This window comes from Balaenoptera physalus (genome assembly GCF_965194825.1).
Source record: "Balaenoptera physalus genome assembly, chromosome: X".
In the NCBI taxonomy this organism is placed as follows: domain Eukaryota; kingdom Metazoa; phylum Chordata; class Mammalia; order Artiodactyla; family Balaenopteridae; genus Balaenoptera; species Balaenoptera physalus.
In genome coordinates this window covers 121,208,442-121,280,530 of record NC_138903.1, presented here as the reverse complement: position 1 = coordinate 121,280,530, position 72,089 = coordinate 121,208,442, and the positions used below count along the sequence as shown (strand labels likewise).

At 39.7% G+C, this 72,089-nt stretch overlaps 2 protein-coding genes across 10 annotated transcripts in view; one reads left to right on the top strand and one right to left on the bottom strand.

The window, feature by feature from the left end:
- The window catches only part of MCF2 (MCF.2 cell line derived transforming sequence), a 71,001-nt gene extending 64,655 nt beyond the window's left edge, over window positions 1-6,346 (top strand). For 6 of the 9 annotated variants that reach the window (XM_082445297.1, XM_082445296.1, XM_082445298.1 and 3 more), the window contains one exon: window positions 156-1,046. In XM_082445297.1, the coding sequence (XP_082301423.1) occupies window positions 156-203 (48 nt within the window). In that variant the 3' untranslated portion in view covers window positions 204-1,046. Of the gene's footprint in view, window positions 1,047-1,296; window positions 1,347-5,971 lie in introns of those variants that run through there. The other 3 variants (XM_082445290.1, XM_082445293.1, XM_082445299.1) reach the window with 3 other exon arrangements.
- A 10,412-nt stretch (window positions 6,347-16,758) lies between these two features.
- On the bottom strand, window positions 16,759-46,787 carry F9 (coagulation factor IX). Its single transcript, XM_082445377.1, has 8 exons — window positions 45,505-46,787; window positions 40,362-40,525; window positions 40,133-40,157; window positions 35,680-35,793; window positions 29,183-29,311; window positions 26,747-26,952; window positions 19,507-19,621; window positions 16,759-18,841 (listed from the first exon to the last, which is right to left on the bottom strand). Exons 1-8 carry the CDS (start codon window positions 45,590-45,592, stop codon window positions 18,294-18,296), a joined length of 1,389 nt encoding a protein of 462 aa, XP_082301503.1. The 5' UTR covers window positions 45,593-46,787; the 3' UTR covers window positions 16,759-18,293.
- Window positions 46,788-72,089: the final 25,302 nt, after the last annotated feature.

Sequence of the window (72,089 nt, the reverse complement as noted above, 5' to 3'; positions counted from 1 at the left end):
TCAATGGTAGGTGAATTCTCCATGACTATGTTGACCTCTGCCTGGGGCACACGGATATCTAATCAAATGTTCTGCTTTACTTGTATCTTTGTTATACGGTCTCAAGAAGCAGAAATAACACATTTCTTATCAGTGTTTCATTTTCATTGCTTCAGCCATGCCTATATAGCTCACTGAAAGGAATGTTAACCTTTGGTGAGTGAAAAATGCTTTGAAAGAATGAAATGCTATGAGTCTGCATGCTCTTTTGTGGTTTACCTTTGGCTCAGATGTTTCAGCTGATACATCAGGCTTTGTAATGGCTACAGATCACATTACATTAGGTCCTTTAAGTCATTCATTAATTCATCACATGTTTAATGAACGCCCACTATGTGCCAGGGACCATGTTTGGTACTTGACAACATAGCCACACTTTGCTTTATCAGTTCGAATACTGACTTTTTAGTCTTATCATTCTATCCTCAATGCATTTGACTTTATACAGCACTGATTGCAAAGATGCTTCTGCCAGATATGCTGTTTAATTATAGAGAACCCAAAGCAAGAAGGAAATATTATTTGGAAGAGGACTGAATGAAACTTACATAAAGCTTTTGGAAATTTTATATGAAATAATTCTGCCTTCATTGTGTCAATAACTTTAACTGAATTGCTACATTGACTGTTACTCTGACCCTAAAGGGGGAAATGCAGGTGAAATTAATGATGGATCATTAACATAATAACCATTTTTGCTAGTGAGGTAAGTCTTTTGTAGATTACTCAAAGGACTCAAGCACAGTGTCATGAAGGTCTTTGAATACGTGCAATAGTTTGTGAAAATCTGAGCTTTAATGCAATGTATATGTTATTACCTTATATTACCATTATTGGCTACTAATTAGTTTATTATTTAGGTTGGTGAAAAATCTAAACAGAAGAAAAGAAGATCTGATTCCAGGGAACAGTTTGCAGGGGTTGTTTGTTTTTTTTAAAATGTATTTATTTATTTTTGGCTGCGTTGGGTCTTTGTTGGTGCGTGCAGGCTTTCTCTGGTTGCGGCGAGTGGGGGCTATTCTGTTGCGGTGCGTGGGCTTCTCATTGCGGTGGCTTTTCTTGTTGTGGAGCACGGGCTCTAGGTGCCTGGGCTTCAGGAGTTGTGGCTCACGGGCTCTGGAGCGCAGGCTCGGTAGTTGTGGCACACGGGCTTAGTTGCTCCGCGGCATGTGGGATCTTCCCAGACTGGGGATCGAACCCATGTCCCTTTCATTGGCAGGTGGATTCTTAACCACTGCGCCACCAGGAAAGCCCCAGTTTGCGGGTTTTAATCGGTGACTATAGGTTTCGGAATGCCAAAGTTACAGGTATAATATGAACTTGACTGTATGCTATTTGTTTAAAGGCTAAAAATTTTAAAGCTCCACCAAATATGTAATTGGCATAGGGTAAGAACCTCTCTGCACTTAGAAATAGAGCTGCAAGCATATTATGTTAGCTAGGATTTAATTTTTTCCCTTAATAGTTTTAAATTAATGAATAGAGATGTTTTAAACATGTTAAACTTTTCTCTACAAGGTTGATAGGTTTGAAAGAAAGTTTCATGTACAGTGCTGTCTTATAAGAGATCCTTCAGAACTAAATACTGATGATATGATTTTAAGGAACCAGCCTTACTGTCCAAGGGTGCTTCACCAGCGTGTTTTTACTCAGTTCTAAGAGCATGCTATTTCCTTATGGTAGGTTTCTGCTACATGTTTGTGCGTGCTCGTGCGCACGCACACACACACACACACAAACATACCCTGTGTCTGTGCCCAAGACTTAATGTGTGAAGATATTACGAAGAAATGAGAATGTTCCTTTCTATTAACCCAAGCATTAGTACATGAAATTTCTGTATACAAACCAGTATTCTTATAAATTTTTCACCTGATACTGAGCTATCTATAAAAAGGCAGCACAAAAACAACAACAACAACAGATTTGTTTGTGAACAAGATTATTATTATTATATGTACATATTTCCTTTGAATTCCTAGTTTTGGACTTGTATTTGAATTCTAGGTGTTGTTACCTTGTGTTTAAATGAATCTACTAGGCCAGGAGTAACATACTTGGTTCTAAATTTCATTTATGACATGAAACAAAATCTAAGGGTGATAGGGCTCAATATAAATATTGGGTCACATGGGAATCCCCAAAATAGAGTCACTTTTTGTTTGTGTTTTTGTTTGTTTGTTTGTTTCTCTAAATCTGGGCCACCTTTCAAAGGTTTTTTTTTTGTGATAATTATTGAATTACTGAATTATTTAGACAGTTAGTAATCAGAAGAGTCTGATAGGCCAACAACCTGAACCAGTTGGCATTTATTCAAAATCGACACCCAACAACTGCAGAATACACCATTATTTTTAAGTATACATGGAACATTCACCAAGATAGATCATACGTTGGATCACAAAAGAAATAATAAATTTCAGAAGACAGGAATCATATAAAGTCTCAAAAGATATTATATTAGAAATAGATTATCCCTAAATATTTGGATATTAAATAATACACATCTAAACAACACATGGGACAAAGAGGAAATCACAAGAGTAATTATAATTATTTAAAATTGGATGAAAATGAAATGTGACATATCAAAATTTGGGGATGCAGCTCAAGAGGGAAGGAAATATAGGGAATTGTATAGCTTTAAATTAAGTACTTGTATTACATGCTTCAAAAGTCAGTATAATTTGCCATATTAACATAATGAAGGGGAAAATTATGTAATCATTTCAGTAGATACAGAAAAGCACTTGACAAAACTCCATACTCATTCATGATAACAACTCTCACCACACTAGGAATAAAGGGAATAATGTGTGCTTGTGAAAAATCACAGTTAACCTCATTCTTAATGATGAAATATTGGAAGCTTTTGCCCCTAAGGTTGGGAATAAGCCAAGGATATTCATTCTCACCATTTCTATTTAACATTATATTGGAAGTCCTAGCCAGTGCCATAACTCAAGATAAAGAGATAAGGAACCAAAATATTAGAAAAGAGACAATGCTATCATGCTTAGCAGATCATGTGTATGTATGAAACCATTGGGAATCTATACACAAAAAGACCCTATTAGAAGTAATAAGTGAATTTTATAAGGCCATGGTATATAAAATAATTCTATAAAAATAAATTGTAATTCTATATCCTAGCAACAAAGAATTGGAAAAAAAAGAAAAAATACCATTTACATTAGTAATATAAAATATAAAATAAATAGGAATAAATCTAACAACAGATGTCTAAGGCTTCTATACTGCCAACCACAAATAATTGCTGGGGTATATTTAAGATGACCTACTAAAAGGAGAGATATACCATATTCGAGGATTGGAAATCTCATTGTTAAGAAATCCATTGTCCCCAAATTGACAGTTAATGAAGTCAAAATCTCAGCAAGGCCTTTTGGAAGAAAAAATAAAGACAGGTATATTCTAAAATGTATATGGAAGGCAAAAAAACCTAGAACAGAGGAATCTCAGAAATCTCGAGGATTTACATACCTGATTTCAAAACCTACTAAAAGGCTACAGTAATGAATACAGTGTGGTATTGGTTTAAGTATAGAAAAATAGAGTTCAAAAATAGACCTACAGGAACTTCCCTGGTGGCGCAGTGGTTAAGAGTCCGCCTGCCAATGCAGGGGACACGGGTTCGATCCCTGGTCCGGGAAGATCCCATGTGCCGTGGAGCAACTAAGCCTGTGCGCCACAGCTACTGAGCCTGCGCTCTAGAGCCTGTGAGCCACAACTACTGAGCCTGCACGCCACAACTCCTGAAGCCCAGGCACCTAGAGCCCGTGCTCCACAACAAGAGAAGCCCCCCGCAATGAGAAGCCCACGCACCATAACAAAGAGTAGCCCCCGCTCGCGGCAACTAGAGAAAGCCAGCGCACAGCAATGAAGACCCAACACAGCCAAAGATAAATAAATAAAATAAATTTTTAAAAGAATTAAAAAAAAAAATAGACCCACATATATATAACTGATTAATGTTTAATCAAGGTGTCAAGTCAACTGAATGGGGAAAGGAAGGTTGTTTTAGCAAATTGTGCAGGAGCAACTGGGTATCCACATTAAAAAAAAAATGAACATCCATCCCTACACCTCACTCCATACACAAAAATTAATTTCAGTTGCATCATAGACCTAAACATAAAAGCTAGAATCATAAAGCTTCTAAAAGCACAGGACAATATCTTCATGCCTTTGAGCAGTTAACCATTTCTTTCTTGTTAATTATACAGGGCAGAAAAAGTACTAACCATAAAAGAAGAGTATTAGACACAAAGAAAGATTGCACATGCTTAATTGAGCACTTTACACTTTAAAAATGTATATGTGTTCGAATAAGGTGAAATCTAAGATAGTGACATTTTGAACACTTTCAAAAGCCAGATAGTTGTAATGAATCATATATTCCCCTCAAATTAACTGATTCCATCTTACACATTAAAGAGTTAAGTTTGAAAATAAATACGGCCAGCTTTCTGCCAACTGCTTTATGCTTATTTAAGTGGTTAATGAGAGAGAGACAAAGAAACACATGAGTCACTTAAAATACGTGCTCGAAGAGCTGTGTAAATTAAATATATAAATCATTTTTTAATGAAGCATATTTTATAAACCAATAAAGCCATGAAATAAGAGTGCAGTGTATATACTAGAAAATAATGGCCTTTCCTGTACTCAGGTCTCCAAAATTCAAAATTGAAAACACCAAGTGTATTCATCTAACTTCCATATAATATTAGCATTTGTATTCAACATTAGGAACACGCAGTAGATTTTCCATAACTTTTATCATCATCATTTAAAATATAGAGCCAGATGTCCTCGTAGTTAATTCAGGACAAAGTTAATTACATTCAGTTTTAGCTAACAGTAATGCAGGACATGTAAAATTACATATATGATTAGTTTTAATTTGAAATGATTCCATTACTGTAACTAATCACAGTAGATTTAGGGCATATTACCACCTTTTAAAAAGTGCATGGCAAAACAACTTAAATCTGCTTTGGGCTTGTGCTTATTTTTCAGGCAGTGAAGGGCTTACTATACATTTGTTAACATACATACACTTTATTTGGAAAAAATAACATTACTCTTTTCATTTTTATTTTCTACCATCAGTACACTTTTTCAATATCCTTTTCTTTTTTGCAGTGTCGTCAGGAGAGTTAAGTGTAATGGATTGATAAACCATCAGCATTTAAAGCATGTATTACTCTCTTGGTATGACATGCTACTAGATAAGGTGACATGGTCCCATAGTTCCCTGTTCTCTAGAAAGTTCTGACTTCGGAATTTTTAAAAATATACATTACTTTCAAATAACATGGATTTATGACAGATCGAATTGACAAATTAGTACTTGGTAGATTTTGGTTGAATGCTATATCAAGTGGTCTTGATTGAGATCTGTTCCTCATATTACATTGCATAGAGCAAAATAGTATAATGTGGCCTACAAAAATATATTGTACTGTGTGTCAATTAATGGATTAGGAAATGAAAGTTGATCGTATATGCAACTGTCAACAGCACTTAGGTTTCAAAATATGTATTAGAGTATCTTATTTGAAATCTGGCAAATGGAATGTAAAGGTCTCTCCATTAATTATGTGCTTAACATGTTTCATCTATATGCACACAGCATAATTCATACAATATTCGGGAAATCTGGTTTTAGGAGATGTGAATTCTGTTTATTTTGCTTACAGTGAAGTTATGCCGTTCATGAAATAGATGCCTTTAATAAATCACTATGTAACGGAATAACGACTTTCAAATTAAACAACCAAAAGACATCACCTTTGAATTTACGATGGACCTTTTGAATCCTCACATTTAGTGTTAGAAGTCATAGCACAGACATTTTTGGCCTTAAAAATCACGAGTATTAACATCATTCTTCATTATTTTGTAGATGCTGCTCTGAGTAACACAAGGAAACTAAGTTCCCCTTGAATTAAAGGAGAATGAATAGACTTTAAAAAATAAGATTTCCTTTGGAGGTATGAACTAGATTACAGTTCTTAAAAGTGTTACAGATAAACAGCACAAGAGTCAGGATGATCCTATGCTACCCATGACATTCACAGAACTTCCTCAGGACTGAGGTGGACTTCGTCATTCACAGTTTGTCTCATTCTTGCAAGAAGCCATCTTCACACCTTCCATCCCCCCAGGTGAAAAGTGCAGTGTTATTTTGTTTCCAAGTAGGGTTTTTCATGGCATGCATTCAGATTCCATCTAAACAAAACAGAAAAAAATCCAAAGAGAGAAAAGAGATAATCAGAGGTTTTAACCAAAGGGATACGTTCTGAAGGACCTCTTTTGCACTTGGACTGGTATTTAGGGTTGTCAGAGCTGTCTTAATGGTTCTAAAAAGACCCAAAGCTAAAAATCCTGCAGTTAGGATGTGTTGAAGTTTACACTTTATGCGTTGAAATTTAGATACATTACAGCTTTAAGTTAAATATTCATATTTACACAAGAGGTGTTCCTATAACAAAGCTCTGCTTTCCAGTGTCTTTACTTGCTTTTGAGTTTTCTAGAAAAATCTATCCTAGTGCAGGTTTTCTTAAGTTATATTGTGTTTCTTCCTGTGGTTTTTCTTTGATAATATATGTATAGATGTGCTTCTTTTAAATATGTAAACAGCGAGATCACTTGTTTTAAAGCACAGGCCCAGTTGTTGCATGCAGTGTTGAACTTAGGCTTGGCGTATTTTATATTATGGGCCACTGAAGACAATGGTTTGAAATTGCTGCCTTTTGAATCATGGATCGTGAGTTTTACTATCAAATTGGCATATTAGGTGCATGGTTTTTGATGATTGGTTTTACAAAAAACAACACAATAACTATATAATACATAAATTATCTTTTAAGTAGGTTTGTGTATAATGTCAAATCATAGTTTATTTCAGTGGTATCATTAGATGTAACCATTTATATGACAAACCAATTGTATTTTATTCAAAGTTACCTGTAAATTATAAATCTTCTAATGTCAAATTGCTGGAATTTGTGATGGTTGATTTATAACTGACTCATGAAAATGTCCATATGTTTGATATTTCAATTAATGCTTCTGCCACAATAACAACAACAACAAAATGATATTAAAATACATTTCTTTTGTGTGCTGACCCTGTGGTTAGAAGACAGAATTAGGAGATAAAATCTTTGAATAATGATGCCCCTCTGCACAAGGCATTTTATTTTCATGGTATTAAACTAGGGATTTTAATCATTTAAGAAAGTACTGAGTTCTATATATTCAAACATACAGTGTAGTCTTTTAATGTTTTAATCACTGTACAATGAATGCTATATTTGTACATGTATTTGTATATGTAACTGCACTGTATTAATATTTTTGGGTTTATAAATGTGTGTTACTATGAAACATAGCAGCAATTTCCCTTTAAGTCTTCAAATTTTAATTACTTTATAGATGTACTTAAAAAGTAAATGTACTTGCATTAATTCCACATTAAAAATATCCAACCTTAAACTCACTCATATATTTTTTTCGGTTTAGTACAGTATCATTGAAAACTCCTTTCCTTTTTTTTTTTATTGAAGTATAGTTGATTTACAATGCTGTGTTAATTACTGCTGTACAACAAAGTGATTCAGTTATACATATATATATATATTCTTTTTTATATATAATATATATTCTTTTCCATTATGGTTTATCACAGGATACTGAATACAGTTCTCTGTGCTATACAGTAGGACCTTGTTGTTTATCCATCCTATGTATAATAGTTTGCATCTGCTAACCCCAACCTCCCAATCCATCCCTCTCCCACCCCCTCACCCTTGGCAACCACAAGTCTGTTCTCTATGTCCTTGATTCTGTTTCTGTTTCTGTTTCATAGATAGGTTCATTTGTGTCCTATTTTAGATTCCACATATAAGTGATATCATATGATATGTCTTGCTCTTTCTGACTTACTTCACTTAGTATAATATTCTCTGGGTCCATTCATGTTGCTGCAAATGGCATTATTTCATTCTTTTTTATGGTTGAGTAGTATTCCATTATATATATGTACCACATCTTCTTTATCCATTCATCTGTCCATGGACATTTAGGTTGTTTCCATGTCTTGGCTGTTGTGAATAGTGCCACTATGAACATAGGGGTGCATGTATCTTTTTGGATATATGTCCAGGAGTGGGATTGCTGGATCATATGGTAATTCTATTTTTAGTTTTCTGAGGAACCTCCACACTGTTTTCCATAGTGGCTGCACCAATTTATATTCCCACCAACAGTGTAGGAGGGTTCCTTTTTCTCCACACCTTCTCCAGCATTTGTTATTTGTAGACTTTTTAATGATGGCCATTCTGACTGGTGTGAGGTGGTACTTCATTGTAGTTTTGATTTGCATTTGTCTAATAATTAGCAGTGTTGACCATCTTTTCACGTGCCTATTGGCCATCTGTACTTCTTCTTTGGGGAAATGTCTATTTAGGTCTTCTGCCCATTTTTGAATGGGTTTTTTTTTTTTTTGATTGTTGTTGAGTTGTATGAGCTGTTTGTATATGTTGGAAATTAGGCCCTTGTCTGTTGCATCATTTGCAAATATGTTCTCCCAGTCTGTAGGTTGTCTTTTCGTTTTGTTTATGGTTTCCTTTGCTGTGCAAAAGCTTGTAAGTTTCATTAGGTCCCATTTGTTTATTTTTGTTTTTATTTCTATTGCCTTGGGAGACTGACCTAAGAAAACATTGGTACGATTTATGTCAAAGAATGGAAAACTCCTGTCCTTTCATTTATTAGTGATACAGTAAAGACACAGTAAGTATTTTGAGTTAAATGCTTACCTTCAGATTTGTCATAAAGTTGTAATAAAGAAAGAGAATGAGCTCAATGATAGACAAAATACAATAGAACAAAGAAAACCCAGAAACAGAGTCTTACATATATTTAATTTGCTGTATTGATGGATGTAGCATTGCATGTGGGAAAATAAGGGACTGTTTAATAAATGATGCTAGGAAATGTAGAAAGAAATGTTTACTTTCAGCCTTGCTTCTCTGAGAGACACAGAGACACAGAGATCTGACCAGAACTAGGATAAAATATTTTGCTTAAAAAATTTCTTTACCCAAATTTGTAGGATAGCAGTTTCAGGGGTTAGATAGCCATGTTTATGAGTGGATATTTCCACACACTGAAAAAATCTGCTTCCATGTGATGGAGCCCAAGGAAAGCTGGAAAGCATCTAGATACCCACAGTTGTTTTCTGAACCGTTGCTTGCTTTTGCAAAGGGCTCTTAGTTGGGTTTGCCAGACTTAATCTCTCCCACAGCCCATTAGGGAGCTAGAAGTATGCCTTAATATAGAGGGGGAATCAAAACCTATCAAACTGGTTTGGTTGAATCTTCCATTTCTCAAAAACTCAGATTGTTTCGGATGTCTTAATGAACATCCCATGACAGGATCAACTATTCCTTTTTTGCCTTTAATTTTATTTTGAGCTTTTTTGAGGAAGCACCATTGGTGAACTACTTAATCAAGCATTTAATCCATCTTCAAGAACTCCTTGAGGACTTCCCTGGTGGTCCAGTGATTAAGACTCCACACTTCCACTGCAGGGGACATAGGCTCGATCCCTGGTTGGGGAAGTTCCGTGTGCTGCGCGGTGGCCAAAACATAAAAAAAAGAACTTGAAAATTAAAATGTGTATTCAAGTCTTTATTCCTGTGTTGGCTGAGGAGTAAGTATTATTGTTGATATTTCCAAAATTACACATGAATCTCACAACACGGAGTATGTAGCTGTTTTAAAAGCCTCCCCAACTTCTAGGCTACAGTATTCTCTTAAGAAGAGAGAAAGTTTCAGAGTATATATTTGAAAGTGTAAGGGAGTATGAGAAATGCTCCACCTGAAGAGAAATTAGGTCAGTGATTTTGTCTGAGGTTTAGTCAGAAATCAATCCAGTTTCACTTAACAGACTTTCTCTGAAAAAAATGCTTATTATTAGTAGGTATTAGAACACAGGAACGTGCTTCCCTTAGGAGCAGTAGACTCCAGAGTGCTCAGTGAATCAAGTCTCAAGCAATTAATTGTCAAAACAAGTCATTTTTATTACATTTCAGTACACTTCCCCACGTTGATTTGGAATGATCAGTTTGCAGTTGGTCTTATGGGGCCTGCCCAAGGACAGCAAACAAACAAACCAGTGTCACAGACAAAACGTAAACCCTTTATATTGTTCAAAAGGAAATTAATAGAAGTGACAATAGTCTTTTAAAAAAAAGTAATTCGTTTTTAGTTCAAAATGTATTTTCTATATTAAAGCTCATGACGCACTCAAGTCTAAAGTTTTCCCTTGTACTTGGTGAGGGACTACCTAATATTTGTTGATCACCTCATTTTCACATATATGAATTCGTACTTTAAATTCTGAAGAGATAATTTCAGCAAATGTACACCAAATAGGAATAATGTGCATTGAGAACAGCTAATGAAGCTGGACTTTGTGAAGATGAATTCCTTAAGGTAAAAGAAACTTTCCTTAAGCCCAAACCCAAATAAAATGTAAACTGTTTCAAAGATACGTTTCATCTAAGTATTTCTGAGATAGACTCACTAACTCAGTTACTCCCAAAATAACCAAACAAATAAAACCAGGCTGGAGTGAAAGTCAGAAAGATCTGAAGCATGAAGAGAACTCGATGTGCTGAGAATTATCTAAGTCAATTTTTTTTTTATCTCAGTTTGCTAGTGAATGTGCTCTTTTACATGGCAAGCTATGAGAACAAATAAAATGTTAGTAACTAAGTGAACTGCAACTTTTCAACCATGACAAAAATGACTTAAAAGGGAAAAATCCTAGTGGATGTTTTGGAATCTAATGTTAGAAGCTAAAGTGGTCTCTTTACTGACCTTGGAGAAGACGCGGAGCTATACCTATACATTTAGAACTAGTTTCAAAATACCTGAATTCAATGCAAAACAGCCATTTTACATGAGTATTAGTAGCTTTAAAATCTGCCTGTATTTCTAAAAATACCAAGTGTTAGAAAAAAATGTGAAGCAAGAACTCTTATACGGTGCTACTGGTGCATAAATTGGTACAACCCTTTGATGAACAATTTGCTAATACCAAATAAAGTTGAAGTGAATACTGTATGGCTTAGCAATTCCACTCCTAAGTGTCTACCCCAGAGAAACACTCACACATGTGCTCAAGGAGACATATGTGCCAGAATGTTTATAACAGCATTGTTTGGAAGAGTAAAAAATTTGAAGACAATACTAATGGCCATGAACAGAAGAATAGATAACTAGATGATGAAATATCATACAATAAAATACTATTTAGAAGTTAAAATGAATGATCTAGGGCTTCACCTATCAACGTCAATGAATCTTGCAAGATAGATGCAAGATGATAGCATCTGTATAGTTTTAAAATGTGCAAAACTCTATACTTTTAATGGATAATTTAGAGTAAAATATGCATATGCTGGATAATGATGAACACCAAATTAAGGATGGTAGCTACCTACCTCTGAAGATGGGGTGGGGGGGAGGGGAGAGACAGAGACAGAGGGAGTTTATGATATTGAATATTATCCTCTCTATATTTTTATATGTCTGAAACATTTCATGCTGTAAAGAATTCTGCTTACTTTAATTCAGTACTGGAAAAGTGGATTATAACGTCTTGTCCCCTGATGACAAGTATAGTGAAAATCTACACCAAACTTACCTTCTATACATCCTTGTGGGATTTTTTTTTTAAATCTTACATGCTAGCTGAAAATAACAGTCAAGGACTCTTTTCTGCAGTCTTCATAAATATCTTAAATTACTATGAACTAACATACCAGCAGAAAACTACCATAGAATAATCCTTCATTGACTTCACAATGTGTGATTGTAAATGTGTTGTATAGGAGAAATATTTGCACTTAAGAAATGTCATAGGACTTCCCTGGCAGTCCAGTGGTTAAGACTCTGTGCTTCCACTGCAAGGGGCACAGGTTTGATCCCTGGTTGGGGAACTAAGATCTGGTATGCTGCGTGACGCAGCCAAAAAAAAAAAGAAAAGTTTAAAAAAAAATTGTTTTATTTTTCAACAAAATAACTACCTGTTGCCACCTGAGAACAACTTTAAAGGTCTGATTTTTAAATATTTCTAGCTCATGAATATTCTGCTTCCTTAAACAACTTTTATATTTTAATTCACAGTGTATTTAGTGCTCACTCAGCAATAACTGAGTAGCAGGACTGTAAAAATGATGAATTTTTTAAATCAAATAATTAGATTGTGTCAATTGGTATGTTGATAAATGTTGAACAACTGGCTCTCTTAAAAAAACGTATTTGTAGTATTTGTCAATATCTGTTGTGTAAATACCCCTATCATGGTGGATTTCAAGCTACTGACATGAAGTCACTGAACTGGACGTTGGAAAGAGATGTGCAAAATTCACATTTGTGAGTTGGTATAAGCCAGTTACAGCACATGGCTGATTTTATCTTATGAAACAGACACAGTGCTAGGCCCACAGTAAGTGTTCAGTAAAATTCCTTATTCCTTATGCACTAAGATTTCCGAATTATAACCCAACATTAGGTAATGTGTAGCTATGCTTTTAGCTGTATCAATTACCCAAATTTACATTTTCTAAAGTAAAAAAGCAGAGATTGTGATCTCAAGCACAATCATCTAAAACAGAACATATGGAAGAGAGTGTGGACAATGAAAAATATGGGAGGCATATTGAGAGAAATTAAATCCCTGTGGTGAAGAACAACAGTTTGATTCAGATATAAAACTTTGAAATCCAAATGAAAGCCAAGAGCTGACTATAAAACCAAGGTACAACAATAAAATACCTACCTAAATAAGGATACAAAGCACAGATAAGAGAGGTAAATACGGCTTCTGGAGAACACAAACACAAAAGCAAAAAATGTTAACAGGAGAGGAAAAGGCTAAAACAATGGTCTTATGGGCGATTCTTTTTTACATTTCCTAGAAATTAGTAATAACTCCTCTCATAATCCTTGGAAGGACATGGATGTAGGCATTCTCTCTGTATTTGTCTTTCTTCCTTTCTGTGGCATATTCCCTATGTGTTCAGGTTGAATATCTCATTCCTACCCTAGATAACTGTGTTTTGCTCTGAGGTAGTCAGTAATAGCTTATTTTTCTTCCATTTCATTCACCCATTGGTTTATTCAACAAGCATGCACTGAGTTTCTCAGAGACTTGTTGTATTCTTAATTTGGCTACTGACTTTCAGAGCTGAGTTTTAATATCATGAAAATGCATGTTTATTTTTGTAATATATTCCAAGAGGAAAATAGATTTTTATATATAGATCTTCACTAAAGCCTGTCATGTGTAAATCGTGAGACCCCTTAACTTTATGACGCCAGCACCTAAGCTGCTACACGGTTATTGATCTGGAGAAGCTATCTACTGCAGCATTTCTTTTTTTTTTTTTTCAACTTTAAAAAAAATAGATTAATTAATTGACTTATTTATTTTTGGCTGCGTTGGGTCTTCGTTGCTGTGCGCGGGCTTTCTCTAGCTGCGGCGAGCGGGGGCTACTCTTCATTGCGGTGCGCAGGCTTCTCATTGCGGTGGCTTCTCTTGTTGTGGAGCACGGGCTCTAGGTGCGCGGGCTTCAGTAGTTGCAGCACGCAGGCTCAGTAGTTGTGGCACGCGGGCCCTAGAGTGCATGGGCTTCAGTAGTTGTGGCTCGTGGGCTCTAGAGCGCAGGCTCAGTAGTTGTGGCGCACGGGCTTAGTTGCTCCGTGGCATGTGGGATCTTCCCAGACCAGGGCTCGAATCCGTGTCCCCTGCATTGGCAGGTGGATTCTTAACCACTGCGCCACCAGGAAGCCCTGCATGCTGTCACTCTTATACTTCTAGAAATGCTGCAGTAGGGCTTCCCTGGTGGCGCAGTGGTTAAGAATCCACCTGTCAATGCAGGGGACATGGGTTCGAAATATAGAAAATATTCCTATTTCCATCCTTCTCCAATCAAGAGGTAACTCTTGGGGGTAGGGTGGGGGTGGGGTTCGGGGGGCAAAAAAGAGGTCAGTCTCCTTCCAAGGTGAAATGATCTGGCCAGGAGTTCAAAATAGTACTCTCATTCTGTGAGGGGGTCTTGGTTCTCTTCCAGAAGCCGTTGCCTTTTTATCTATAAGAAAGTGTCTGCTTGCTGTTCTTCCCTTCGGATACATTTATCCATATAAGAGGTTGAGATTAACTCTGGAAATCTCAAGGCAAGCTATAACCCCACGGACACGGTGGAAGAGGTCTGCCTTGAAAGTACTCTTGGAGAAAATGAGTGATCTGTGTCCCTGGATTGGTTGGAAAGGGCAGGGGTCCCATAGTCTTTTGCCTGCTGTGACTCCATAGTTTCCAGAACATGATTTTTGTGGCTTTAACCATGAGATTTTTTCCCCCAAGTTTTAATTTTGTATTAATCCACTGATCCTAGCATTTTTTTTTTTAAACCCTGAGGTTTCTAAATGGCATCAGCCTCAGGTTCAAAAAGAGCCCTGATTCCTGAGTGCTTTGCTCAGACAGGCCTGTCAACTGCTGAAGTCTGTTTTCCCGTCACCCAGGGCTGGGCGGCATTGTTCGCATCCCAGATTCGGTGGGCCTTTGAAGCGTTCCTTCAACTCTCAAACAACAGCTTCTGGGGTAGGCTGCCGTCTCGGCGTGCTGCCTATGTTTTACCCTGCGCAGTTGCAATGAATCGAGTTGAAATGTTGCCGGGATGACTGTGTGCCAGATGACACTGATGAACTTGCTCTAGAAGTCAAATGTCACATCTGGAAGGCCCGGTGCTCACAGCTGGGCTAAAAGCCAGACACCAGCACCGCAGGTTCATTCCACATGTGCTGCTCTGGGTCCAGGACTGCGGTTCCAGTTTGCTATTCGACTGCCACTCTGCCTTCCCCGCCACCTGTTGGTCTTCTTGATTTGGTCACCTGTTTGTCAATTAGAGCATCACTAGTGAGAATTTCAGGCAGTTTTCACTCCCAGGTTTGCTGAAAGGATCGCCACCAATGCAGAATGCCCCAGCGGCCCTAAAAATATAGACAGGGCTCTAATTGAAGGCACTGTACTTTCACAGTGTGGAGTGGGACACCTGAGTTCTAGTCCTGGCTCTTGACATTGTGTTACTTTGGGCTTGGCATTATCTTGGCCTCAATTTCCTCATCTGTTAAATGGGTAGAGGAGTTTGGATGGTGTCTAAGGGCCTTTGCAGCTCTGACATTCTTAGATTGGACTGTAAGCCTTCAGAAGTGGTTTAGAAATTATAATTAAGCAATTTTGCGAACTGGTCTGTCATGGTACAGGAAAGTTGGGGAGAAAACCTTTCTTTCTCCCTTGGCAGAGAAAATTGGACACTTTGTTCCTGTCAGCATTTAGCAACTAATATTCAAAAGAACCCAAAACAGTCATACTTAAACAGCAAGTTGAAATGACCGCACTACATTAACACACTTTTCTTCACTCAGCAAGGGTTCTGTTTTAATCTGTCACTCCCAATATTGTTGCAGCAGCATATTTCAGCCAATTTAGGTTAAGTAGCTACAGGGATTTTTGAAAGCATTAATGATTCTTATATGGCGACTGCAAATGCTCTAGGTAGAATCTAGCGAGGGCCTGGATCCAAAGCCGCTGGCTCTTAGGTGGGCTTAAAGGCCCCATATGTTTAGTGGTGGCAACATGCCACACGTGGGTCCTAATGAATCCAGTCATTTTTGAGCTTATGGGGGAAAAGGCTGTGGATTTGAGGCTGATGGGCCCAGGAGCTCCTCCCTCTGCCACAGGGAAGACCAATCACAGGAGGTATAAGGCCATGCCCCCATTGCTGCCTTTGTAAGGGGTGGTCTCCATGGCAACAAGGCCAGAGTGGCTCCCTTTTATCAGTTGCAGAGCGCTGGGCCTACAGACCTTTCCTCATTCAAATTTGAAGTAATGTGTTTCCTTGCATGAATCAGTACCCTCCTTACCCTAAGGTGGACCATTACAGTGTCTCCTCTCTCTCCTTTAGCCAACAATAGCCGAACTGATTTCTTTTGTTTGTTCATGAAACCTCAATCCCAGGCATTATTTTTACTTAAGTATGTCCTCTTCTCCTGATGCTCAATACAAGACTAATTCCTATTGTGGGATAAACATGGGTTCAGATTCAGCTAACATTTACTGAGCAACTACTGTGTAGTAGTGTAGTAGGCACTGACAAGGCAGTTCACATTCATTATTTTAGTTAACTCACAAAATATATAAATGTGAACTTAAATTGTAATGAACACTCTTGGTGTTTGGCATACAGTAATCACTCCTTGAATATTTGTTGAATAAAGGAATGGAAGAACATGAACCCACCGACTATCACAGGGTCAACAAGGGCCTTTGGAGAGCATCCTGCCAAATTCCCTCATTGCACAATGGAGAAATCAAAGCACAAAATGTGGAGTGACTTATCCAAGGCCATATTCACAGCTGTTTAGACTCAATCTGCCCATGTGGATCCAGACCACTGTCCTCACCAGGATATACACACGCTGCCTCCCATGAAAGCTGGGTGACAGCAGACCATCAAATCTCTGCTGTGTCATATGGCACTTGGACACATTCTTCTGAGTATCCTGCCGAATGTAGGGTTTGAGAGCTCTCTCTGGGAATGATTCAACAAGAAACACTTTTTGAGAAATTGAAAACTACATTTATTGATACTTATGTTTGAAAGACTAAAGGAAAAAGAGATTAACTAGAGTAACTTGAAAGAAATCAGCAAGTGTGAGGCCTGGCGGAGGGTGAGACGAGGGCAGGAGCAGCAGCAGCTTGGTGGGGTCAAAGTGGTCCAAAACATGATGTTGTCAGTAGTTCCACATGTAATCACATGCAGGGTAAATGATTCACATCACCCAAATTCGTGAAAAGCCAAGGTATGAATCAGAAACACCAGTTTAATTCACAAAGGGAAATAGTCTAACAGATTGAAGTATTGATGTGATTGATGTGTTGGTTGGTCAGTAACCCTCTAGAAAATACAATATAGAAGGCCTAATTATAATCAAAAAGTGGCTTGGGGAGCATGAACCAGAAAAAGGGAGTTGGTTGGCTCATTGGAATGAGTGCATCCCTCTTCACTGTGGTGATACACCAGTTGAGGAGGCATGATGCCTATCTTCTCTGGTCTGGGCAACTTCTTCCTTAGCCCTAGACAACACTGGAGACACACCAACAAATTCTTTCTTGAAGACTCTATTAGCTCTAGTTGCAAACTGACTGTTCTGACAGGGGACAAAACAACTGGGTTGATGTCAGCTTTCTTGGTTACAATGACATGCCAGTTTGCCTTCATGGAAGCATGTCTAGTCAAACCTCCATAACAACACAATTAAAGCTCTTAGGAAACTATTCTGATGGGTCATTCCTTCCATTATGCATGTATTTTAATAATGTGACTGTCTGAGAGGAACTTTTCCTCCAAGTTCAGGCACCTTACTTCATCCCTATGTGATGATAAGCAAGTCCAAGACCAAACTGAGAGCAAGTCTGGGTTTGATAGGTATATATAATTGTGCACAGCAGTAAAACAGTATCATGCTCCCCTTCCCTCCTTTAATGCCTATGTAAGGAAAAGGGGAGAGAGGGAGAGAGAAAGAGCAAAACTGATTTGGGGATTAGGAGTTGGCAAGGACAAAGGATGCAGGAATAAGGGTACCGAAAAAAAAGTAGTGTTTCCCATGAGTTTTAACTTGTCAGCTGCTCCTGTGTTCTTCCTGCATGAGTGTGGTGCTGGCCTTGTGATGGACTAGACCAAATATCCTGGATACGGATCTAATAAATTTTAACGTTTTGATGGGAGAGGTGAGAAATATCTGGCACATGGAATGCTGCTAAGGATGGAGAAGCAGGGAGTCGCCCCAGTGGAGAAACATAATGCCTGATGCGCAGGATGAAGAACTTAACTTCACAGTTCTGTCAAGGGCTGGACCTGGAGGAATGGGCACAATTTCCCACCACAGTATATTTCTCTAGTGATTACATTTTCTAATCTACTTATTCTAGTAAAATATGAATTCTAGCTAGACTTCTTCCGGTAAAGAGAAAAAGCAGTATTCCTAGAATGTATATATTCAAATCTAAAGAGATGGGAAAGTGATTAGTTAGTAAAGGATCTTGTCCATGTTCAATCCCAAATATATCAGCCTTGGAAATACATTTTTCTTTAAGTGAACTTTGTTTTTTCCTTAATCCAGTTGACATACCGCGATACCTTGGTATATATTCCGTATTTTCCTTTCACTGCGCACTCTTCGCCCCAGCTAATAATTCCAGTTAAGAAACTGGTACCTTCCACTTCGGTAACATGGGGTCCCCCACTGTCTCCTTGGCATGAATCTTTACCTCCCTCATGGAAGCCGGCACAGAACATGTGATTATAGATGGTGAACTTTGTGGATCGAAGGCATGTAGCTCGGTCAACAAGTGGAACTTTCAGGTACTGAAGAATTGAAGCCGATCTCCCTCTGTTGAAGACTCTCCCCCAGCCACTCACATAACCATATCCAAATTTGAGGAAGATGTTCGTGTATTCCCTGTCAGCAATGCAAATAGGGGTTACGTAGCTATTTAGCATTAAGGGTTCATCCAGTTCCAGAAGGGCAATGTCATGGCTGTACTTATTAACAGATGCGTTGTAGCTGTGGTAAGGAATAGCACGGATCACATTTCGCTTTTGCTCTGTAGGTTCTATCTCCTCGGTGTTATGCTCACCTATTGAAAAGAAATTTCTTTTTCAGTCACAGTCTTTCCCACAAAGAAACACGTTTTCCAAGTGTCCACCTAGCATCATTGAATTACCTGGCAGTCAAGTGTCAAAGATCTTATATTGTTACGATTTTGGTAAAATGTAATGAGGCCCGATGCATACTTTTCAGACCAAAAAGCCATTCAGGACCATCGGATAGATGGATCTGTTCACCCATGCTGTTACAAGTCTTACATGGTTCACAGGTGATAATGAATCGACTTGTTATGAATTATCCTAGATGTTCCCAATTTCAAAGATTTTGACCCCCTTTTTGAGCACAGATAATACATTCATTTGGTCATTCATTCAATGTTAACTGAGGGCAGGTTGCAGCTTGTGCCAGGTGCAAGGATACAAGAATCAGTGATATGACACGGCTTTTGGGAAGGCTCAGTCTGGTGGGGAAATGGACACATCAGTAGATAATTGTACCGCACTGACATGAAAGGTCCGCCAAAAGAACGATGGGGGGCTTGGAGGATGGAACACATTGGATTTTGAAAAGATGGCCCCTCTACCACTAGTTCAACTTATTTAGCAATGAGCTTATTAGACGTTAGTAAAGTATGATCTAGCAGTCATGTTGAAGATCTACGGATATTGCAGACGTCTATCATTCTTTATTTACCTGCGACAACAGTAATTTTAACACCAGGTTTGATACAGTGGGCTGCAGTTACAACCCATTTTTCATTAACGATGGAACCTCCACAGAACCCATCAATTCCATCACTCAAAAGGACCTGTGGAAACAAAATTATGAATGTTACTACATAATATAATTGATCCAGAACAAAAAAAACCATGTGTGCTGTTTAGAGGAGTGGGCAAAATGTTGGCTTCTAGGTGCTGGCGGAAGTGGAGTGTTTCTGGAAAGTGTCAGCTTTGAAGATGAATTAGTGTTTCTGGAGCACAATCAAAAAAGCCATTTCTGAAACTCTTGAAGAGAATGAGCAGTGATAGCCAGGGGGAGCACTAGATGAGGCAACTCTGAGGCAATGGCTTCTTTTGATGATTCAGGGCCCTTGGATTCCTTTTCCAGGTGAGTCAGGTTCTCTGATAGCACGAATTGCTTCACGGGGATATGGCAGGTACATTCAGAAACGCACTTATTTGACTCCTGGGGATCAATAGTTATTACTGAGTCTTCCGTCCCTGCACGAGGAAATCTCCTTGCTACAGATCATTTGAAAGAGAAAAACTATTGATTTTTCCAGGAGGTCTTTTCAAGCCCTTTCTAAACCAGAATGATGTGAAATGAGACCTGTGGCCTCCCTAAGGGCTGTGCTATGGCCATCCAGGCAGTGAAAACAGCGGAACTCGCCCACTCCTTCCGGTCTCCCCCAACTCTATTCTCCTCCCCCAACTGGATCCGTAAGCTGCCTCTGTCCTAAAAGGTCTATTAAGCTATGTTTGATTTGGGGACAAAGCAGACAAAGGTGTTTGGGCGCTGCTTTGAGCCTGGACATTATTAGATAAGAGGCCAATCCATTCTTTCATCTGTACATTCATTGTATAGCCAGAGTGGTTCATGAATATTTTTACCACCTCAATGTCTAGATCAAGTTGGAGAATTTCACTTCTTGTGTATGCAAGGGCCTTGCTCCATCTGAGAACTGTGAACACTAGAGGGCACACTAACATTTGGTAAACCCTTTGTGGGCCCTGACTAGCCCTTGTGAACTGCTGACCTTTTACTAAAGCACACATAGCCCCAGGCATAAACCCATTCATAATAAACTAGGGAAGGGGTGCGGTCACTCCTTTCAAGTGTGAGTCTGAGAAGGTCCTTGGGGGCGTATTCTAGTGAAGATTCTTTTTGTCCTGAATTCAATTCATGGAACACTTGCTAAATCTTAGACACCAAAGCACTAGCCTCCTACCTGAAGACCTATGGGCCTGACTCACTGCAAGCCTCTGACCCTCTTTTCCATACTCAGGTTTCCCTCTCATTCTAGCTGTTGCTTCTTATGTTGAAAAGTAAAAATATAGGGAAACTCACACAATATAATAAACACCAGTGTACCCATCGCCCAGACTTAACAATCTTCTTAATTTTTTTTTGACCCTGTATTGATTGCTTACTATGGATAATCACTGTGCTAAGTGTTTTATGTACTTTGTGGAGTGACAGTAACATATCCATGTATAGATGAGCGAACTGAGGTTTAGATATGCAGTTAGTTAGTTAAGGTTAGTTAGTGGTGAGGCTGGGATGCAAACCCTAGTCAGCCTGGCTTCAGAATCTAGGCTTCTAAGCACCCAGTATTTCTCCAAGTGTGCTTGGTGGGCCGATTGCTGTAGAATCATCTGGGATGCTTGTAAAATGCAGCTGTGGGAGCCCACCCAGACTTAATCAGAATATTTGGTGGCTGGGATGGGAGACAATGAAGATCTCCAGAATATCCTTATGCATAATTAAATTTGAGAAATTCGGTTTCAGAATTCCCAAGGCTTGGTGACCTTTCTGTTTTAAAAGTGCTCACTCCAGGCAGGGCTGGCCACATAATTTGTAGGGCTTGTTGCAAAATGAAAATGCAGGGCCCCTTGTTCAAAAGCCAGGGAAAAGTGTCACAGAAGATTCTAAAATACAAACCTTTTTCTTTTCTTCTGTGGTCTCTCACAACCTATCACGGTGTTTTGAATTTACTATTTAAAGTTGTGCTTCCTCGGGTATGGGGGATATTCGCTGGGCGAGCGCAGATCCTCACAGGTGCCCAGGGGCTACAGCCTGAAATCGAGCACGCAAGCACAAACGCAGCCCTCAGCTGCCAGGTCCCCTCTTCCGCCAGCCCTGTGCTGATGCCCTGTGCCCCAGCAGGGGGAAGGGTAAGTCAATCTTTCCCACTGGTCCACTGTAGCAATCAACAGCAAACAGTGACTCCCAAGGGATTTCAACTTCCCTGCCAGGATATGTTCAGGTCCTGGAATGAAGGTGGACAAGAGGTTTGCCCCTGCCATTCACCCTCTAAATGTGCTATGACGCATTTCTGGTCCTGAGATGCCATGTGGCCACGCCCCGTCCCCAAATGGCATAGAGTCTGTGCACCCAGCCTCAACCCTCCCTGCCTGTGCCGGAGGAGGATGACAATGGTAGCTGTTGAGGGTGAAGAGGGGGCATCTGCCAGTGAGCCAGAGGTTGGGGGTGGCAGTGGTCATTGGGCAGCTGTGGAAAGGGGAGACAGAGCTAGCCAAGGCACCAGAGGACAGGGGAGAGGGAGGTCGAGAATCCATCCCTGGGTGGTGCTGAGAGGTCAGAGTGTGGTGACTTGAGGTTCCAGGTCCCCAGCGCACCCATGCTCCATTGTCTCATTGAACTTGAGTTACAAAACACAAATGCAAAGCACTGAACTACAAATGCGGGAACCTTTTGAAGACAGAGCCCTGTGCAAGTGCACTGGTCACCAGCTCATGAAGCTGGCCCAGACCTCAGGTGAGTTTCATCACCAAGCAAATTTGCGTAACTGTTCTTTACTGGGCCTAATGATTACAACTGAATACATTTGCTCAAGTAACTGGAGTTAAGCATTCACATGCAATGATATAATGGTGCTTCTCCTCGATAGGAGAGGTGAATTGGACATCTCTGAGCTTAATGGGCTAGTTAGGCCAGAGTGAATGATAGCCACAGCCCCTGGGCACAGAGACTAATCTGATGTAGCTAGTCTGACTCCTGCCAAAGACTTGCTGCCCGGAGCTTCTACGCTGTTCTGGTGGATGGCTGAGAAATACGGTTGTGTTCTTCTAAGCCCGAAGAGTGTTTTTTTGCCCATTCCTGATTGGTATTAGAAATTTTAGCAAACATCTTTGCCAAGAAAAAGCCATAAAATACATTTGCATTTAAAGATATTACAAGCGACTTGGTTTTGGAATGTTTGCTTGGCTACCTCAGGATCACAGCTATCTAAATATTAGCTGTTTGGGTATGAGCTGTCTGCTTGGCCAAGGACAAGTTCTTGTATGACATCACTTTGGAGAATGTTGGGAAAAATGGGAAAGCATATGTTCTGAGCAAGGATGTCGGAGTTCTATCTGTCAAACATTTTCATGTTTGTCACATCCTAACAGGAGCCTGTTTTCTCTTTCAGACACCCACACACCCACACACATCTGCAAAACACACATTCACATATCTGTTTTGATGTTCTTCACTGACAATGCCAGCCTAGAGTAATAGCTGCTGCCCTGTTCCCATCCTAACCTTTTAACTCAAACTTGGCCTTTCCCTGTGATTTCAGTAAACCCTCACTCTCCCTTCCTAGCCACCTCCAGCTTTACAATAACGTTTTTTCTTTGCACACTTGTTTTCTTTCATATGAAGAGCAAAACCATTTCTACATTATGCACAGCTTATTATGCCCACAGGTGTGATTCGCCCAGCCCTTGGCCCTATTTCATTTTTCTGGGCACAGAGGGGATGCTCACTTTTGGCTTTTAATGGTTAACTAGACTCGTCATTGAAAGAGACTTCATCAAACCATCCTAGAGAATAATTGTCTAAATGTTCTGTTCAAAATAGTTTTGTGAGGCCAGATGAGATTACATATGTTATGTTTTCATTTCTGCTAATTGGAGCTGTATCATCTGAGCTAGGAAAAATAGAGGATTACCTTTCCAAGTGAAGATATATCTATAGTCTTAGGACCTTCCTGTAACATCTTCCTCCCAATCCCCCCCGCCGCCCCCCCCGCAAAAAAAGAGGAAGTTCTGGTTTGTACAGATGGTAACTGCATGTTGTCTGTCATGGGGGTGTATCCTAATCAAATGGAAAGGATTGGGTCTGTGTAGGTAGCTGTATAGGTCAAGTGCTCAGGTACCTTTAAGGATAGCTTCAGGCCAAAGCTGAGGAAAGCCAAGAGTGGGGAAAATGCTAAGACATTTTAAAGATTGTTTAGGCCAAGAATAGAATAAGGAATAGACAGACTGCCTCTCAAGACATATTTTGTTGGTTAAAATGGTTAGATACAGGCAATTGCATATGATACAGCCTAATATAAAAGATTAAGAAAAGCTTAACTACTTGGTTTCCATTGTATTCCGTTTTTATCAATCTCATAGAATGATCTTCAAATTATTAAATGTTCAATAATTTTGGCTAATACAGAACCTGAGGCCCATGATAAAACAAAAGAGAAAGATCTGGTACTTCACACACAGGGCCGGTCGGATCCTAACTCAAAGCAGAAGAGGAGGACAGAGCTCTTGGGGGCAGGCTTGCGCATGCTCAGGATTGTGGGCTGGCAGGGTCTAGTGCATGGGACCAAAACCCAATTAAAGCTTTAGAAAGCCGAAACACAGTGCTACTTCCTCAAATCTCTCACTATTAAGCTGTTGATGAAGGTGCTCTCATGGTACAGGTGTTTCGATTTCCCAACTCTAATGTTCACATTTTTCATTGTTTCCCTTTGTAGCTGTATGAAATTCGAGTTCTGTTTTAGTTTCCCACTCCGCTAAGGATATACCGACTCTAGGAAATAGCCTTTCTGTTCCTATATAAGAGTTAACCCTCTAGCTTCCTCTCTCCGCTCCTAAGTGGCCCTGCAGAGTCCCTGCTTCCCGTCCCCAGAGTTCTCCAGAGGCTCTGAGCCCAGCGCTGGGCATCTGGAGGGAATATGAAGGAAACTGGCCTCACACCTCCCTCCGCTCCTTTCTTGGGTGTTCTGTCACTATGATGTGGGGTCAGAGGTCAGAGGTCAGGCAAGCCTGCCTTCACCTTTGGCCTTGGGGGTCGGGGTCAAGGCGGCCGGAAGCGCAGGGGCTTCTGGGAAGCGTCTGCGGCTGACGCGGCGCGGCTGTGGCTGCGGCGGCGGCGGCAGCGGCAGCGGCAGCGGCAGCGGCTTTTCCTCTGGCCGGGAAGCGGAGACGAAAGCCCTAGAATAAGGTAAGAAATGCACGCGGCCGCGGACAAGCTGCGCGGAAGGTGAAGCTCGCTCCTTAGGGTCTCAGAGCTGGACGGGGTGGCTGCGGTCCCTAGCCTGTCCTGTCTCGTCTCCCACCAGGGGGGCCCGAGCCCTCGATGCTCTCCGGGATGGGGTTGTCCCGCCGCTGCTGTCCCAGTGACAGAGCAGCTTGAGTCAACAATTCCACGAACATCTGTTCAACCAAATCTCCTCCCGGAGCTGCCCAGCCCACGTGGCCGACCCAAGTGGTTGGAAAGGGCTTTCTTAACCGGGGCCAGGATCGACCTGCCTGCCTGGAACTTTCACCCGTAAGTCTACAAAGAAAAAGTCGTCGTCCCCTTTCTCTTGTGGCGCTTTAGCTCTCGCAGACAGCTCACCTAAACCTTTTCTTTAACAGACTAGACATTTCCAGTTCGTTCAAACTGTTTGTTACTCCAGAGGAAAGTGAACTCCGTATGTGCTGCTTTGTGGGATTGCTTCACCCACGTGGTCGCGTTATTTCCCATCCCCTTTTATTGACGCATCAGCATTTTGAATCACTTTTTTCTAGGTGACATTGCTAAACAGTATTTCCTATGTCAGAGCCACAGATCTAGTTTGGCCATTGAAACCGCAGCTGTTGCTAGCTTTCTCTTGATGCCTGGGCTGCAGCAGGTGTGTTGCATTCTTGTCTGCAATCAGATCAAGCATTTCCACCTTGCAGATTAACGGTGATATGGTCGAGCTGGCTCATCCACAAATGGGGAGAGATTCTGGTTGGTTTTATTTCTTATTTTGTCTAAAAGTGACTTTTGCACACTCAGTTTGTCTCCTATTTTTGAAACCCAGTAACCTTTTGTGAGAAACTGGGTGGACGTGGGTGTGGAGAGACAGTTCTCTGGTGAGGAAGGAATCAGTGTGAAAGTATGGCAGGGTCTTTCTCAAGTATCCTAGAAAGTAGCAAAGCTCTTCACTTTTGGAAAAAACTAAAACCTAGCGCTTGGTACCTCTACAGTCAGTAATCTTACTTCATATGGATGAAATGGCGAGTGAACGTGTATGTGCACAGGTGTGGATGAGTGATCTTGAACATTCCTAATGATCTTAGCTGGGCTCCATAGGAAGGAGACAACAGGTACACTAAGTGTGCAGCGAGGAGGACGTGAAAAGATTTGAAATGATGGGTATCAAATCTAGCCCTTGGCTGTTAACTCAGAAATGTGCACAGGTGATTTTCATGTGGGTTGTCTGCAGATAACACCTGGAGAAATGTGGGACTAGGTACCACGAGTCTACTGTTTGGTGTTTTGGAGCCTAGCTTCTATAACAAGTTTGTTTCCTTTGGACCAGTGCGTTTCAAATTGTAGAGTGCGTCAGAATCACCTGAAGGGCTTGTTAGTGCACAGATTGCTGGCCTCACCCTCAGAGATGCTGATTCAGTAGGTCTGAGGCATGAAAATTTACATTCCTCACAAGTTCCCAGGTGAATCTGATGCTACCACACTTTGAGAACTACAGCCTTTGACCAAGCCCCTGTCCCATATCCCCTGGTTCCAGTATCCCAGTTCTTGCCTTAATCCTTCCTGAGTCCTTTTAAAAATGCAGATGCCTTCGAAATAATTCAGTTTCTCTGGACCTAGAGACTTTTTGACTCTCACCGGTTCTCCCAGGGGCTGAAGCTGAAGTAATATGCAGAACCCCAGCACCGGTGACCTCGCTTCCAGACCTCCCTGTTGCTTGTCTGAAATCCTGCTGTGCTATTTCCTTGATGCCAAACTCTCCTTGACCTTGTATGGTAGCTGTCCCTGGACTTCTCTCTCACCGGCTCCTCACCTGTCAGAACTTCCTCATCCGGCTTAGTGTTGAAACACTTGCCTAAATACTTCCCTCATCCCAATAAGTCTGTCTGATGTCCTAGCCTCAGCCTCCCACCTGGCCTGGCCCTTGCCCACTGGGCTCCGGTTTTGACACACCATAAATATAGAGTACCTGCCAAGGGAATTGACCTCTTATGGCGTCTTCTCCACCAACAATGCGAGTGACGTCATTGGATGATTGGTTGCTTTGAGTGATGTTATCCAAAATTATTTCAGCTTCAGTAGAATTTTCATAGTCCATATTGGAAAAAATAGTCTCAGCACGGGTGAACTTCATACGAGTGTTTGAGACAGAAACTCTTCCACAGGGAAATGGCACTAGACAAATGGAAAAAAAAAAATTACTGTTCTGGTATTTCTCATTGGCAAGCAGAACTTGTATTACAAAAATGGAAAATGAGGCCCATCCTTGTCACTTCTGAGAATTAGGCCCGTCGATATTTTTTAAAAAATCAAATCAATGAATATAGTCTAAAACTAAAAGGTTAATTGAATTATTTTCATGGAAAGTTTTCAAACCCTTCATGAAAAGGACATTTGGCTCAGGAATCCATCATCTTTATGGAAATAGAAGAGGTGTTCCAGAATTGAATTTTGTAAGACTTTTATAAAGTCTCATGACTTTCTGTTTAGTTTCTTTGCTAAAAAGTCTTACTCTCAAGTACTGTCCCTGAATGGAAATCTGGTGCCATGTAACTTTGATTTTAGAATTAGGTAAGTGGGATGTCTGCTGCTTATTGTTAACAGGATTTCTTTCTTTCTTTCTTTTTTTTGGCCGCACCGCGCGGCTTATGGGATTTTAGTTCCCCGACCACCAGGGATCGAACCTGGGCCCTCAGCAGTAAGAGTGCAGAGTCCTAACCGCTGGACCACCAGGGAATTCCCAGGGTTTCTTTTGTAGACCAGAATGCCTTCTAGATTCCAAGCTGGACTTTAGGTATCCATTGGGGAGAGATCATCGTGATTTAATTATCTACCTGGCTGTTGAGTATTAACCAAATAAGTTATTGATATGATTATTACGGCCACATCTACCTGGGCACTGGCCACCTTTTACCTTGGGTTGGTTTATTTCCTAAAGAAAAGAAATCATCTACTGAAACACTGGGGACAACCAGAATGGAAATTTGTAGTCCAGCAAAGTCACCTCACATTTCATTTCTCACTTTCCTTCTATCCACATTCCTTATAACAGACATTTCTATAGCAACCAGCTGCGGCAGAGTATCATGAAGACAGCATGTGGTTGGGAAAACAAGAAATTAGTTCAAAATACTTATGTATAAATATAAATCATCAACAATAGCTAGAGAAAAGGGACCATTACTATTGAAAGGCAGAAAAGCTTATTTTAGGTTTGGCCTATTTATTCTGCTAAAGCTAAGGCTATATTCAAATATAACACTTAATAGTTGGAGGTGGTTCTCCATTTTTTTTTCCTCGCTTATAACAGAGAAGGGCTTATAAGGGTTTAGCTACTATGCTATCTGTCTACACTGGAAGTTAGGTTTCGAAGGTTAAAACAGATATACGCACACACTTCTCCCTAGGTAGGCTAATTTGAAGCAGTGCATGTCAAGAACCAGGTAGAAGGACAGGAGGCAGGCAGGTCTCTGAAGCATTAGAGACTCTTCATTTTAGTGCAGCATGTATACTCTTGGCTTCTGATGCTGCCTTTAATTTCCTCTGCCGGGTGCATTGCTGAGATAGGTATCGAACCCAGTTACAGAGGAATGGTGCGTGATTTAATGTACCAATTTAATAAGATATCAGGCTTTGGAAATGCAAAAGAAATTATATCTAGTTTGCTTCAGAAAGACCCCTCATTTATCAAATGTAATTGATCCCGCAGAACCTGCTTTTTTCAAAATCCAAGTTTCTACTGCCTTCTTTTTCAGAGAAGAGCAGTATGAGTTTGGAGTGGAGATGCTCTGAACACACCAGTCAGCTGTCAACATGGTGGCATGGTTGACATGAGTGGGAAACATTGCTTTGTCCACTGCTGTATAGATTGACTGTGCTGATCAGCCTGACACAACTTAAAACAGATGGTTGTCAGAACTATTCTGATGCCAAGCGTGTAAACTCAGCTGGGACCCAAGGATAGGAAATAACTTTCTTGGAGTAAGCCAGCCACATCTGGACAGATCATGCTTAGAATTCACTGTCCTTGTACTAGAAGCCTATCAGTCAATCACGTACGTATCTTTTATGTTATGGGATTACTACATTAATTTGACTTGGCGAATTACAAATATGCATACAGAAATCACACAGATCGATTGCTTCATGATATAAAGGTCAGAGAAAAAAATCGGACACAGCAAAGAATTCAGACTGAAGACAATTGCAGAATTTCTATTTAAAATGATGATGCATTTTGAAAAATTAATTTGTCCATGCTACTAGTCTTTTCTATGATTTCAAAAGGAAGTAGAAACAAGTAGGGCATAAAATTATGTAGGTTAGTTATAATGCAAAAAGTTCAAATATGGATTTGGAGAATGTATCTGCCGAGCTTAAAAGAAAAACTTATTTAGATTTTGACCTGCTGGTTCGCAGGACTTTTGGTCTTCTGCAAGTCGGTATCCGGCAGTACAGGAACAAACCACCTTGTTATCAGCGCCCTTTTTACAAAACTGCTTGCATCTGCCATTCTTAATGCTGCATGTTGCATCTGAAAGAAAGCAGAATCAACAGCAATAGCATCATTTATTTTTTTTTTAAGATTTTTTTGATGTGGACCATTTTTAAAGTCTTTATTGAATTTGTTACAGTATTGCTTCTGTTTTATGTTTTGGTTTTTTGGCCACGAGACATGTGGCATCTTAGCTCCCTGACCAGGGATCGAACCCACACCCCCTGCATTGGAAGGGGAAGTCTTAACCAATGGACCGCCAGGGAAGTCCCAGCAATAGCATCATTTAACATGCATTTCTAAAAAGTACATGAAACTACTGACTCCTGTACAGGTCAGATATAAGCTGGGGGCATTCATGGAGAGTGTGTGAACCTTGAGCTAAGAGTAGGGAAAAAAGATAAAATTCTTAATAAGGCATAAAAATGGTGGCAGCAATATATGTGATTTGGCATAAAACTGAAATTGTAGATATACTACTTTCACAGAGTCATAGAGTGCAATGAAAAAAGCTGTTTATAGATATACTACTTTCACAAAGTCATAGAGTGCAATGAAAAAAGCTGTTTATTAGAGTATAACATATTCCGAAAAGTACCCAGAATTTTGGAATAAGTTTTCACAAGGTGACTGCGCTTGTTTAAACAGTAAACAGATCAGTACATAGGATGTTATCAATGCCCCAGAAGCTCTCCTAATTCCCCCTTCTGGTCACTATTTCCTCCTTCCCAAAGTTACCATTACCCTGACTTATAACAGGGAATTAGTTTTGCCTGTTCATGAAGTTTATATAGGGAGAAGCTCCCAATATGTACTCCTCTGTGTCTTTCAGTTAACATTTTGTCTGTGAGCTTCATCCATGTTGTTTTGTATAGCTATAGTTCATCTGCATGCTGTGTAGTATATTCCATTGTATGAATGTTACTACCTTCATTCATCCATTTTACTGTGGGTGAATATTTGAGTTGAGTTTCCAGTTTTTGGCACTTATGTATAATGCTGTAATGAACATTCTTGTACATATCTTTTGGTAACATATGCGTGCGTATTTACTGGATATATACTCATGAGTGCAATGATTGGACCATGTGTTCAGGTTTAGTAGATACTGCCAAGTAGTCTTCTAAGATACTTGTGCAAATTTGGATTCCCACCATCAGCGTATAAGAGTTCCAGTTACTGGATATATGTATTGCGGATATCTTCTCCCACTCTGTGACTTACCTTTTCACCCTAAATAGTATATTTTGCTGAATAGAAGTGCCTGGTTTTAATATAATCCAGTTTTTCAAAGCAAACTTGAAGCTGGCTGACGTGAGTATGTGTCAACACAAGAGAATGAAATAGGGTCCTTTAAGGGAGCTAAATGCCAGAAACACTATGTGTTGACAAACGATAAGCATTCTACTGGCTCATATTTTCTTTACTCTCCTATACAATTTCCCTTATTAATATAAAATATCTTTCTTTGTCTCTTATAATGCTTTTTGTCGGGATTCTATTTTATCTGATATTAAGATAGCTTTGCCAGTTTCTTTTTGTTAGCATTTGCCTGGCAAGTGTTTTTACATCCTTTTATTTTAGCCTCCTGGTAGAGTTTTATTTTAGGTATCTCTTTTATCAACAGCATACAATTAGATTTTTAACTCCAGACTGAAAATTGTCATTAACCCCAATTCACATTAATTGTGATTCCTGATATATTTGGCTTGTTCCTGCCATCTTATTTTCCATTTTCTAATTTGCGTGCTTTCCCTTTGTTTCTCTGATGCGATCTCAATAACAGGAAGTAGCAGGGTTTAGGGCTTGCTGGCTGAGACCTGCTGAGTTAAGAGAAACAGGCTCTGCCCTTGGGCCTATTTCTGTCTCTAGAGCAGCATAGGAACACAGGCATAGGCACCTTCCCCCTTGCCTACAGGCTCCACAGCAGTACAGCCTTCAAGAGAAATGCTCACTTGTCAGTGCAGTTAGAACATGGAGAGTTTGAACATGAGCGACTGTGTTAGCCACCTCTTTGTGCACCACCTTAGTCCCCACCAGCCTCACCCACGTCCATCCCCAGCACCCTGGTGATCAGCTCTGCATGGACTTCCGCTGGCCTCGTCCAGGTGCAGCCTTGAATGGCCTGGGCTCAGATCTGTACTGTGTGCCTCTCGCCTCTTAGCTTGGCGTTCCCGGGTTGATGCTGAGGCCTGGGATGCCACGTGACCTCTAGGGGGCCCCAGCGTGTACAACCTGGTGATGCAGGGGAGTTAAAGCCCTACAGGCTGAAGTGTTGACCATCTGGAGAAGGATGCTGATGGACAGATTCTTTCACCTCTTCTCCCCTCCGAGGCTGACTCTCCTGAGGCCAGCTCACGTGGCTTCTTGGAAAACAGTCCCCGGAGATCAAACAATCAGTTGCAGATGAGGAGAGATGACTCCTTTTACTCTTGGTTCTCCTTTCCTCACTGCCTCACTCCCCCATCCCTTACTCTTGCCCCCCTAGAATTGCACACCCTAATAGATAAGCTTGTGTCACAGACTCTTTTTTCCTGGGGGATTCCAGGCTAACAGAGTGACTATATGGTTTTGGAGTATATTATGGAGTTTTGAGTGACAGATCTAAATTTTCTAATTACATTTTACATAGGTAGCATAGGCTAATGTAATGATTCGCTCATGTTCCTTACTGATACTTCAGGAAATAAGGGGAGGCAAATCAACTGTTACTAGGTGGACAGAGGAACCAGCCTGAGCTTTAACCTTCGCTACCAATAATCCACTAAGTGCATGATCCAGAAAGGTGGCACTTGGTCCTTTTTAATTATTTATTTATTTTTTAAAGACCTTTCTCCTCACTATTGGTGATTACATCCCTGGCTCTTCTCATGTTACTAGCAATCATTTTGTTGCTACAAAGCAATACTAGAGTGTTCAGCCAAATCAAATACCACCTGCAGGGAGTGTTCAGTCAATATGAGATTGTGCTAAGTTCACAGAGGTGGGTGGTAGGTGCTGACTACTTTGGTCCAGGCCATGCACAACGGGAATGGGTAAAGTCAGGGTGCTTTTCCCGATTCTGATGCTGCGTCCTTGGCTAGGTAACTAGACCTCTCTGTCATTTTCCTCATTCGTCATTGCTCTTTGCAGCCCAGTGTGTTGCCGCTGCTGCTGTCCTCTGGCTTGGTTTGCACACGCAGTGGGAAATATTGCTGTCCGACCAGCGGTCTTTTGACCTCAGGTAAAGAACTCGAGTCTGGAAAGAGAATAACAGCACGAGGAGTTCCAGTTGAGAGGTCTGTAGTCCTGGACCTCAGGGACAGTCACTGTGGGCCTCATTCATCAACAGTTTCTTGAGCACTCGGACGTCAGGCACTGTGTTGGGTGTGGGTTCTGCCTGGTCCTGGGGCTGATCTCAGTGCCTAGAATATCTGTGGAAGGACATGTCAAAGCATCTGTTCTTCTCCCTCCGTGTTAGCACAAATACCTCTTTCTAATTCCCCTCATGCCTACTACAAAAGTTACCGTGTTCTGCTTTATTTTACTCTGCCTTCATCTTCCCTGATATATTCATGGATGGGAAAACCAAAGCTTAGACAAAAGATGTTCTGTTTAACCAGTGTATCACAGAATATGCTGTTATTCGGCTAAACTCAAGATATTTTCTTTTTTCTACTCCACAGAAATACGCAGTAAATTAGTAGTGTCTGTGACGTGTTAGCAAAACGAAAAAAAAAAAAAAACTGTTTATATGCTTGTTTTTCTTTCCGTCCTCTGTTACTGTGGGGAAATGCCTCTTGTACTCTTTAGAAGGGACAGGAATGACCAAGTTCTTACAGACTTTGATTTATCTGAAAAGGACTCAGATGTGATGTGTAGCTGGGCACATACAGTGGTCTTTATTCCAGCCAAAGGGACACAGTAGCCAATTAATTGTTCTAACTAGAAAGCGTGCCCTGAATATTTGCACCTCTCTCCCCTGGAGAGGAGCCTGATGAACAAGAGAAGAGGAAAACAACAAGGATTTAACAATGGAAATCTCCTTCCCTTTCCGAGACAGGGTGAGGCAAGGGACTTGGGGCCCAGATACTCCATGAACTGTGCTGTTTTTCTAGCAGCTTTTGAGATTAGTCCTTAGTTCAGTTTGAAGCAACAGCTTAAATGGGAGTTTGTATATGCTTTTGCTTTCCTCTAGTGTCTGAGATAAAGAGCTTTTTGAGAGAATTCCCACTTTGTTTCTGAACTAAGCAAGCTGGGAGGATTTTTCTAAACCTTGATCAGATGGGCTGGGGGAGCTCAAGACACCCTAGAGGCCAGGTGTAATGGTGGCTGCAGAGCCCTGACCAAACCAAAACGTGGGGAACCCGAGAGGCCTGAGATGGTGCCCGTTGTAGACCTAGCACTTTTGCTGTGTAGATTGTAGCCTCACACACATAACAAAGCCTGTTATAGCAGTTTTGTGCTTATAGCTACATTCCTCAGGGCTCTTTGCCTCTTCTAAAGTGTCTTTATTTTTAAACTAAAGACATTTAGGAATATTTAATACTAAACACTGTTTTCAGTTATACTTTGCTACCACATGCCCTTCATTCTTAACGGAGACCAGTTGAGTCCTTCATTCCCTCAGCTCCAATAGTTATATTATTTAAGCTGATACTCCATCAGTTTCTGTAGATTTCCATAATAGCAGGATGGGATTTATCTAGGTCAATCTGAACTTGAAATTATAACCTTTCAGATGAAAGTAGCACTTCAGAGGTGTTGAGCTAATGAACACACCCATAGGAAAGGGAACCCAGACATCGGTTTGTCCCCATGCTGGGAAGCCTGCAGGAGTGGGAGTCCAAGCCTGGGGTACAGTTCATCCACCTGCATCTCCTTTTTTCTTTTTTTTTTTTTTTAATGTTTTTGCCCTGCCACCTTTTCTTTTTCCTATCTTCTATTCCTTTTTATCTTTTGGATCTCAAAGGAAGATGATCAATGGATTTCTCTTTAGCACTGAAAGGATTTCTGAACAGCATTAGAGATGACTTTTTCCCTTCTCAATAGGACAAGTGCAGCTGCTGCGTTTCATTTTGTTTTATGCCCTTTTCATCTGTGTGTCAGGTGGGTTGCCATAATGCCTTAATAGAGTCTTGCTAATTTTCTACTCTTTGCCCTTAGTCATGTAGCCTGTGGTGTTAAATTCTTTCCCTAGAACTGCATCTCTATTCTTCTGGAGTTTCAGAGGAGAAAGAGAATCCGTCATTAGCACTGTATGCTTTTCACAATCACGATACCAGTAATCCTGCATCCAGAGGTAATAAACAAGTAGGTAAAGGACTTTGGGGTTTGCTGTTCCAATTGCCAAAATCTCAGAACAAAAAAATTCTAGGATATGCAAAGAAAAGATGCACAGTGATCCTAGATTTTCTATGTAACTCTTTCAGCTTTATCAGTATAGTCAAATTCAGGAATGAGTTTTGATTTTTGTCAACAAATTTCATATGTGAAGTGGTTCGTATGCGTGGAGAAGTGCCGAGTATATGGGAGAATTGGCCTTCCCATACCCCATTTCTTTACTTAGTTGACTTCCACTGCTTTTGTTGATAGCAATTTAGTCATGAGTTCTAACAATTTTATGGGTCAGTTTTCTTTGTGTTTTGTGGGTAGCAGTTAGAAGAATGGGTTTTGGTCAAACCAACTGAAGTTCAAATGCTGGCTCAACTGTTTACTGCTTCTGTGATTTTTGAGCTGTTTGAGCTGCACTTTTCTCACTTGCGTAGAATGGAGATGATAACGGTGCTGACTGCATGTGGTTGTACTGAGGGTGAATATGCTAGTGGAACATCGTTACCACTTCCTACTAGCTACCAAATCTTACTATTGTTCTTCATCTAGTTTCTCGAGTGCATCCTGGAAACTATGACTGCAGATAAAATGAATGTTTATAAGCTTTGAAAGTATGTTTTATACAATGGAATATTATTCAGCCTTCAAAAAGAAGGAAATTCTGTCATAATCAACAACATGGATGAGCCTAGAGGACATTATGGTAATTGAAACAAGCCAGTCGTAGAAGGACAAATACTGCATGATTCCACTTATATGAGGTGTCTAAAAATAGTCCAACACATAGAAGCAGAGAATACAATGGTGCTTGCCAGGGGCTGGGAGGAGGGGAAAATGGGGAGTTGTTGTTTAGCAGGTATCAAGTTTCAGTTATGCAAGAGAAATAAGGTCTAGATGTCTGCTGTACAGCATAGAGCCTAGAGTTAGCAGTACTGTATCATACACTTCAAAATTTGTTGAGTGTAGATCTCATGTAAATGGTTCTTTACCATAATTTAAGAGAAAATTATGATACATACACATTGCATTTTCCAGTTGCATCTGGTTTCAAAGGGAAATTTTGAACCACGAGTAATCCAAAGGTAGTTACTTACCTAATTCACAGTTCTTTCCTTCAAATCCAACTTGACACCAACATTCATAGGAATTAATGTCATCCTTGCACAGGCCGCCATTTAAACATGGATTGGACTCACACTGATCTCCATCTTTGAGATAGATTAAGAAATTGAATTAGCAGATCCATTGCTTAGAATGCTTAGTCTTCCCTGCACAGATTCATGGAGAGGGGAGCCTGATTTTAGGGTCAGAGCAAGACTGCTGACCTGGAAACCAGCTGCTTATGGGATGCCCCTGTCTTCCTAAGTTTCTAAAAACAAGTAAAGGTTCTTAGGCTACCATTGTCCTAGGAAATGGCCCTGAGGAAGGCATGTACGTTGTTTATGTAACTGAAGGGAGGAGGAAGAGGGAAAAGAACGTCTGAGTATAGAGATGTATTCTGTCAGCAGAGTGTGAGAAGAATTTTCAATCCTTCCTTATCGAATGATGATGGAGTTAATTCTAAATGAAATCACATTGCTTCAGCAATCATCTGTGTGTTGTACAAGGCTTGCTCTGTCACAGGTCTTGTAGAGCAAGCTGAGCTAGGTAACAGATAGCAACTCCACCCAGGGACCTGGCAGCCTAGGCATGGCGCACATGCATCCACGTCCTCATCTTATCACTTCACTTTTAAGCAGAGTATGCAGTGATGGTTCCAAACAGTACAAAATATGCTTTACTCCTGAAAGATATTCTACTGTCTGTGATTAGGTCCCAAATGGTTTGGTAAAGTGAGAAACGACTTTCAATACAAAGAATTAAAAAAGAAAAAGTTCTGAAAATGTGCTTTATTTATATATAGATTGGCTATGTTTCCTTCCTACCTTTCCTGAAGTTTCTACATTTGCAGAGTTCTGGAGAGCCTTTGAAGATACTGGTCATCAGAAAACAGGAGGAAGGAATAGGTAAAGAGGGGAAGGGTCAGGATGTGGAGGGAGCCTTTAAGTGTGGTTTCTTAGAGCTCTGCCTCCATCCGCGCTTCTAAGGAAGCTTCAGGAGAAAGGGATGCATAGAACCAGAAGGGAGGCTGGTGTGCACTGTGAGCTGAGAGGGAGCCCTGAAGAAAACTGGGCGCGAGATCAGCAAGGCTTAATGTCTGAGTAACAAAAGAGTAAGTGATAAAGATGATGTAAGAGTAAAACAGTGAGCGAAAGGGGGCAATTTAAGAGAAATTTCTATTGGTCGTTCATATTTTAGAGCCGAGCTCTGTGACATCTAGTGTGTGGACCCTTGCCTGCTCTAGGGACAGCAGTAGAGTGTCTGTCGTGCTCGCTGTCAGTAGCATGTTTCCAGGTCCCACTGGCTGGGGGTTAATACCCCTTTTTAGGAATAGTCCCTCTCTGGAAAACTGCTTGTTGTAAAAATTAGACCTTGTCCCCTCTGCCCCTTGATCCAGTGTGCTTTTGCACAGATACTTCAATTTGTTCCAATTCTATGAAAACAAAATACGTTATCTCTGGTTTATTATTATTGATGTTCAGAACTGGTCTAAAAAAACGAGCCACATTTGCACTTTATGTTACAGACCAACGGAGCTGAATTATTTAGGATGTTTCACTGAAAGGCTCTGGGCTTGCAGCCAGCTACACAGCAACTCATTTGCTGAGACATATCTTTAAAATGAGTGTCATTTCATCCCGCATTTAGTCCTCCTTTGGGTGCTTGTCTGTGTGTACTTCGGGCTGAAGCAAAGCCACAGACTATAGGGGTCAAAGACAACAAGGGGCAAGACCTTGCCAAGTGAGAGCTTCCTGTTTAAGCCTACTAGGTGGTGGTTTAATGAATAACTGCATTTAGATTTGAAGGCCGGGAGGGGTAGTAGAGAAAGTGGGGATTGGGCAGTGGAGAATTTGGCTCCGTGACTCCCTAGCTGGGTGACCTTTGACAAGTCATTTAACCTCCCTAAACCTCAGTTTCTTCTTCTGTAAAACGAGGTTCATAGTGCTTTGCTCACAGGGTTGGTGTGAGGATTAAAGGTGACAGGCACTCTGTAAAGGGCTGGGCAGATGCTGGTTAATGGGGTTGGGCGATGTTTCCTCTTCACCAGGCTCCTTACTTGGTGAGATGATGGAAGAGAGTAGGGCAGGGGTGAGGGGCCTGTGTCCCTACCGTGTGAGAAAGCCCATACAGGGAGAAACAGCATAGGCTATTTTGTGGGGGTTGGGAATCTTGACTGCAAAGTGAAAAGAAGCCATAGAGTTGGGTTTTCTTTTTCTCTTTTCTTGTTTTTGTTTTATTTTTAGCAGACAAAGCAGTAGTGACAGTGTAAAAAATTAATAAACAGAAACCTCAGTTAAAGAGAGTCAAGAGGGACTTCCCTGGTGGCGCAGTGGTTAAGAATCCGCCTGCCAGTGCAAGGGACACGGGTTCGAGCCCTGGTCTGGGAAGGTCCTACATGCCGCGGAGCAACTAAGCCCGTGAGCCACAACTACTGAGCCTGCGCTCTAGAGCCCGCGAGCCACAAGTACTGAGCCCGTGTGCCACAGCTACTGAAGCCCTCGCGCCTAGAGCCCGTGCTCCACAACAAGAGAAGCCACCGCAGTGAGAAGCCCGCGCACCATGAGGAAGAGTAGCCCCCGCTCGCCGCAACTAGAGAAAGCCCGCGCGCAGCAACGAAAACCCAACGCAGCCAATAAATAAACAAATTTATAAAATAAAAAAAATAGAGTCAAGAGACTGGAAGGCAGAGCTCTCATATGAAAAGCCAGGAACTGTTTGTTTACTGTAGCCCTCCTCACTTCCTTTTCCCCTCTCTAAAGGAGTTGTCTGCCCCCTGCCATGCAGGGACTTGCACCTGGCTCATGGTGGTTGTAGACCCTGAATTGCAATTCTCTGCTGATCCTGAATAAACCCATCTTTGCTGGAGTCTGTTTGTTTCAGGTCAACAGCAGAATCATGCCCTTGATGTTTTCCAGGTATCTTTACCTGAGTTACAGTAAACAACACAGCCTGTGACCTAGAAGGCAGGGAGCCAACTTCAAAATATGGTGTTTAAGAGGTACTGATGAACCCCTACTCACAGGTGGGAGGCCAACTGGGTGGGGGGTGGGCAATGAAGGGACCATGAGAGTTTAAATGCAGCCAGGAATATTTTGGGAGGAAAGGTAGAAATTGATTTGCTTTAAAATACAAGATCCAAAGTTTTAAATAGATTAGAAATAGAGAATAAAAAGACTTGTTTGGACTAACTGTAGGGCAATGCCTTAGTAGAGAGTTGGCGTGGTAGCATTCATTACTAAGAATGAGGAAAGGCAGATAAAGCAAATGTAACGGAATGGACCTCTTCTTCCCTCATGATTTAAAAACAAAGTGGAGAAATTATGAGTTACAAGAGTATGAATAAGTCCATTAGTGTCTACAGAATAGAATCTGGGAAAATAGAACTGATGGAATTCAGTGAATTTGCTGTCCAGGTTAGTTTCTGTCCATGCAAATGGTCTTAGGTAAATCAAGCTGGGAAAGTTACACTGCCTCAAAATCCTGCTGCTGGATTTTAAATTAGTTTTAAAACTTACTTGTCATTAAAGTTTTGACTTTTCCTCCTTTTGGTCAATTCATTCAACAAATATTTACTCAGTGCTTCTGTACCAGATACTGTTCAAGGTACTAGGACTACATCAATAAACAAAACAGTTGAATACCCCTGCCAACATGAAGCTTGCATTCTAGTGAGGTGGGAGACATAAATAGTATATGTAAGACCATTTTATGATACCTCAGTGGTGAAAATTGCTGTGAAAAATAATAGAGCAGGATACAGTGTCTAAAGTGATGGGGTTATGGGGGGCAGGTTGAAGTATTAATAGATGATCAAGGCAGGCTTCATTGAGAGGGTGACATTTGGGTAAAGACCTGACGGAGGTGAGTGAGTGAGCCTAGGGGAACCTGGCAGAAGACCGTTCCACATGAAAGGAACAATCAGATCTAAGACTTTAAAATGGAAGCATTCCTAGAGCATGCAAGGAGCAGCAGCAAGGCCAGGATGGCCGGGGTCCCGAGTGTGAGGAGGAGAGGAGGTCAGAGGGGCAGCAGGAAGGGAGGGGCTGGGCAAGCAGGAGGGCCTTGTAGGCCGCCAGAAGGAGGAGGACTTTTAAGTAGTATACATTTAAGTCAATCAGCATTCTCTGATTCTCTGCTGAGGATTGCAAACTCTCATTCAGTCTCAGATGCAATTCTCTTTGGTCTCTCCCTTCCAGATTCCTGGGGTGGAACGATGTTCCTTTTGAAGCCCTAGGAAGGAGTAAGCGTATCTGCCAACGGATATCTCCCACGCTGGCATAAACCTGGAGTCTCTTCTCACCATTCAATTTTGGGTAGAAAGAGTTGGACTTATTTTTCTGAGCCCTTTTGACAGAGTTTAATATATTATATGTTTATACAGAAGAAAAAAATACATAATTCTCAAATGTTTCGTATACTAGTTAGAGGATAAAATGAATTGCTTACCAACATATTGCTTCCAAAATTCAGTCTATAACGAAAAAGAAGACAAGTTAATGGTACTATTTAAAATGTTTTTGATTTGATTCCTTCTCTATTATAACATTTATAAAACACGTGTATGTATAGATATTTTAAAATTCCAAAGAGAAGTATGGTTCCCCCGCCCCTTTTCTTTTTAAAGGTTTTCTGTTCTTTGCTCTGCATCTGAAGGATGTTATGTGGAAATACTCACAGTTTTCTCAGTGTTTTCAAAAACTTCTCGTGCTTCTTCAAAACTACACTTTTCTTCTATACATTCTCTCTCAAGGTTCCCTCGAACAAACTCTTCCAATTTACCTGAATTATACCTCTTTGGCCGATTCAGAATTTTGGTGGCATTTTCACGATCAAGAAAAACTGAAATTTAAAAGAAAAAGAAAACATCATGAAAATTAAATACATCTCTTAAGAAAGGATTTCTTTTTAATCCAAGTAATCCCAAAGCCAATTTATCTTTGGGGCATGGAGCCAAAATCTATGATGTTCTCATGGTACTGTATACACATGGAGATTTAGGAATTAAAATTCAATTTTACTCTTAGTCAAAAGAACTCTGGTAATAAAAGGTCAGATTTTCAATCATATTTGAATTCACTCTGGATGAAAAAGAAAGTTCTCAGATAAGCAGTTAACTTCACACTTTGTCATCATTTGAAAATAACTAATTGCAGATCCTTGCAAGGTGATCCATCACGCTGGCCGGACTGTGTTTACAGGACGCAGTTGCCCAAATGACTTTGCAACACATTTCCCTTGGAAGAGCAGAAGCCTAAATGCAACCCTGCTGTCTCTCACTAGATAGTAAAGAAAAACCACTGCATTCATGTTTTTTTTAACCTTCAGACTCACAGCACCTTAAGTTGGCACGTGTTCTAGGAATTCCAGTGACATAAGTCTTTCTCTGGGATTCAGGATGTGGTTTATTTTAGCTCTGTCTAGCCTGTTAGGAACGCACTCCTGAACTCTGGAGGATTGAGGTCTCTAACCTAATTCTCCACCCCAGCCCCTCCCCGCCACTCTCCAATCTCAGTCTCTTCTTTCTGTTTCACTCTCTGTCTCTGTGTGTGTTTCTCTCTAGATAGAGAGATACAGATGTAGTATCTATATCTATAACTAATAACAGGAACTCAAGAAGTTGCCTGGAGTTATTCCTTTCTTCTAGAGACCGTCTGATACCATCTCAACAGGACCAGGTGTTTATAACATGAACTTTCCAGGGCATTTTGGGACTGTTTTCTCATTAGTGCCAAAAAAAAAAAAAGGAAAGGAAAAGAAACAAACCGAAGTTCCTTATTTCCATTGCAGCTGTTCGCTTTATGGAGCCTTCTAGTCCCTTGACAGCCTCTCGCTTTTCTCTTGCTCTTCAAGTCCCCTTGGGCTTTACTTTTTCCCTGAATTTAGCTTAGACTTTTTCTCTTCAACTCTTCCCTTGCCAACTTTCTCAGTTCCCTTCACCCCTTCTTCAGTGCTGCAATACCCCGCAATCCCAGCCACTAGGTCAGTGCCGTCAGCTGCCTCTTCCTTCCCTTCCCAGGCAGCCAGGCGCCCTGGGAGAAAGCCACAAGCTGCAAATGGGTGCCATGGCATATCGACGCCTCCCAGCCTCCACCAGGCCCTCCTCTCTGCTTGCCAGTTCATGTGCTTGGCCCTGGGCGCTCCTACAGTAGCATCTGTGTCTGTATCCATTTACAGTGCGGTCTAGTGGAAAAATAGGGGTTTGGAGTCAGAGCAGACACACCTGGATTTGAATCACATGTCTACCAGCTATTGGCAATGAGACCTCAGGCAAGTCACATAATCTCTGCAGCTTAACTTTGTCAAGTGTAAATGGGTATAACAGTAGTATCATCAGACTGTCTACCTCCCAGCGTTGCTGACAGGATCAGTGAGATAATGTGTACAGGCTGGTGTGTGTTGGTTTTCTCTCTTCCTTTCTACTCCTCTGTCTGGTCTGCCTTCCTAATTTTCTCCATCCCCTTTTTAGTTAATGCACTTTTCTGTGGCTCTTTCTCTTCTTTACCGCCATCCATATAATGAAATGACTACCGTCAGGATCAGCAGTGACCTCCTAAAGGGTAATTTTGAGCTTCTGTATTTCCTGCCTGCTCTGAAACATTTCTAATTGTTGATCTTTCCCTTTTCAGGGTGCTCTTTTCATGAACTCGCTCTCTCCTGGTTCTCCTCTTCTCTCTGATTCTTGTTATTCATCCACCACTTGCATCCATTCATTCCCCTTCTTCTGCTTGCCCCTTATATGTTCAGAGTTCTCCCAGGCTCCAGCCTCCAGCCTCAGCCTTGTCCGTCTTCACTCCATACGTCCTTGCTAGGGCCGGGGCTGGGGCGAGGTAAACAAGGCCCCCAGGGCACAGAATCTAAGGAGTCACTCTCTCTCAGTGTGTGCAAGTATGTTTATGCCCTGTGTGCCCTGCTTGCCTCACCCTAGTCCAGCCCTGACTCAACACAATTTTCTGAGCACTCACTACTGCCAGGCACTGTACTGGGTGCCACAAGATCCATGCTCACTCCCTGGATCCTCACACACGTGGTTGTAACTACTGTCTATACGACAGTGAGTTCCGACTGTCCATCTCTAGTCAGATATATCTTCGGAATTCCGGATTGTCTTTCCAACTTTGTAACTGTCCATCGTCATGTGGCTGATAAGAGCTGATGTTTATTTAATGCTTCTGATGTGCTGGACAATGTGCTTGGTGCTTTGCATCCATTATTTCATTCCCTTCGCACGGCAGTCCCATGAGAGAGGTGCTGTCGTCTCATTTTCGTAAATCAGAAAAACGGAGGTTCAGAGAGGTTAAGTGATTTGCCCCAAGTGATATATTAAAGTGTCAGAGCCAGAATTTAGACATTGGCAGTCAGACCGCACAGTCCGTGCTCTTAGGCACTGTGCTGTATCCTAAGTGCTCAAGACATGGTCTTTCCACTTCCTCTAAACCTGTTCCCCTTCCATACCCACGTGGTTAAGTCTTATCATTTCCACTTCCTCAGTGTCACTTGCATTCCATTCCCTCTTCTCTGTCTGTACAGCTAATGTCCAGGTTCAGGCCCTCGTGCCTTCCCTGGATGATTACAGTAGCCTCAAGACTGGTCTGCCCTTGTCTGGCCACCCCTTCCTCACACAGTTCATGAGAATGTTGCCAGGCCGAGCAGCCTGAGCCAGCCATCAGTGGTATTCATGTTTACACTTCTGATGACTCCACATTGCATTCTGTTGTCCAAATTCCTTAATTTAGGGCCTTCCTTATCTGATGACCTGACCCTGCCTCACCTGTCATATTCAATATTGAAAGCATACTTAGTTCCTGAAAGACCTCACATTCTTTGTGGATCTGGATCTCTGCACGTGAGTGATCCTCTCTGCATAGGGTGACCTAGATCAGTCATTTAAGGAGAGTGAACCTACTTATTTTTTAACACCCAGCTCAAAATATTGTCTCTCTGTCAGTGTCTCCCCAGTTAATGTGTTCCTTTCTCTGTGCCCCTTTAGCACCTGGTATACATCTCCTCATGTTATATTGAAATCTCTCAGCTGACCTCATGGTGCTTTAGGTCAAAGAGGGAATCTGGTTTATCCCCAAGCCCCTAGTACCTTGCCACAGTACCTGGCACCGTAGTAGTCACCTAGTTTTGTAAAGTTTTGTAAAGCGTGTGGACTGAAGCTGTCTTTCATTTATTTCATTCATTCATTCTAAATGAAAGACAGGTTGGGTCCATATGCTTTACAAAACTGAATTGGTTTTACGGAACACATCTGATTTCAAAATTCTAAATTGATGCAATAATATCTAAGGGCAGCAGCCATGAAAATGCAACATCTCAGAAAATCATTCATAGAAACTGCTTTTAGAAGCCAGTGGCGGTTCAACAGCAGAGGAGAGCACTGCATCAACCCTGTCCGTGCTTAGGGAAGGCCCCTTGGCGCTCCGCTCAAGGACCTATTATCTCTGACTAAGGTGACTCCGGAATCACACTGCCTTTCTCCTCACCATTGTCTGAGGGTCATATATTTAACCTCCCTTCGGGCTTATCTCTTCTAGTCATTATCTCCCAAGCTCTGAAATCCTAGTCCTTTTTTTCTCTGAATCTATCCTCTTTCCTACATCTGAGGTCTTTAGGGGGGCAGCAGTCCTCTTAAAACCTCCATCATCTCAGCACTTATCCTGAAGGAAGGGTTTGGATCCTTTGTCCTCCTAGATTTCACACTGATGAGATGTGTGTAAAGACTTAGCATTCTGTCCCACTTTGTGAGTGTTCGTGCTGAATTTCTTTATTGCTTGACTCTAGCCAGTTTGCTGGTTTGATTTAACCTCTGCATTCTTGTACCATTATTTCTGCATTTCAGTGTGACATCATGTCTGGCGTGGGAACCACGGGCCAGTCTGCTTTCTGGGGATGCTTAGGGTTGGCACCCCTGATCCTTGCACTGTCAACTACTAGATTTGATTGTAATAGGTTGACAGGTAAGTGTGATAAATGCTTCCTGTGAGAACATGCCGTTTGTCTAAATGGGGTAATTTCTTCCCTATGTGCCTGCCTTTGGGGAATGCATAAAGTCAGTAAAGTTGTGAAAAAAAACCAAGTGATGTAAATTGCTTTAACTAAGTTCCTACTCGACATCAATTCTTGGACTTGCTTTGCTGTCCTAAGAGCTCAAGTGAGTATTGAGTTTCTGCCTGTATTAACTCCAAGATGTTTAGAATCAGACAAAATAATTTCTTCCTCACCCATGGAAAACTTCAGTGATAAATAACAACTTACTAATGAAAAGTTTGTATTTTAACTAAAACTTTCAACTGAAGGTATATAATTTTATAGACTAAAAATTAGAGGCATGACTCATTAAATAGTTCTAAAATTTTGAATCACATCATGTCTTAAAATCAAACTTTTTGTGTAAATAAAACCATTGTTTTTGCTTTAATGTTTCCCATTTTGATTTCAAAATAATGAGTTAAAAACCCACAAAATGACAGTTAATTTTTTCTCCACATTCAGCTGTTTCCTTGTTAAAACATTTCCCCCTTTTAATTTTTTTTTTAACCAAGGAGATGACTTTTCTAAGGAATTACATTGTCAAATCATAAGCCCAACAGTGTCCATTAAAAAATGTACTATAAACATTGTAAATCTATTTAGTTTTAAAAATGAGGAAGAACCAGTACCAGAGAACTAGTACTCACCAACCCACATGCTAACTAGTAGAATCTTAAACATTGTGGTCAAATCCTGTAATCATTATTTAATGAAGAAGACAGCCCCAGACGTTTCTATATCTAAAAGCCAAGCACATTGAATGTATCTTTATAAAGGAAACAAACCTGTACATTCAGCACTGAGTAGATATCCTAAAAGGCAGATGGTGACGAGGCCCGGTGATTCTGCCATGATCATGTTCAGGCACCGCATAACCTTTGCTAGTAGATTGTGCAAGTAGCAAGGTTGACAATTGTTCCAAAGTACAAGCTGAGCTGTATTTACTTCTGGGAAACAATGTCCATCTCCCTCAGTGGGTCTTTGGGCTGTTTGCGATGTCCTCTTGGGTTAAATGAAGAGAGGAGGCAGTGGCCATTGTTAAGCTTCACCTCTGATTCCATGGGCTTCTGTCACTGTGGCTGATCTGAGGCTGAAGCAGGAAGTGACCCATCATTAGAATAGGGGGAGGTATAATGGCTGCAGTTGCTGTGGCAGCAAAATTCATCATAGGATCCATCTTATCCTTGTCAGGGAGCATTAATGTCATTTAGTTGAAAGGTAAAGAGATGGAAAGAATGAAGTCATTTTGTCACCCACCTTAAAACATCTCCACTGCTGATATCTCTTGAGTCACCTGGTGGATCCTTTATGTTCCTCCTCATAACAAGGAGCTTATAAACTTTGTTGTGCTGTGTACCCATATGGTGAAACATATGGGCCCTGTCTCAGAACACATGTATGTATGAGTGTATGTATATGCATATATACTTATGTATAGAAAATAAGTGTTATAAATATTATTATGTAATAGTTCATATTGATATACCACTTCACATGTAATATAAAAACTCATAATAGTATACCAACATTTACCTACCATTCTTTGTGCTGTTGTTGTGATACATTTTATTTCTAAATTAAAAAAAATTTTTTTATTGGAGTATGATTGCTTTACAGTGTTGTGTTAGTTTCTGCTGTACAATGAAGTGAATCAGCTATATGTATACCTATATCCCCTCCCTCTTGGACCTCCTCCTCCCATCCCACCCATCTAGGTTGTCACAGAGCACCGAGCTGAGCTTCCTGTGCTTTATAGCATATTCCCACTAGCTATCTATTTTATGCATCGTAGTGTATATATGTCCATCCTGATCTCCCAGTAAACCCTATATTACCTTATTCTGCCTCAAGCAATCAACAGTCTTTCAAAGAAATTTAAAAATGAGGAAAGATATTTTATATTTAGTCACATATTCTTCATTTCTTTGTGTAGACCCAAATTTCAATCTGTTAGTTTTTCATCATTGTGAAGAATTTTCTTTAATAATTTTGATAGCGTAGGTCATCTTTTGATGAATTTTCTCAACTTTTGTTTATTTGAAAATGTCTCCATTTTACGTTCATTTAAAAAAAGTAATTTGGCTGTATGTACAATTCTAGGTTGACTTTTTTTTTTTTTCTTTCAACACATTAGTCATCCTGTTGCCTTCTGGCATGCATTGTTTCTGATGAGAAGGCAGTGAATATTCTTATCATTTCTTTTCAGCAATTGGACTACAATGAGCCAAGGTATTCTTGGGGTTCATTGAGATTCTTGGATCTGTGGCATTAAAATTAGGAAAATTCTTGGATCTTATTTTTCAAAATTTTGTCTTAAAATAATTACAGTTATGGGAAATTGCAAAAACAATACAGAGAAGTCCCATATACCTTTCGCAATGTTTATATCTTACATAAATATAGTAGTATGATACCAAAACCAGGTAGTGGACATTGATTGGTCTGTTGTATGTGTATAATTCTGAGTGATTTTATCACATGCATAGATTTATGTGACCACCACTACAATCAATATACAGAACAATTATAATTAACAATTATGTCACCACAAAGGTCTCCCTTGTGCTGCTATTTTATAATCACACCCCTCCCCCTCCTTCCAATTATTGCTAACCCCTGGCACTACTGATCAGTTTTCAGTGTCTATAGTGAGAGTGTTGTATAAATGGAATCATAGAGTATGTGACCTTTTGAGGTTGACTCTTTTCATTCAGCACAATGCCTTTGAGATCCATCTAGATTGCCGCATGTTTTAGTAGTTGCTTTTTATCGCTGAGGAGTATGGATATGCCAGTTTGTTTAACTATTCACTTACTGAGGGACATTTTGATTGTTTCCAATTTTTTGCTAGCAATAATGTGCTTTCAACATTCATGTACAGGTTTCTATGTGGATGTAACTTTTTAATTTCTCTGGGATAAATGCACAGGAATGCAGTTTCTGGGTCATGTGAGAGTTGAATATTTGGTTGTTAAATAAACTGCCAAACTATATTCCAAGACGGCTGTACCACTTTACATTCCGACTGCGATGGATGAGTGGTCTAGTTTCTCTGCATCCTTGCCAGTGTTTGGTGTTATCACTATTTTTTATTTTAGACATTCTGATAGGTATGTATTTAGACCATTTATATTGAAGATAATTATTAATATGTTAGTGGTTGAGTCTGCCATTTTTTTTAACATCTTTATTGGAGTATAATTGCTTTACAATGGTGTGTTAGTTTCTGCTTTATAAGAGTCTGCCATTTTATTATTTGTTTCTTTTCCCCCCCTCTTGTTCTCATTTCTCTGTTCTCTTTACATGCCTGTTGATGGGTTACTTGAAAAAATTTTTAGAATTCCATCTTGATTTATTTATAGGGTTTTTAAAAAAGTGTATCTTATTGTATAATTATTGTAGCTTTTGCTCTGGGTTTTACAATATACACATGTGACTTGTCACAGTCTACTGGTATCAGTATTTTAACACTTCAAGTGAAGTATGAAGCCTTGCTTTGATTTTGGTCCATTAACCTTCTCCACTTTTAAATATCATTGTTGTGATAACCAGATAGTGCTATTTTTTGTTTTAATTATCAAATATCATTTATAAAACTCATGAGGAGAAGGATAGTCTAATGGATATATCCATATCTCTTCTCTTTGCATTGCTAGATCTTCCTATCCAATTCGTTTATCATTTACTTCTCATTGAAGAACGTCCCTTAGCCATTCTTTTAAGATAGGTCTGAAAATGCCTCTATTTCCCATTCATGCTTGAAGGATAGTTTTACTGGATGTAGAATTTGTGTTGGACTGGATTTTTCCCCCCAGTACTTGAAAAATGTACCACTTCCTTCTGGCCTCCATGTTTTCAGATGAGAAATCTGTCATTCAAATTGGTCCTCCTCTACAGGTATTGTGTCAAATTTCTCTGGCAGCTATCAAGTTTTTTTTCTTTGTCTTTAGTTTTCACAAGTTTAGTTATGATGTGCTTTGGCATGGATTCCTTTGGCATTATACTGTTTGGGGTTCACTCAGCTTCTTGAATCTGTAAATTTGTGTGTTTTGCCAAAATTGGGAAATTTTCAGCTATTATATCTTTGGCCCCACTTTCTTTTTCTTCTCCATCTGGGATTCTAATGACACCAGTGTTGCATGTATTTTATTGTCCCACAGGTCTCTGAGTCTCTTTTCATTTATATTAGTCTATATTTTCTCTCTTATTAAGTAAATTCTGTGAATTCACTGTTGTTTGGTGATTTCTGTTGAGGTCTCTTTTAAGTTTACTGAGTTGATCTTCTGTCATCTCCACTCTGCTCTTGAGCCTCTCCAGAGAGGTTTTTTTTTTAAAGTTATTCTTTTCAGCTTTATATTTTCCATTTTCTTCTTTTTTTAAAAATAGCTTTTACACTTTTGCTGAGGTTTTCTACTTTTTAAATTATTTTCTGAGATAATCTGTAATTGATTATTGAAACATTTTTATGATGCCAGCTTTAATATCCCTCTCAGATAATTCCAACATCTGATTCATTTCAGTATTAGTGTCACTTGATCATCTTTTCTCATTCACATTGTGATTTTCCTGGTTCTTAGCATGATGAGTGATTTTCAGTTGTATTCTGGACATTTTGTCTATTATGTTAGTAGACTCTGGGTCCTATTTAGCAGGCAGTCACTCTGTTAGACCTATCACACAGGTCCTGGCCTATTTTTCTGGGCTGTGATTCCAATTCTAATTTAACTTTTAGATCCTTTGTGGGATTATTTTGGTAATTAAAGTTCCAGGTCAGTTGATATTATGATATGGAGACTATCTGGGTGGGCCTGACCCAGTCAGGCATATCCTTTAAAAACAGAGAGTTTTCTCCAACTGATAGCAAAAGGAGAAGTCAGAGATGTTCAAAGTACGTGACAGATTTGATGAAGCATTGGTGGCTTTGAAGTTGCATGGGAGGTGGTGGGGCATGTGGAAAGAGTGGTCTCTAGAGGCTGAGAGCCATTCCTGGCTGAGAGCCAGCAAGAAATCAGAGATTTCAGACCTATAGCCAAATGGGCTTTAATCCTATCAACAACCTTAATGAGTCTGAAAATGGGTTATTCCCCACAGCCCCCAGATAGGAGCCTAGCTGGCTGACATCTTGACCTCAGCCTTGGGAGACACTAAGCTGAGATCTCACTTGAGATCACTTGCTCTTCTGTTTACCAAACTGAGACATAATAAATGGGTATTGTTTTAAGCCACTGTGGTTGTGGAAATTTGTTATGTGACAGTAGAAAACTAACACTCCATCATTAGTGTTTTCGTTTGTGCTAAGCATTGCTTTCTTCTTGAAGTTCTGTTTGAACTGTTGGTACCTCTGGGAGGGTAAACAAATACCGTCTTGAGAACACTAATTTGAGATTATAAAAGCTTTATAGTTTTAGCTTTTATGTTTTAGTCTGTGATATATCTTGGATAAATCTTGTATATGAAGTGAGGTTAATATTTGAGGTTAATTTTTTGTTCTTTATGAATATGGATTTCTCCAGCACTATTGATTGATAAGACTATTCTTTCCCCATCATATTACCTTGCTACCTTTGTCAGAAATCAGTTGGCTCTGTACATGTGAGTTTATTGCTGAACTCTCTATTCTGTTCAGTTTGCATACGTTTTAATTTATATGAATGGGAGTATATTATATATTTTGTGTTTCTTTAATTTTTAAATTCAAACCCATCATTTTAAGATCCATTTTTATTGCTATGCACACATCTAGTCTAATGCTTCTAACTGCTGCCTGATGTATATGTACCACATTTTTTCCTAGCTTTTCTCCCAGTGATTGACATCTAGATTGCTTAAAACACTCTGATTCCACAGATATTGCCACAGTGGACACCTTCTTTTGAGTACCCTTATGGAATAATGTGGTAATTTACTTAGGATATATATTCAGGAGCAGAATGTCTGGGTCTTAGGGTATTCCTATTCCTGATTTGTCTGAGCACCGACAGATTGTTCTCCAGGTTGGCTGCACCAATCTACACTCCCACCAGCAGTGCGTATAGATTTCTATATCTGCACATTCATGCCAATTCTTGGAATTATCCCTTTATAATTTTTAATAATTTAAAAGAGTTAAAGTGCTATCTTGTTTTAATTGATGTTTGCCTTATTGTTATGAGTTAGAACATGTCTCTGTATACTTTTCAGACTTCTGAATTTCCCCTTTTATAAATTGCCTGCTTATGACCATTGCCCATTTTTCTTCTGGGGTTGTTAATTTGAAGACTTTCCTTGAATATTCTAGATATTAATCCATTATCAGTTTTAGACATTGTAAATAATTAGTGTTTCCCATTCTGTCATGTCAACTAACTTTGTGATTTTCTTATACTTTGTTGAATAGACATCCTCAATTTGAATTTATTAAATCCATCAGTTTTTGCTTTTTTTTTAGTTTTTTTAAAAAAATTATTTATTTTATTTATTTTTTGGCTGTGTTGGGTCTTCGTATCTATGCGAGGGCTTTCTCTAGTTGCGGCAAGCGGGGGCCACTCTTCATCGCGGTGCGCGGGCCTCTTACTATCGCGGCCTCTCTTGTTGGGGAGCACAGGCTCCAGACGTGCAGGCTCAGTAGTTGTGGCTCACGGGCCTAGTTGCTCCGTGGCATGTAGGATCTTCCCAGACCAGGGCTCGAACCCGTGTCCCCTGCATTGGCAGGCAGATTCTCAACCACTGTGCCACCAGGGAAGCCAGTTTTTGCTTTTATAATCTGTGTTTTTAAAGTTTTGTTTGAGAAATATTTCCCTGCCCCAGGTCAAAAAAATATTCTCTTATATTTTTTATACTAACTTTATAGCTTTATCTTTCACATCTAAATTTATAGTCTAATCTATGTCTAAAATTTGATAACAAGGTTGATGAGAGTGTGGGGAAGGAGTACTCACATTTACTGTTGGTGGGTGTACAGAGTTCTGGAGGTCATTTAGGTCTTATCAAAAGCCTCAAAAATTCATTCTTTTGATATAGAAATTAAGCTGATAATTATAAATGAACAAAGAATTTACCTCAAACTATATTTTTTGCACTTATTATAATAGTGAAATACTGAAAATAACCCAAATATCCAGCAGTAAGAATTATGGTAACAATTAAATAATGGTATATTGAACTATAACATGATACAGCTTGCCAGAATAGCCAAAACAGTGGGGAATTGTTGTTCAATGGGTATAAAGTTTCAGTTATGCATGAAAAATAAGTTCTAGAGTTCAGCCGTACATCATTATGCCTATAATAATAAATAATAAATAAAATTGCTACAAAGCCATAGTAATCAAGAAAATGTAGTACTGGCACGTGGATAGACAGATTGAATTAGTTTCCTATTACTGCTGTAGCAAGTTGCTACAAATTCAGTGGCTTAAAATAAAAAATTTATTATCTTATGCTTCTGAAGGGGTCAGAAGTTCAAAATCGATCTCACTGGGTCAAAGTCAAGGTGTTGTCAGAGCTGGTTATTTATGGAAGTTCAGAGAGAACAGTCCATTTCCCTGTCTTTTTCAGCTTCTAGATGCCACCTGAATTTCTGGCTCATAGCCCCTTCCTTATATTACTCCAAGCTCTTGCTTCCATCATCGTATCTCCTACTGACTGTGATCCTACTGCCTCTCTCTTATAAGGGTTCTTGTAATTACATTGGGCCCACTGACTAATCCTGGAAAATCTCCATATCTTAAGATCCTTAATCATATCTGCAGTCTTTTTTTTTTTTTTTGCATAGGGAAGATTGGAAAAAAATCCTAAGAAAGTTTCCCTCCAGCTGCTGTCTGGGGAGTGAGACAGGAAATACCAATATCCAAATACCAAATACCTAACGTCCACCCATCTCATCTTTCTTATCTGCCCTATGGAAACAAAGCCTTAATATGCAAGGTCCTCAAAACCTGCTGCCCGAGGACACAGATGGGAACCCACTATAGTTACAGAAAAACAAGGAGAAAAAAAACCTTACCCCTTGTGAAGGGTGAACGCATACTAAGCCCAGCATTACCTCTGGAGAAGGGCCAGGATCACTCGTGAAGACCTCAGATCTGGGTCCCGCTGTTTATAGTACCTGCCTAGGACTGCAGCTTAAGGAGAACTTCAGAGAATGGACCTTCCTGCCCATCCCCCTGCCCCAGCATCCAGCTACCATACTCACAAGATTTGAGTAAAAATAAAAGTGGAATATAGCTGAGAGAGAGGCAAGAGAGAGATCCTTTCTGGTGAGAAAAAGTGAAGAATAAAATGTGAAATTTCATATAGAAAAACAGTAAAGCTAGAATTTGACAGTAAAACTGTATTAAATCCTGCTTAGCAAAGGCACTGACTAATCCTGGAAAATCTCCACATCTTAAGATCCTTAATCACATCTGCAGTCTTTTTTGCCAAATGTAAGGTAACATATTCATCATTTCTGGGGATCAGGATGTGGGCATATTTGGGGGCCAGTATTAAGCCTACCATATATATCAATGGATTAGAATTGAGTGTCCATAGATAAATCCTCAATTTTATGGTCATTGATTTTGACAAGGGTATTGAAACAATTTGATGGGGCAAAGAACAGTCTTTTCAAGAATTGGTTTTGGGACAGTTGGATACCCACGTGAAAAAGAATGAAGTTGAATCCCTACCTCACATCATACACAAAAATTAACTCAGAAATCGACCACGGAACTAAAACTATAAAACTCTTAGAAGAAAACATAGGTGTAAATCTTCATGATCTTGGATTAGGCAATGGTTTCTTAAGCATGACACCTAAAGCTCAAATAACCAAAGGAAAAAAAGCAATAAATTGAATCTCAACAAAATTAAAAACTTTTCTGCGTCAAAAGGTGCTATTAAAAGAGCGAAAGTATAACCCACAGAATAGGAGAAAAAATTTGCCAATCATATCTGATAAGGGATTTTTAATAGGATATATAAAGAACTCTTACAACTCAACATAAAAAACACAAATAGCCCAATTAAAAATTGGCAGAAGATCTGAGTAGAGATTTCTCTGAAGAAGGTGTACAAATGACCAATAAGGACATGAAAAGATGCTCAGCTTCATTAGTCATTAGGGAAATACAAATCAAATTCACAATTAGAGACAACTTCAAACCCAATAGGATGGCTGTAATCAACAAAACAGAAGATAAGTTTGGTGAGGATGTGGAGAAATTGGGACCCTCATACATTGCTCTTGGTACAGCCTCTATGGAAAACAATTTTTTGGTTCCTTAAAAAGTTAAACACAGAGTTACCATGTGACCCAAGAATTCTACTCCTAGGTATATACTCAGGAGAAATGAAAATTTATGTCCACACAAAAATTTGTACATGAATGTTAATAGCATTATTCATGATAGCCAAAAAATGCTATCGGCAGATGAATGCCTAAGCAAAATGTGGTATATCCACACACTGGAATATTATTCAGCCATGAAAAGGAATGGATATAGCATCCATACATGCTACAATATGGATAAACCTTGAAAACATTAAGCTAACTGACAGAAGTCAATCATAAAAGGCCACATATTAGGACTTCCCTGGTGGCCCAGTAGTTAAGACTCTGCACTTCCACCGCAGGGGGCATGGGTTCGATCCCTGGTCAGGGAAGTTCCACATGCCGTGTGGTGTGGCCAAAAAGAAAAAAAAAAAAAAGGCCACATATTATATGATGCTATTTATATGAAACGAGAATAGGTAAATCCAGGTTGCTGAGGGCTTTGGTAAAGGGAAAATGGGGAATTACTACTAATAGGTACAGGGTTTCTTTTTAGAGTGATCAAAATGTTTTAAAACTGATTGTAGTGATAAAAAATGTTCAAAAAAATTGATTGTAGTGATGGTTTCACAACTCTGTGAATATACTAAAAACTTAAATTGTACACTTTAAATTGGTGAATAGTATGGCATGTGAATTATATCACAGTCAGCTTATGAAAACAAGTGAACTAGATCTAAAAAATAATACGGTTTACAGTGATTTTACATTTTTTTTTAACTTTTTTTTTGGGGGGGTTTATTTATTTATTTATTTATGGCTGTGTTGGGTGTTCGTTTCTGTGCGAGGGCTTTCTCTAGTTGCGGCAAGTGGGGGCCACTCTTCATCGCAGTGCGCGGGCCTCTCACTGTCGTGGCCTCTCTTGTTGCAGAGCACAGGCTCCAGACGCGCAGGCTCAGTAAATTGTGGCTCACGGGCCTAGTTGCTCCGCGGCATGTGGGATCTTCCCAGACCAGGGCTCGAACCCGTGTCCCCTGCATTGGCAGGCAGATTCTCAACCACTGTGCCACCAGGGAAGCCCTACAGTGATTTTAAACTGGAATATTTGTTTTATTTTCACCAAAGCTTAAAATAAACAAAGCCTAGGGTTTAAAAAACAATGATGGGGAAGTGTGTTTGACATGGACAGATGCTTTTAATTCTTACGTGAGAAGAAAACAGCAGCATGTTAGTGTGATTGTATTCTCATGTATGTGTTCCTGTGTGTGTAAATGATGTTAACACACGCATGCACACTTATAGTCACAGTAGATTACCCCAGAATTTTCAGTGTTTTTTTCCTGGGGCTTGATTACAGGTTTTTATTTTCCTTTTTTCCTCGTTTATAATTTCTTTTCTTTTCTTTCTTTTTTTTTTGTAATGAGCATGTAATTTTCTTAAATTAAGAAAATTGCTAACACTTATGTACTCAGATACAGGAAGGAGAAAAAGTCCATCAAACTTCAGCTTTTCCCCTGAATATCTGTCTCCTCTGTTCCAGGACCAGTGTGAGGGAAGACAGAGCTTGCATCGTTGATAGGAAAGAATGAGCCTACTCTTTGTCCAGAGTTGGAGGAGGGGAAAGTGGGGGGGGGGGGGTAACAGGCACAGTGTGGTGGCGCTTCTTTTTGTTTTTAGGTGAACTCTCAGAACAGTAGGCATATCCACGATCAAATGTAAAAGCATCCCAAACACCTAAAGCTGAATGGAAATGCATTTAACAATGCCTATTATTTGTCTGATTGAATTCTCTACATCCTTGTTAATTTGCATTAGTATAAGTGACCTGTTGTTTTGCATTTGTTCACAAGTTGTTTCATTTGTATATGTTTGCTGTCCTGGAGCCCCTTGTGAGTTCCCCCCACGCTGGCATGGGATCTTGGCTTTTCTTCCTGTTCTTGCTCTCCCAGAGCCCAGTAACAGATCTTTTTTTAGATCTAGTTCACTTGTTTTCATAAGCTGACTGAGATATAATTCACATGCCATACTATTCACCAATTTAACAGCAAGGACACAGCCAGTGTGGATGCAATGGTTGAATTGGCAGAATCCAGGAGAGACTTGAATCATCAACTAGCCCTGCTATCTATTGGTAGCCAGAAAGATATTCTGTATTTTATTCTAAAACCAAAGGTTTTATCTTTGGCAGGTGGCCCCCACCATTTAACTGTTTTATAATTAAGAAATGAACTGCTATTTTGCCACATATTTTAAAACAAGTCTATCTTTTTATATTGAGTGCCTTTTTCTGCACCACAAATTACCACAAACTTAATGGCTTAAAACAACACACATTTACTATCTCACAGTTTTTGTGGGTCAGAAGTCTAGGCATACCTAAACTGAATCCTCTGCTTAGGGTCTTACCAGGTTACAGTCAGGAACAGGTCCCAGCCAGACCGTGTAGGCATTTGGAGACTTAACTGGGGAAGAATCTGCTTCCAAGCAGCTCACGCAGGTGGTTGTCAAAGTTCATTCCCTTTGGGATGTGAGGACAGAGGGTCCCCTGGCTTTATGTCGGCCGCCCTCAGCTCCTAGGGGCTGCTCATAGTTTCTTGCTTTGTGGGTTTCCCCAAAATGGCTACTTACTTCTTCAAGCTAGTAAGGAGTCTTTAAAGCCCAACTGCTGACAGAATGAAGTCTTCTACAATGAAACCTAATCACAGGCGTAACCTCCCATCACTTTGGCCCCTTGTATTATTCAGAAACAAGTCACAGGTCCCACCCACACTCAGGGTGAAGGGATTATATAAGAAGGTGGCTACTTGGAGGAGGGCATCATGGGGAACTTTATGATTTATTTATCAGCCACACTTGTGATTTATTTTAAATTATATACCAGAAATTTATACTGTCCTAGATTAGACATTTCATGATTATTTTATGTTTTTAAAATAACTAACATGAATATTTGACTTACTATAGCTGAACTCACTGCTAAAGCACATGCTTAGCTGGTTGTCTAAGAGCTTCATTTCAGTGACTTGTCAGGGAACATTTCCTAGGAATTGCTGATGCCAAAAACCAAAACTCAGTTGTTGGTAACATATTTATGGAGAATGGCCTATAAGTTATGTCATCTATCCATTCCTAAAGAAATGCTAAAACCTCTCTGTAAGCCAGACCTTGGTAGAGCTGCTTACCCGGGTCCCATCTCTCTGGCTCCCTGTAGAAGTGCTTTGACCTGAAGTCATCAGCGTACAGCGAGTGATCCTATAGGAAACAGCGCTATGAAGCGTGTTGCTTGTGGATCATGTAATGTAATGTCTGGTCTCAGTACCAGGAATCCCTGTGCTTCTCTTGTTTGGCTTATTTCCTGGAGGCACTGTAAATCATGCCGCTGCTTTTCTTCCTTCACACTGCCTGATTTTATGGCTGGCTTGCTGTTAGCAAGTGTTCCGTACTTTCAGTAGATGTTTTGTGTATTAACTTTACTCCTAACCCTGTTTTTACCTTTATACCATTTTTAAAATAAATGTATTTATTATTTATTTTGGCTGCGTTGGGTCTTCGTTGCTGCATACGGGCTTTCTCTAGTTGCAGCGAGCGGGGGCTACTCTTCGTTGCGGTGCTCCGGCTTCTCATTGCGGTGGCTTCTCTTGTTGCGGAGCACGGGCTCTAGGCGTGTGGGCTTCAGTAGTTGTGGTGCGCGGGCTCAGTAGTTGTGGTGCGCGGGCTCTAGAGTGCAGGCTCAGTAGTTGTGGCACATGGGCTTAGTTGCTCTGCCACATGTGGGATCTTCCCGGACTAGGGCTCGAACCCATGTCCCCTGCATTGGTAGGCGATTCTTAACCACTGTGCCACCTGGGAAGCCCTCTACCATTTTTTTCACCTTGCCTTGATTTCCTGACCTTTTACCTTCTTATTTACACTTTTAATTTTATCATGAAATAAAATAAATAAAAATATATCGTATCATATAATAAGCTACCTTAAATCCTATTGGTAACAAGGAGGAGTATAAATAACTTGTTTGAATGCTACGGGAGTCTCAAAGTGAGCCTTGTAGCTGTGCCCATAGAAGTTGAAGCATTTTTCTTGAATGGAAAGGTAGGTGGTGTGCTGAACCATTTGAACCTACTGAAGAGATGGTGTGTTCAGTAGTGACTCAAAGGTAGTTCTTTTGTGGCTGTCACTTGCCTTGGCTGATGGGAATAGCAAGCCACATGGCTAGGTGCTGACAAGAAGAGTTAAAGAGGAGGCATGAAGTTTGGGTGGTGGTGGGGATTGCTCTTAAAAGGAACTAGAACTGGTACAATGCAGGAGGAGGAGGGAAAACAGAGATGGAGGGGCCCTGGGAGGAAGGGTTATTTCATAAGAATCCTGTTTGTCCTCAAGTTCAGGCTTTTTGCAGGGATGATTCTTGGGTTGCTGAGAATCATTCTTAGGTTTCCTCTCTCTTTTTTTTTTTAAGTTTTATTTGTTTGTTTGTTTGTTTATGCTGTGCCAGGTCTTCGTTGTGGCACATGGGATTTTTAGTTGTGGCGTGCAGACTTCTTTGTTGTGGCCTGCGGACTTCTTAGTTGCAGCATGCATGTGGGATCTAGTTCCCTGACAAGGGATCGAACCTGGGCCCCCTGCATTGGTAGCACAGAGTCTTACCCACTGGACCACCAGGGAAGTCCCTTGGGTTCCCTCTCTTAATCATCCCTGTCAAGCCAGGGCTGTGCACAAGCTGTGGCAGAAGAGGTTTGCAAAGCTGTGTGCAAGGTCAGTGTGTGGATAGAATTTTTCTGTGGAACCAGATTGGTCCAAAAAGGGCACTACCCTACGAGTTATCAGCATGTGCCAGAAGGAGAGATGATAGAAACATTTGGCCAGGAGGGAAGCCAAGGCTGAAAGTTTGGATGGACTAGATTATCTGTCCAGCTGATTGGGTGATTTGAAATTGGAATGGTCAGGGGCCAGTGGATGAAAGAAGTCAGAGTGAGGAACAAGGTATGGAGTGAGGGAGGGTGGAGTGTTGAGGAAATGAGTTTGTGCACACTGGGCATGTGGCAGATTGTGGCAGATTGTGGCAGGGGCAGCTTGTTAAAGTTCTATACAGGGCTGCACCCTGCATCTTCCTGGGAAAAGGCCAGGTAGAGACTTCCTGGGAATTGGCAGTCGTGGCTTGTTACCATTAAGATGGAGTTAGCCACTGGATTGATGTCTGACTCTGCCTGACATCTACATTGTCTCCATTTGGCCAAAATGGAGCCGCTAAAAATGGTTTATTCAAATGTCACAATATGCTTTCCTCCAGTAACCATGACCCCAATGAAGAACTATTGAAGCAGTTGTCAAGTGAGTAAAATTGAGAAATAACACATAATTCAAATAAAAATAACACTATTTTCAGGACTAGTATTGGAAAAAGCTAAAATAAAAATCTCCTTTCAGCTTTCTTTCCATTCCCCCCTCCAACACTTCTTCCAAGATGGCTTGGTTTTTTATTCTTTTTTTTTTCTCTACTATATTGCTTCCTACAAATCTTGGTTTAATTTTCAGATTTAAGGAGTGATGAGATAATATACAAACTCACTCATTTGTCCTTTTCTTATTAAATTTAAAGGAAGAAGGAAGTGTAACATTAAACACCTGTTATGTGCCAGGAACTTTATATACGCTATTTCCTTACATCTTGGCAACCCGTGAAGTAGGAATGATATGTTTTATAGATGTGGAAATTGACACTCCATAGTTAGACAGGCTCTATAGCTTGTCCAAGGCCACACAGATATTAAGTGGCGGACCCACAATTCAAATCCAGCACTTTCTGATTTCAAAACCCTTTGGGTTAACCTCTATGTTGATACCTACCTCTTAGAGTTGTTGTCAAGATTAGATAAGATAATACATGTAAGGTACTTAGCAGAGTGGTAAACATGAATAGCTCAATAAAGGGCAACTGCTATAACCAGCATCACCACCACCACTACTATTCTGCTTTCCAAGTAGTTGAGGTTGACTGGAATACAGGATGTGTGAACAACTCCCTGCAGGGCCTATGAATAAGTAAGATAGTTTTAACTGTATTAGTGATGCTCGTTTATTGAATGTGAACCATATGGCAGAGTCTTTTCTCAAGTGTTCTGATTTATTCTCTTTTTATCTGAGAACATTGTAAAGTTGGTATTTTTAAAAATTTTTATTGAATATAGTTGATTTACAATATTGTGTTAGTTTCAGATATACAGCAAAGTGATTTAATTATATGTATATATAAATATATATATTCTTTTTTATATTCTCTTTCATTATGTTATTACAAAATATTGAATATAGCTCCATGTGCTATACAGTAGGATTTATTTTATATATAGTAGTGTGTATCTGTTAATCCCAAACTCCTAATTTATCCCTCCCCCTCTTTCCCCTTTGGTAACCACAAGTTTGTTTTCTATGTCTATGAGTCTATTTCTGTTTTGTAAATAAGTTCATTTGTATCATTTTTTTAGATTCCACGCATAAGTGATATCATGATATTTGTCTTTGTCTGACTTACTTCACTTAGTATGATAATCTCTAGGTCCATCCATGTTACTGCAAATGGCATTATTTCATTCCTTTTTATGGCTGAGTAATATTCCATTGTGTATATATACCACATCTTCTTTATCCATTCATCTGTCGATGGACACTTAGGTTGCTTCCGTGTCTTGGCTATTATAAATAGTGCTGCTGTGAACATTGGGGTGCATGTATTTTTTCAAATTATGGTTTTCCCTGGATATATGCCCAGGAGTGGGATTGTAGGATCATATGGTAGCTCTATTTTTAGTTTTTTTAAGGAACCTCCATACTATTCTCCATGGTGGCTGTATAAAGTTGGTATTTTTGCTCTCCCCAATTTACAGATGAGGAGACTGAGCCTCAGAGAGATGAGGTAACTTGCTTAAAGTCACAGATAGGACATAGCAGAAGTAGAAACTTGCATCTAGGTTTGGATGATTAGCAAAACCTAAGCTTTTTGCACTCCACCTTTTTGCCTCCCTGTAAGACCAAATTCCTGTGGTTATTTCTGTACCTCACCCACATGTTGTACTGTAGAAATAATACTCTCCATGCACTAGGCCATAATTTAAATGGATCCGTCCAGAGCTCCTGCTAAAGAGTTTTGGCTGTGACCACAAATCTTCAAGGACCGTAGTAACTTTTATTGAAACTGATGTGTTCAGTTTTTCCATAGAGCGGCATAATCAATTGGAGGAAATCTGGGGTTATTAAATGCTCTGAGTCTTTGTCAACCACCAGTTCTGATCTCTGGCTGCAAAATGGGAACAGAAGTTGCTTCCGAATTTAATGTAGACACAGCTCTCAAGAGCATGCTCAGGGTTCAAAGGGGGATACATCAAAGTGTGATCCTGAGAAATTCCCACATTACACTTTCGTGATCTAGATAACTCAGAGTCCTGAACAGTGAGGCCTGTAAAAGGGAAGCAGTTATAATCAACTCATAAAGAAGAGTTTTTGAATAGAAACAGTTGGTAACTATAGTTACTTTTCTTCACCAAAGTGTATGGAACGGGAATGATGGTTAAATATACAAAGAATACTAAAATAAATGAAAGTACCCTGTATTTGGAGGTTGGAAAAACAATTACTGAAAATGGTATTGGAACAACTGAGTTACTAGGAAGAAAAAATGGTGTTGGGTTTATCCTCCCAAATTCTCTTAGCCATCCACAAAATAAGCCGCATGCTGCAATATACCTGGGAAATAATTATTGCTGCCAAATGGCCTCCTGGTTAGCAAGACAAACCAGTGTACTTGGAAGGTGAAAGCCTAAAGAGTGGGCCTGTGCAGCTGGGCAAGGGAATCTCATGCCAAGGATGCTCTCCAGAGGCTTCGCTGGCAGAATTTAATCTCATCCTTTTTACTTCTCTCTGGGTCTTGCCTCGCTCAGGGAGACAAAGCCTCCAGCATTCTGTCTCTGTTGGTGTCCCCTAGAATACCCTTCTGCGTTTCTCCAAGAGAAGCAGCCCTAAGAAACGATGGAGGAATGTCTTAGAAGTCATTGCACTGGTTTTTAGAGATGAGTTTATGTTACAGGGGCAAAACAGTAGGTCACAGAATTGTTCCAACCCCATATATCAAACTCTGCAGGGAAACCATATTATTTCCTTCTATTCAGTAAACTGCTGAGCATTCTTTCTGCCCAAAGACAGCTCTGATTGTCAGCCTCTGCCTTCTCCAGCCTCCAGCCCATGGACTCAGCCCCAGTCCGCCATGAGGCAGAAAGGATATTAAGTCGTCCCATCCCTACCATCAGGTGAGGTCTGGACCTACTTTTGTTACCAGGCTTATATCCACTATGCCTGAGGTGAACCCATCCAACCAGGCCATGTGACTGGGCTGTTGCCTCATTTCCCTCCACCTGGCCCACCAGTTCTCCACGCTCCTCTAAACCATCTTCTACCAGTCTGTAGTCCTTTACCCACTGTTTCCCTGGAGCCTGGCCCTGGCCCTTATAATCTCAGGTGCTCACAGTTTCCACTTCTGAGGTGCTGATGTGTGCTGCAGCTGCATTGGCCTATGGAGGCTGGCTGTACTTGAGAATCATAGCTCCCCATGAGCCTTTGGGCTATGTGTGGTGGACTGTCCACCACTCTGTTCAGAGACCAGACTTTTGCCTGTTCACAGCTTTCTTCTCCCCTCGACTAGCTCACTGTAGAGGTCCTGTATGGCTCCTGTCTGAACTTGTACTGCTGATAGGTCATGTTGCATAGACAGGTATTCAGCCGTCTCTGTGATGTGATGGAGGTGTTGTGGTATCATGGAGAGAACAGGAAGAAATGGATTTGTCTAATCACAGATAGCAACTGTCTTTTTCTTCACACCTTTTGTGTGAGTTGGAACAGCTTCTCTTTCACATGCCATGTAGTGACAGGTCTCATAACTTTCGGTGTAGTAGTGAACTCAAGGCAGACTGTTGGGACAGAAGACATGGGTTCAAGTTGCGGATCTGTTATTAATTGTGTGGGACCTTGAGTAAGATGCCTCACCTTGCTGGATCCTAGTTTCCTCATCTATAAAAATGGGGATGATAATGGCTATATACCTCATGATAGTGGTGAGAAGATTAAATGAAAGAATGGATGTGAAAATGTTTTGTGAACTTCTCTTTATCCTGTAGGGGAGAACCTTGTGAGTTATGAAATTTTATGAATAGAATTTTATGTTCTGTTTCTCACGTGTGAAGAAATGCATCAGGGTATCAGGACATCTGGTGGCCAAAAAGTCTGGCCACCAACTGATCGATGCTTGTAAGACAAATAGTGGAGTTTCATACGCTAGGTTAAGCTGTGGCTCCGTGACTTAGTGCATAGAAAATCAAACATTACACATGTGATTACAGCCAAATCCATGCATGAGGAGGCAGCGTGTATTAGTGAAAAGAGCATGGGCTTTAGTTAGACAACCTGGGTTCAGATCTCAGTTTAGCCACTTAATGGCTAGGTGAACTTGGGCAAATTAATTAACCTTTTTGAATCTCAGCTTCATCGCAATAACACCACCCCCAAACTACTGATTTTTTAAAACCCCAATCTGACTGTCTTTGTCTATTATTGGAACATTTGGCCCACTTATATTTAATGTATTTACAGATATATTTGGGATTAAATTTATTTTTATTGTGTTATTCTTTGTTTTCTTCCTTGCCTTTCTTTCAGTTAATTATTTTTAATCATTCTATTATTTTCTCTTTACCACTTAGAAAGTTATATACTCTATCTATTTATTTAGCTGTTAACCTGTAAATTATAACATGGATAAATAACTTATCAAAGTCTAAAGTGAGTCAAAACCTTTATCCTACTCCCAGATACCGCAGGAATTTTGGAACTCATATTTTGTCCTCTTCTCTCCACCTCAAGCTTATATATTTTATTGCCTGGTATTAAAATCTATCATGTTTCATTTCACTTTTTAATACCACTAGACATTATTATTATTGCTTTTTAGTCAGTGTTCATTTATATTTGCCCACATTTTTATTACTTCATTCTTCATTCTTTTTTACACCTCAGATATTCCATCTGGTATATATTTTTTTGGCTTTAAATAAGTCTTTAGTAGTAAATACTTTTTAGTAAAAGTATAGGCTAATAATGGCAATTATTATTAAATTATTATTATAATTGCCTGTAGTTGTCTCTGTTTTGCATTGATTCAGAAAAAATATTTCTGTGGGCTATAGAATTCTAGGTTAATAGTTACTTGGGGGAATTCCCTGGCGGTCCAGTGGTTAGGACCCAGCACCTTCACTGCCAGGGCGGGGTTCCATCACTGGTCTGGGAACTAAGATCCTGCAAGCTGTGCGGTATGGCCAAAAAAAGAAAATATAAAAGTTATTTTGTTCAACATATTGAAATAGTCTGTTGTCTTTTGGCTTCTGTTGCTGGTTTGGAGAGGTCAGCTATCTATTGGTTATTCCTCTGAAGTTAATTTGTCTTTTTTTTCCTACTTTTAAGATTCATTCCACCCGCACCCTGCCCTGCCAACCACACACACCCCAAATCTATCTCAGTACAGTTTTATTATGATGTAGCTAGGCATGGATTTCTTTTCCTTTATCCTGCTTGGAATTCGCTGGACCTTTTGAATCTTAGAATTTGTGTCATTCTGCCTGTGGTGACCATATGATTTCTTCTCCCAACCAGGACTCTTCTTAGAGTGAAAGGAGGTGATAGTAATTATTAATCTGGGATAACAGGCCTAAGCTAGGACTATCCCAAGCAAACAGGATATATATGGTCACTATACCTCTGTCCCTCCAGCCATCTTATGCTTACTGTTTACATGGTATATTTTTTTCCCAGTCATTTACTTTTGACCTGTCAGTGTTTTTATTCTTAGCTTGTCTCTTGTTGCCAGCATATGGTTCAGTTTTGCTTTTTTATCCATTCTGAGAATCTGTTCCTTTAATTGAAATGCTTATACCATTACGGTTTAATGTAACTATTGATATGGTTGGATTTAGGTTTACCATTTTATTATTTGTTTCCTGTTTGTCTCTTGTGTCTTTTTTGTTGTTGTTCCTATCCTGTTTTCTGCTTTCATTTTGATTATTTGAGTGTATTTTAGTATTCTATTTTATCTATTGGCTTTTTAGCTATAGTAATGTGTTAGTTTTTAGTGGTTGCACTAGCAATTAAAATATACATTCCTAAACTTTACCTATCTATTTAGAATTAATATCATACCATTTCATGTAAAATGTAGAAACTTTTTAACCATATAGGTCCCCTTAATCCCCATTCTCATCCTTTATAATTACCTATGTATTACATCTACCTACTTTGAAAATCAGACAAGAAAGTGTTATACTTTTTCTTTAAACAATCATATATGTTTTAAAGAATTTAAGAAGTAAACCATTTCTTTTTTTTTTTTTAATAAATTTATTTATTTATTTTTGGCTGCATTGGGTCTTCGTTGCTGGGCGCGGGCTTTCTCTAGTTGCGGCGAGCGGGGGCTACTCTTCGTTGAGGCGTGCGGGCGTCTCATTGCAGTGGCCTTCAGCAGTTGTGGCTTGTAGGCTCTAGAGTGCAGGCTCAGTAGTTGTGCCATGTGGGCTTAGTTGCTCTGCGGCATGTGGGATCTTCCTGGACCAGGGCTCGAACCCGTGTCCCCTGCATTGGCAGGTGGATTCTTAACCACTGTGCCACCAGGGAAGCCCCAAGAAGTAAACCATTTCTAATGCTTCTCATTTGTTCTTGAAGATCCAAGCTTCCCTCCAGTACTATTTCCCTTCAGTCTAAAGAACACTGCAATGTGTCTTCTTAGTTCTCCTTTTTCTAAAAATTTGTTTATTTTACCTTCATTCCTAAGGGATATTTTCACTGGATATAGAATTGTGGGTGACCTGTCTTTTTTTCTTTTATCACTTTCAGTATGCTATTCCACTGTCTTATATTCTTCATATTTTCTGATGAGAAATCTATGGTCATCCTGCTTCTCTGTCATCAGATAAATGCAAATTAAAATCACAGTGTGGGACCTGTAACTTCTGAAGTAGTGGTATAACCCCTCAACAGAGGGGTTATAGAGGTAACTATCTACTTGACAAAATACAAAAAACAGCTACCTGAGGATTCTGATTTCAAAATATAGGCAGAAAAACTGCGGAGGAGAGCTGAAATTTGGAGAAGCAAGGTGCATGGGCATCAATTTTGTGCTATTTGTTTTTGTCTTTGTGGCTTTGCCCCAAGGGCAGGCATCAGTTGTTCAGTGAGGCAGGGCAGCAAAGGCGGCTTCAATTCTGATAGAAATGGTGCTGTCTTTCTGGCTAGGAGAACCAGGGAAAGAAATCCAGGCAACAATGACTAGAGAGTGAGGTATAATTCCCAGAGGGGAGAGCTGGAGAAAGGGATCTCCTAATTCTGTGTATGAACACCAGGGAAGTCTCAAGCTGACCCTTGAACCATATAGTTACAGAGCAGACTCAAAGGAGCAGAGCAAAGGCTTAAAGACTTGAACTGATGGTTAAACCACAATCATGCATGAGCCATGTTTATTTTGTTTGTATTATATAATTTCTGCTCAGTTGGGGTTTTTTTTTCCTGTTTTTAATTTCTATTATTATTTTATTTCTGTTATTAATTTCTGTTTATATTTTGGTTATTAATTTCTCTTTTGGTTAGAAAACATATTCTGAATAGTTTTAATATTTTATAATGTGTTGAGGTGTTTTTCATGGCTCAGCATATAGTGGATTTTAATAACTGCTCCATGTGCCCTTGAAAAAAATGTGAATTCTGGCTTTTTTGGATGCAGAGCTCTATAAATGAATATTACATCGAGTTTGTTAATTGTGCTCTTCAGAACTTTTATGCGTATACTGATAGTTTTGTCTGCCTGTTTTATTAGCTATGAAGATTGATGGAGATGGACAATAAGGTCCTACTGTATAGCACAGGGAACTATATTCAATATCCTGGGATAAACCATAAGGGAAAAGAATATAAAAAAGAATGTATATATATGTATAACTGAGTCACTTTGCTGTACAGCAGAAATTAACATGTAAATCAACTATACCTCAATTTAAAAATATTGATGGCTAAGTATTCCTTTATGATTGTGGAGTTGTCTATTTCTCTTTAGTTTTCTCAGGATTTTTGCTATATATAATATACTTAGAAGCTATATTATTATGTGTATACAGTTTTAGGATAGTGATATCTTTTTACTGATGATATTGAGCTCTTTATCATTATAAAGATATTGAAGAGGTATTGACCTCTTTTAAAAATTTTTTAAAATTTTGTTTATTTTTTAATTTTTAAAATTTTTATACAATTTTAAAGGTTACTTTCCATTTACAGTTATTACAAAATATTGGCTATATTCCCCATGTTGTACAGTACATTCTTGAGCCTGTCTTACACCCAATAGTTTGTAGTTTCCACTCCCCAACTCCTACATTGCCCCTCCCCCCTCTCCCCACTGGTAACCACTAGTTTGTTCTCTGTATCTGTGAGTCTGCTTTTTTTTTTTGTTATATTCACTAGTTTGTTGTATTTTTTAGATTCCACGTATAAGTGATATCATACAGTATTTGTCTTTCTCTGTCTGACTTATTTCACTTAACATAATGCCCTCCAAGTCTATCCATGTTGCTACAAATAGCATTATTTTGTTCTTTTTTTATGGCTGGGTAATATTCCATTGTGTGTATATATATATATATATATATATATATACACACACACACACACATATATATATATGTATACACACACACCACATCTTCTTTATCCATTCATCTGTTGATGGACACTTAGGTTGCTCCCATATTTTGGCAATGGTAAATAATGCTGCTGTGAACATTGGAGTGTATGTATCTCTTCAAGTTTGTGTTTTAGTTTTTTTCGGATATATACCCAGGAGTGGAATTGCTGGGTAAACAAATAGGACCTAATTAAACTTAAAAGCTTTTGCACAGCAAAAGAAACCATTGACAAAACAAAAAGACAACCTACTGAATGGGAGAAAATATTTGCAAATGATATGACCAATAAGGGATTAATATCCAACGTATATAAACAGTTCATACTACTCAACATCAGAAAAAAAAATGACTTGATTAAAAAATGGGCAGAACACCTGAGTAGACATTTTTCCAAAGAGGAAATGCAGATGGCCAACAGGCACGTGAAAAGATGCTGAACATCTAATCATCAGGGAAATGCAAATCAAAACCACAGTGCAATATCACCTCACACCTGTCAGAATGGCTGTCATCAAAAAGACCACAAATAACAAGTGTTGGCGAGGGTGTGGAGAAAAGGGAACCCTTGTGCACTGTTGGTGGGAATGTGAATTGGTGTAGCTACTGTGGAAGACAGTATGGAGGTTTCTCAAAAAAACTAAAAATAGAACTACCATGTGACCCAGCATTTCCACTCCTGGGTATTGACCTCTTTATCGCTACAAAATGTTGCTCTTTATCTCTAATAATGCTTACTACCTTAAAATTTACTTTGCCTGATATTACTGTAGTTATGCCAGCCTTCTTTTGGTTAATGTTTGAACGATGTATTTTATCTATCCTTATAAGTTAGGCCTTTCTGTGTCTTTATATTTTGTAAAAGTGTTTCTGTAAGTGTATTATAGTTATCTTTAAAAAATTATAACAGCTTTACTAAGATATAATTTACATACTATGATATTCTTGCTTATAAGTGTACAACTCAGTGGTTTTTAGCATATCCAGAGTTGTGAAACCATTACCACTAATTTTAAAACATTTTCATCATCCCCAAAAGAAACTTTGCATCCATTAGTCTCTTCCAATTCTTTTTCACCCCAAGACCCTAGAAGATATAATCCTCTTTCTGTATCTATGGGTTTGCCTAATGGGAACATTTCATATAAACATAATCATATAAAATGTGGTCTTTCATGTTTGGCCTCTTGCACTTAGCATAATGTTTATAAGGTCATCCATGTCGTAGCATTTATCAATCCTTTATTCCTTTTTATGGCTGAAAAATATCCCATTGTATGTATATACCATATTTTGTTTACCCATTTATTAGGTGATGGACATTTGGGTTGTTTCCACTTTTTGGTTATCGTGAATGATGCTGCTGTGAACATTCATGTAAGGGCTTTATATGGACGTATGTATTCAGTTCTTTTGGTATACACTTACGAGTGGGATTAGTGGGTTATATGGTAATTCTATGTTTAATACTTTCAGAAACCATCAAACTGTTGAGCTCTCAATTCTGTTCCATTGATCTATATGTCTATCCATATGTCAGTATCACAGTGTCCTAATTCTTGTAGCTTTGTAGTAAAATTTGAAATCAAGAAGAATGAGTTGTCCATCTTTGTTCTTTTTTGTGAGTGTTGTGGTTATTCTAGGTCCCTTGCGTTTCCATATGAATTTTGGGATGAACTTGTCAATTTTTGCACAAAAACTGGCTGTGATTGACAGGAATTGCATTGAATCTATAGATAAATTTGGGGAATATTGCCATTTCAACAATATTGATTGTCCAGTCCAAGAACATGGGATGTCTTCCCATTTATTTAGGTCTTTTAAAATTTCTTTCAAAATGTCTTATAGTTTTCAGTGTACAGCTTTTGCACTCTTTTTTTTTTTTCTTAACATCTTTATTGGAGTATAATTGCTTGACAATGGTGTGTTAGTTTCTGCTTTGTAACAAAGTGAATCAGCTACACATATACATATATCCCCATATCTCCTCCCTCTTGCGTCTCCCTCCCATCCTCCCTATCCCACCCCTCTAGGTGTCACAAAGCACCGAGCTGACTTCCCTGTGCTATGCAGCTGCTTCCCACTAGCTGCCTACTTTACATTTGGTAGCGTATATATGTCCATGCCACTCTCTCACTTCATCCCAGCTTACCCCCCCACTCCCCGTGTCCTCAAGTCCATTCTCTACATCTGCATCTTTCTTCCTGTCCTGCCCCTAGGTTCTTCAGAACTATTTTTTTCTTTTTTTTTTTAAGATTCCATATCTATGTGTTAGCATATGGTATTTGTTTTTCTCTTTCTGACTTACTTCACTCTGTATGACAGTCTCTAGGTCCATCCACCTCACTACAAATAACTCAATTTCGTTTATTTTTGTGGCTGAGTAATATTCCATTGTATATATGTGCCACATCTTCTTTATCCATTCATCTGTTGATGGACACTTAGGTTGTTTCCATGTCCCGGCTATTGTAAATAGAGCTGCAGTGAACATTGTGGTACATGACTCTTTTTGAATTATGGTTTTCTCAGGGTATATGCCCAGTAGTGGGATTGCTGGGTCGTATGGTAGTTCTATTTTTAGTTTTTTAAGGAACCTCCATACTGTTCTCCATAGTGGCTGTATCAATTTATATTCCCACCAAGAGTGCAAGAGGGTTCCCTTTTCTCCACACCCTCTCCAGCATTTACTGTTTATAGACTTTTTGATGATAGCCATTCTCACCGGTGTGAGGTGACACCTCATTGTAGTTTTGATTTGCATTTCTCTAATGATTAGTGATGTTGAGCATTCTTTCATGTGTTTGTTGGTCATCTGTATATCTTCTTTGGAGAAATGTCCATTTAGGTCTTCTGCCCATTTTTGGATTACATTGTTTGTTTTTTTAATATTGAGCTGCATGAGCTGTTTATATATTTTGGAGATTAATCCTTTGTCTGTTGATTTGTTTGAAAATATTTTCTCCCATTCTGAGGGTTGTCTTTTCGTCTTGTTTATGGTTTCCTTTGCTGTGCAAAAGCTTTGAAGTTTCATTAGGTCCCATTTGTTTATTTTTGTTTTTATTTCCAGTACTCTAAGAGGGGGGTCAAAAAGGATCTTGCTGAGATTTATCTCATAGAGTGTTCTGCCTATGTTTTCCTCTAAGAGTTTGATAGTGTTTGGCCTCAGATTTAGGTCTTTAATCCATTTTGAGTTTATTTTTGTGTATGGTGTTAGAGAGTGTTCTAATTTCATTCTTTTACATGTAGCTGTCCATTTTTCCCAGCACCACTTATTGAAGAGGCTGTCTTTTCTCCACTGTATATTCTGACCTCCTTTATCAAAAATAAGGTGACCATATGTGCGTGGGTTTATCTCTGGGCTTTCTATCCTGTTCCATTGATCTATATTTCTGTTTTTGTGCCAGTACCATACTGTCTTGATTACTGTAGCTTTATAGTATAGTCTGAAGTCAGGGAGCCTGATTCCTCCAGCTCCATTTTTCTTTCTCAAGATTGCTTTGGCGATTTGGGGTCTTTTGTTTCCATACAAATTGTGAAAATTTTTGTTCTAGTTCTGTGAAAAATGCCATTGGTAGTTTGATAGGGATTGCATTGAATCTGTAGATTGCTTTGGGTAGTATAGTCATTTTCACAATGTGGATTCTTCCAATCCAAGAACATGGTCTATCTCTCCATCTGTTTGTATCATCTTTAATTTCTTTCATCAATGTCTTATAGTCTTCTGCATACAGGTCTTTTGTCTCCTTAAGTAGGTGTATTCCTAGGTATTTTATTCTTTTTGTTGCAGTGGTAAATGGGCATGTTTCCTTAATTTCTCTTTCAGATTTTTTATCATTAGTGTATAGGAATGCAAGAGATTTCCGGGCATTAATTTTGTATCCTGCTACTTTACCAGATTCATTGATTAGCTCTAGTAGTTTTCTGGTAGCATCTTTAGGATTCTCTATGTATATTATCATGTCATCTGCAAACAGTGACAGTTTTACTTCTTCTTTTCTGATATGGATTCCTTTTATTTGTTTTTCTTCTCTGATTGCTGTGGCTAACACTTCCAAAACTATGTTGAATAATAGTGGTGAGAGTGGATAACCTTGTCTTATTTTGATCTTAGAGGAAATGGTTTCAGTTTTTCTCCATTGAGAACGATGTTGGCTGTGGGTTTGTCATATATGGCCTTTATTATATTGAGGTAAGTTCCCTCTTTGCCTACTTTCTGCAGGGTTTTTATCATAAATGGGTGTTGAATTTTGTCGAAAGCTTTTTCTACCTCTGTTGAGGTGATCATATGGTTTTTATTCTTCAGTTTGTTAATATGGTGTATCACATTGATTGATTTGCATGTATTGAAGAATCCTTGCATTCCTGGAATAAACCCCAC

Coding starts and splice junctions, on each gene's coding strand:
- F9 (XM_082445377.1), bottom strand. CDS start 45,592: ATGCGGTGCCTGAACATGATCATGGCAGAATCACCGGGCCTCGTCACC. Junction 40,526..45,504: donor ACTCAGTGCTGAATGTACAG/GTTTGTTTCCTT, acceptor TTTAAATTTCAG/TTTTTCTTGATCGTGAAAAT. Junction 40,158..40,361: donor TTGAAAACACTGAGAAAACT/GTGAGTATTTCC, acceptor TTTTCGTTATAG/ACTGAATTTTGGAAGCAATA.